Here is a 68,640-nt window from a genome sequence, read left to right as displayed (position 1 = left end):
CCACGTCGTAGGATCCGCATACAAACCCCTGCGCTTCTGGATCGTCCTCGATGTCCAACTTCCGAAAATCCATCACATCCTGCCATCCCGCGAACCGCTTGCGGGCTGCTTCAAAAAAGCCGGCAGAGACGTCAGTAAAGTCATAGCGGCCTACCGGCGGATTTGGGCCCAAGGAGTCCACGACCAGCTGGGTGCAACCCCCAGTGCCTCCGCCGATTTCCAGTATGCGAGCCCGCGGGTTTTTGTGGCAGCAGAGGCGCACGAGCTCGCTGGCTTGCGCGTTGGACCGACTCCACTTGAGGGCATCGACATAGTAGCGGGACAACAGGTGGCCATCCATCATCACCTCCAACGGATCAACTTCCCGACGTAGGATGGCGGGGAGCACGGAGCCCAGGCGACAGATCATTTCGCCGTTGGTGCTACCAGCAACCACTCTAGAGCGGAGGCTGCATCTTGCGTGCTCGTTATCTCGAGTCCAGCTGGAGCTCTCTGGCCCTAGCTCGCCATTTTGGGCACACGCCAGTTGAGCCTGCATCCACGCATAGAATTTGGCGAGGTGACCACTCAGCCTCGCGACATCGCCTACGCTCAAACTTTCCATGGCCTCTTGAATGAAGTGCACCGAACACCGTCGAAGCTCCAGTATGACGCCGATCTCGTGCTTCTGAATACCTGTGTCCAGGGTTCTCTCAAGCCAGACGGGGTTAACTAGGCTGATGTCGGGAGCCCAATGCCAGGAGCTGCAGGTATTCCCGGTGTCGGTGGAGTCCCGGCCAGAAGTGCCCAGACTTGCCCCCAGAGACTGAAAGACCAGCCCTTCGAGCTCCATAACAGGCCCTCCAAACGGATCTGCCTCATCAAAAACTGCTACATCGGTTACCAGCGCGCAATGACTTTGGCTGTGCATCTTCGCTTGTGCGCGCAGCATGTCCCTGGCCTCCAAATCTGCAAGTCGGGAGGAAATCTTCATGCAGCCGACGCGAGCGGGGACCATGGCAGATTTGATCCGGCTCCCAGCGAATGGAAGAGTAGTATAGGCTGCCTGAATTGCAGAGTCTAGCGTGGTTGGGTGAACAATGTGCTGGGATTCGTAGGCGTGTGGCATTGCGGAGGCCGTATCCGCGATGGCAAATGTACACCATGACTCTCGCCCGTCACTTTCAATGCGCGTAATGTTTTGAAAAAGGGGCCCATGACGAATCCCCACTCGATGAAGTGAGTCCCACAGGTCCTGGGGCGCTGTTTTACGGCTCCATGGCCGTGGGTCTGCCCGTTGTGGGTTCGACAAACTGGAGGCAGGCTGGTCCATATCTACTCGAACAAGTCCCGTACAGTGTTCCGTCCAGTCATTCTTGTCAGCAGTGATCGAATGGACTAAGAATCTTTGCCAGTCTTGTGAACCCAGACTCTGATCGGGTGCACAAATCGTGAGGCGCAGATCTATTCCTTCTTCCCCGTCCGCGGGTAGAATCAGGGCCTGCGCAAAGTTCACGTCGCGTAGGATGTAACTGAAGTCGGCAGATTCATGGTCAGATGAGCAAAGAGTGCTGATTCCTATCACTGCCATACAAACGAACCCAGCCCCAGGGAAAACAATATGCGAGCCGACGACGTGGTCGCGTAGCCATGGCAAATCTGACACTCGAAGCACATTGTGCCATGACCGCGCCAACGGCAGGTTCAACGGCTCTTGCAATCCGATCAGATCGTGGACTGGGCCCTTCCGCTGCCGGGCAGATTGACTGATGCGCGGCTCTTTCCAGTATCTGGTCTCGTGGTTCCAAGGATAGGGCGGTAGATCAGACAACACTTGGACCCGAGCTGCTTCACATCCGCGGGGAAAGTTGATCGCATTCAAGTCAACAGGAAATCCGGCCCGGATAAGTTCTGATGCGAGAAGGCGAAGGGTGCTCAGAGAGCTCTTCCCACGAGAAAGACAGGACAGATAAGGAATGTCACACGGGGCAAGCTCTGGAAGCTGCATGATCTGCTTGATCGGGCCTCCAAGCGCCCCGTGAGGTCCAATCTCAATGATCCTATCGACCTTTGGCATGTGGTCGTTTTCGTCCAGGCACATTTGACGGAATGCTGATTCGAACTCAACCGGGTAAAGCATGCATTCGACCCAGTGCATAGGATCCCGAAGACTATTGAAGTCGTGCATGCGGTCCCCGGTTCTGGGAGAAGCGTAGATCACGTCTTTATTGGCATTTGCTGCATCACTGGGGTCTGCTCCGAAGAGTTCTGTAAGACCGGCTCGGAAAGCATCTGTCATCGAGTTCATGTGGCTGGAGTGAAAGGCTTGGGTGACTTTGAGCCGTCTCGCGAATATACGATCAGCATGGAGCAATTCCTCCAACTTGGCAATGGCGGACAAATCTCCCGAGACCGTCACACTCGACGGGCTGTTGATACACCCCACCACCAAGCATTCTTCACTCTGTAATGGAACCTGTCTGATGTATATACCCACTTCACTGCGGCTCAATCCGACAGCCAACATGGCCCCCTTATGTACCGACGCCAGGCGGTCTCTTGCTGTCAATGCACCGCGTATATAGCTTATTCCAATGGCCGAGCGGGCTGTTAGTGCCCCGATAGCGTACGCTGCAGCTGCCTCTCCGCTGGAGTGACTAGTGACGGCTACTGGTTGGATGTTCCACGACCAGAGCAGACGAACAAGCGCAATTTGAAGAGCCGTAGACAATGGCAGACTGAATTCTGCCTGATCAACGCGACTTTCCGTTTCAGGGCGACTGAGTTCCTCTGCAATGATGACATGAGTGAGCGCTTTCCATGGCCTTGGCCGGGGACTTGTTGCGGGTCTTTACCTATAATGGACCAGGTTGACCCCATTTCCTTGATATATCCATCGCATTCCAGCAGGGCCTCTTTAAAGACAGGATACATCTCAATCAACTCACGACCCATTGCAAACCATTGCGCTCCCTGGCCCGTGAACACCCATCCCAGTCTTACTTGCTCGGCTGACTTGCTTGGCCGCATTCCATCTCCCGCCAAATTCTGGGCAAGACTCGTGAGGTTGTGTGCCGTACATACTGCCTTCCATCGGAAGTTTGAGCGACGAGAACCAAGCGTGTATGCCATATTCGCGAGCAATTGCCAATCGTCGGCTTCTCTGGCGTGGGTAGCGTAATCGCACAGCCTTGAAACCATTCGCATGCAACTGTTCTCGTCCTTGGCACTCAACACATATATATGCGCTTGATCCGTTTCTACATGGCCATCGTAGTTGCCAGGATAGCCATTAGGTGAGCACATCGATGTTTCTGCAAACGGGGCATACCGCTCCACGATTGCATGAGCATTTGCGCCTCCAAAACCGAAGTTGTTTATTGATGCGCGACAGACACCATCGGTTGGTATCCATGATTGGCTAGACAGTGGAATCTGTTTGTAAATCAGCGAGGAGCTGGAATAGAAAGAATAGAATGAGAGGAAAAGAATCGTGAAGATAATGCTACCTGGATATGAGTGTCCTTGAGCAACTTCTTGCTCGGCTGGAGGAACCTTGCATTAGGCGGGATAACCCCCTTTTCAACAGCCAGAGCCACCTTTATCACACTCGCCAGACCACTGACAGCCTCTGTATGCCCGATATTGGCTTTCACGGAGCCCACCTGTATCTGCTGTCTCGGAAACGCGGCCGAGATGACTCCAAGCTCCAGCGGATCTCCTGCTCCAGTTCCCGTCCCGTGAGCCTCCACGTACGAGGTCTGTTTTGGGTCCAACCGGGCCTTCTGATAGCAATCTCGGATTAGGCGCTCTTGTGCCTCGCCGCTCGGCGTGCTGATGGCCAGGGTCCGGCCGTCTTGGTTTATCGCCGTTTCGCGCACTATGAGGCGGATCGGGTCTCCGTCTCGCACCGCATGGGGCAGAGTCTTCAAGACGATCGCAGCCACTCCTTCTCCGCGACCATAGCCATCCGCTCTCGAATCAAATGAGTAGGAAATCCCATCGGGCGAAAGGAAGCTGGTCGCAGCACATCACAGTCAACATCACATATTGTCTGTGCAACAAGAATGCTCATGACTAAATGGATTGGAATGAAACACCAGACTCACCCAAGGTTGGACATGGTAGTAAAGACGTCAGGATTAAGTAGCAGGTTCGCGCCAGCGACAATTGCCATATCAGACTCACCAGCTCGCAAGCTCTGAATAGCAAGATGCAAGGCTGTTAAAGTTGTGGAACAGGCAGTGTCGATGGACACACTGGGCCCACGAAGGTCATAGAAGTGGGAGACGCGATTCGCGAGCATGGTGCCAGCATTTCCTGTTATGAAATACCGTGGAAGAGCTTCTGGTTGGCGCTGGAAGGAGCCTTGGTAGTCGTGATACATGGTTCCTGCAAAGACCCCAGTCTTGGAGCCAGAGACCTGTTCGAGAGGAATTCCCGCTGCGGAGCCATGGAGAGTTAATACCCATGTGTGAAACCAAGGAATATAATACATACCAGCTTCGAGAGCCTCATAAACGACCTCAAGTATGAGTCGGTACTGGGGGTCCATACACTGTTCGGCGGTCTTAGCATGGGTTTCTCCCGCTTCCGATCCATACACAACTGGAAAATGATCGCGGGACGTACACTGGCGACTTCACTGCTCATATTGAAAAATGAGGCATCAAAAAGAGCCGGGTCTTCGTCGAGAAAGTGGCCACCGCGAACGTGCATCTACTCGCAGTCAACGCCTATCGTTCTGAACAGGAAGATATGGGCCTCAAAAATGCTCAACCCAGCATCCCTCATACTCACCGATCCTACTCTCTGGCCATTGGGGTGGTAGACCCCGCCGACATTGAATCGTGAAGGAGGAATCTTAGACCAGGCGCTCCCTCCTTCCTCCAGCAATTTCCACAGTTTCTGGGGATCTGTTGCGCCTCCGCCAAACCTGCAGCCCATGCCAACCACAGCTATGGGAGCAGGCGCACCGGGCGCATCTAATGGTGTCATCGTGGCCAATGTCTTCTAGTTTGATGTTTGATGGATGAGCCTTCCTTACTGCGCACACCTGGAGTATGACGGACGCGGGCTGATTCGACCTCGCCAGGATGGTAGAGAAACGGGTGCTCAGGAACGTCATCAGCAATAGAATGACATCGTCAGACCGAAGCCTAGCATTACCATTCTCCACAGTGAGCTAGGTAGCTGCACGGGTTGGCGGTGCTCAATAACCCCGGTTGATAACGCCGACCAAAACGCCGAGTCCGGTACTCCAGTTGGTCTGCCGACCTGAGGGTTGCGATAGTTGCTCTGAAGCGTAGATGCTACACGCCACGATTTCTCTGCCACACTACCTAGACGGACTGCTTCATACCCGCCAGTTCTGTGTGGTATCAGTGCTAAGACCGAATATCAATGTTGATCGCCTCGACTGTCTTGCTCAATCACCCGTGATGGCCAATGTGTACATGTAGGCTACGAGGAGCACAACTTCCCTACTGGAAGCCGTGAGTTAACCATGGAACCATGGAACTTTCTTTAAGAGAAGCAAATACTGGGAGGCCATGTCCATTGAATATGCTGATGCGGTGGATTCGTAACACAACCTGTCGGGTACTCGAATGCACATTTCCATGACTAATGCAGGTTTAGGTCTGCTCAGGTCAAGCTAGGAATCTTATCGACACTAAAGTGTTTACCCATAAAGCGCCAAAAAAGGCCGCAGTTGGACCGGTCTGTCGTCACAACCGGTTCGTGATGAATTATTGCTCTCCCTGTAATAATAAAGGTTCGTTTGGTTTGAGAAGAGTAGGTAGAGTGTATGAGTTGCCAAACGCTACATGGTTATCTCCATAGAAATATTAATATTTCTTTGGCGAGGGATTAAATTCATTCGCTCCGTCCTTTCTCCTGCATCCGCCAGCCTCTCCAGGTAAGCCGGCCCATACCCCAGGCGAATATGAAGGTAGCTCCAGACGCACCGACCGCAACGTAGAATGCATGGTCCACTCCTTTACTGTATGCTAAGAGGACCCGAGAGATGAGAGGAGCCGGGACCACTTGGCGGAAGCCGGTGGCCCCTGCGGCTGTTACCTCCTGTGCATTGAGGGTTGGCGCATATTGGTGCAGACCAGAGTACAAACCATTGCTAAAAACCAATTTGGTCAAGGTGAGAAAAAGCGAGCCGCCGAAGGTCTGTCCGAACATGGCTAGCGAAATGCCGATGGGGCTTGTTTGAGGAGGCAGCGCATTTTGAATGGCGACGACAGGCTAAAAGAGGGACAACCGAGTCAGTGAGCATTCGCATAAGAGTGCGGCGCAAACAGATGGAAACGATCCAGGTCACCTACGGTTTGCATTCCGCATCCTCGACCGATGCCTCCCAGGAACTGATACATGACCCATGCTGCAGTCGAGGTTTGTGGCTGGAAGGTCGATACCAGTCCGGCGGATATGGACACAAGGATCCCGCTTGCGAGCGCCCACGGAACGTAATAGCCTGTTTTACCGACTGCCACCCTCAGGTCGTCAGTAATGCCATAGGCTATAAGCGAAGAAAGGTGGTGGAATGGTGGCAACTCAACTGATTGCACCCGTCACAATCGCCATGACGATCTGTCCACCAATGCCCGGCAGCATATACACTCCACTCATGGTGGGAGAAACATTCTTGACTGCCTGGAAGTAGATAGGTAGGTAGTAGGAGAAAATAAGTAGGGCCCCGGAAAACAAGCCGAGGAAGAAGCAGGAGCACCAGACTTGGCGATGACTGGCCACGGAAATAGGAATCATGGCCACTGCACCGCCGACATGCCGTTCCCAGCATCCGAACAGCACCAGCGACACGCCCGCCGCACAGAACAAGCCGATAATCACGGAACTATTCCACGCATAAGCAGACCCACCCCACTCCAAAGCAAGAGATATCATGATCGCAAAACCGGCGAAGAGCACGAATCCAAGGAAATCCAGTTGGTTCAAGACACCCCGAGCCCCTTTTCTCTGGGGGTTTGTGCCGTCTGTGGTTGAATCCGACGTGGATGGCAGTCTGTTGGGGATCTGGATGACGAGAAGGAGAAATGTGGCAAACGCCCCAATGGGAAGGTTGATGTAAAAGCCTGGAACAGAATCATCATGAGCGAAAGATCTTGACGTGGCGGAGTCGCAGCGAAGGTTCTTTGAGAAAGCAAGCAATGAACCGATAAATCCAATGGGGATACATACACCACCGCCAACTTGCGTGCTGCGTGAAAGCACCCCCAAGCAACGGTCCACATACAATGGCAATTTGGCTTACTGGGAAGGGAGTCAGAAACTATGCTCGATGATTTCCGGGGATCCCAATGAGTTGGCGAACTGACGGCCCATCATGATCCCAATCAAGACTATGTGTATATATCCGGGTCAGCATAGCATAACAACAGTTAAGATAGGGCTGGCTATCAGTACTTACGCGGTTGCTGTTGCTTTGGAGCTGCCGCCGACAGAATGGTGATTGCACCATTGGTGAGACCCGACCCTCCCATTCCGGCCACTGCTCGCCCTAAAATCAACATGGTTGATGAACGAGCAGTGCCGCAAAGAACCGAACCGATCTCAAACAACCCAAGAAAAGCGAGGAAGGTGGATTTCAGGGTCAACAGAGTGTATAGTTTGCCTGCCAAGGGTTGGAGGGCACAGCTAGAGCGTGTCGTGGAGTCAATAGAAACCCGGCTGGAGAAAAGGAAGAGGGCATGGGTTGAAAAATCAATCACCTTGATAGAAGATACGCACTTCCGTACCATCCGACATCGCCCAGTGAATGAAACTGGGCGGTAATATGAGGAATCGCCTGCGAATGCGAAGAGTCAGTTGTCTCCAAGGTTCGGAGCAATCTCCAGGCTGATGCCATGCTGACCGTGACAATGATGGACATATCCAAGAGCATCAGAAACGCCACCAGAGTGACCGAAACCACAACCAGGCCTAGCCTGAGGCCAGTGACATAATTGATCTGCATTTGAGCTGTGTTGCTCTGTGGCTTCTCTGATTCACTGTGGTGGGATGTCATTCTACCTTATGGTAAGGTTGCCGGCGAACACGATGCCTTAGTCAGGTCCAAGGGAAAGGGGCCGCCTGGAGGTGAGCTTGCTGGTGATGGGAAGCCTAAAATCACGTGTGTCGCTGCAGCAATGCGGAATCTAACGTAATTTAGAACTCCTTTATCTTTGTTTTTGAGATGAAGATGTACTTAGGTACCTTAGTGCCTAGGTGGTACCTAGTAGGTACTTCAGCTGGTATTGTTTACATGGGTTTCCGTATCCTGAAAGACCCCAATATGGGATCGCAAAACCGAGGCGAACCAAAACCTTATAAAGCGGCTCTGATATACATGATATACAAGTACCTAGTAACACGGATGAGGCCGACTCGTGGCATCAGGTCCCGCCAACCATACAAGCTTTTCTCTATGGAGTACGATACGAAGGGGATGAAGGGGCGCCTAAGCTGTCACTGGTACCGTATTATCATGAGAGGTCAAGTTTTCGTAAATCATGCCTTGGGAATAATACTAAATTCACTTATCTTACCGGTAAAATTTCTGCTTTTCTAGTTTTTCCATTTTCTTTTTACTGGTAACTTTCACCAATATTTTGTATACAGTACCATAAGATCAGGTACTAGGTAGGTATGCAATGTACCTAAGACGTAATGTGGTGAGCGGGAGGAACCGCATACAGTAGACCACCCGACCCCTACCCGCCTTAAAGCCGATTGGCCGCCAGGGTCCGCTGCTTGTCTCAAAAGTCAATTGATCCCTGGGCTGGACTATCCGAGTACAATACCTGCAACAAACAAATCTAGTAAATGCCCGTTTTCCTTTGGAGGCGGCAAGCAGGACCGCGCCCTACTCGACTAGTACGTAGCCATTTGTGTTCTTGGCAGATGCATTGGTTTTCTTGGCCATCTGCCGGAGCCATTGATCCAGACACGTCCGTACTTTTGATCACAATGTGAGTAGGCCGCATGGGAATGAAGAAGAAGCCCTGCGTGATGTATTTCCTTCCCCAGTCCCAAATAACCATACATAGCTGTTAAAAGTATTCCGCGGAAAAGAATTGACGCTTCAATGTTCTCAACCGTTGGCTAGTTGAGTGCTTAGCTATGACTGGAGCGCACCAGAACCCTATTGGGTCTTTGTCAAACGAATCACAGAGTACAACTTAGTCAACAGATATCTCTCCATGTAGCTGCAATAGTGGGAAGTGACTAGAGTCTCAGACGACGCCCTCTCTCCAAGAAATTCCAATTTCTAAGAAAAGGCCACTTCTATATATAATATAGAGAAGAGCCTGCCAACTATAGGAGGGAGATACTGCCACACATATAGCCTCACAGAAATAGGGAAAAGTCAACGGATTTCAATATTCTAAAGTCTGCGAAATCGGAAAATTTCAAGTTTCGTGGTAGGTGGGTGTAAGAGTCGATCACGACGATCCTATTCCGGTATGAATCAAAGAGTCGAGTTGGCGATGTCTGATTTCCTATATCTTCCCACCCCGCTGAGGGACTCTGTCCGGCACCGAATGACAGGGCGTTACGCAGTGGTTGCACACACTTCAGAAGGCCGGATGATTCATGGAGGAATATTGTTGAGGTCTCTGAGCATGCCATATTTGTGCTTGCGGGCGAGGGAAAAAATATCCTCATAGCATCGTCGCAGTGCTGCGATGGTTCGACCTCGTGAACCAGCAGACTTTACCTCCTGGGAAGCCCCTTCATCACTCAAGAACATGAACAAAACCCGAGCAGCTGGAGTGGTCGGCTGCTCCTCGCATCTTGCAGAATTGGTTGCCCCTGTCCTGGCTATATCCTCACCTGGTCCCCCGCTCATGCTGATGGAAGCTGCAATGCCCTGGGCGGAGTGTACCCCCAGAGTAATTTCATTCTCACGCAGCAATTGTACCCCAACATGTAACGTAGTGCAAGCCGAGAATAGGGCGTGTGTCAGGGGGTCAACATAGGAGAACAGCTCACCAATAGGGAGGTCCTCGCTAAAGTCGGGTATGGTGTCAACACTGCTATGGCCACTGGTGCTGCTGGTGTCGTCTCTGCTCGGCGACTCAGATCGGCTCCCCTCCCATGGGTTCATATGGCTGTTCTGGGTCCGCCTAATTTGCGACAGGAGCAACTCCGATATCGAGGTCAAAATCCGCACATTCAATATGTAACAGTGTACTGCCGTAAAGAGGTTCTTGGTCCGTAAACATTCGTCTAGCGTGCCTTGATGGCAGTCGGCGTGCGCTTGTTGGCGCAGGACTGTAAGAAGCCGTCGGGACGCGTTGAAAAACATTCCAATGGGATCTAGTGAGAATACATGCAAGTCTGTTAGCCAGTTTGCCCACATGTTGTGTCGGCGCTGTGTTATCCTCTCAGGGAAAGCAGTTGGGGAATGCGGCGACGCACGGGTCCAGATTTCCTGCTTCGGCCATTCTACCGTCACGGCCAGAAGGATTGCTTCCAGTTCCTGCGACACCGCTGACAGGTCATCGAAAAGCTCTCGTTGCGCACTGGCAGCACGAGCAATGTCGCTCGATACCGGTGGCAACGGAGCTTTTTCAACCGTAGACTCGAAGGGCGAAGGTAGATCCGGCAGCGTTGGCTCTAACTGACAGCTGAAGCCTCCATCACATTGGGATAGCCCCCAGCAGTCAGTGTCAATAGCCTCGTCCGTGCCAATCGAGGTCCACGACCAGTCGTAGCTGTCCGGTGGATCAAGGAATTGCCGGGAGGTATTTGAGGAATGCGACTCGGATACGTCTAGCGGCAAGCTCTGTGAGGGCACTGGGGGCGAGGACATGTGCAAGCAGGGATCTGGGTCAGCAGAGACGAGATCCGCTGCCCTGGATGGGCGTAGCTTGCGCTTGGGACATCGCTCACTGTAGACGCACCGAAGTCCAGCCTGCTGGCAACGTTGACAGGGAGCACGGGCAGTAACCTCCTTATTTCCTGTACATTTGATCTTTTGTGCATGACACCGATCACAAGAGCGTCGGAATGCACGGCGGGGTAATATTCCACCGGTGCGTGAACCCTCCACTGGCGAGAGAGTGACCGAGGTCGTGAATGTACCTTGATCTGCAGCCATTGCCCCCCTGTACTGTGCTGTGTCCTGGTTTATGAGCATAAGACATTTGATACATTGCAGGTCTGGCGACCGAAGAACCCGGGCATGGGTACCTCTGTGGCCTTTTAAGGTCCCGACAGTCTGCCTTTTTTTTTAGTTTACATCCAGATGCTACTGCTACCTGGATGATCAACCGATTTTGATAAGCAAAACCCAATGAGACTCGACCCGCTTTGACAGCCCTGCCAGGGGGTGGGGCCGGGAGGGGGTGGGCTCCTTGGCTGAGTGCTTACTCGTCCGGCCGCGGCGCTAAGGCGCGTAAGACGGTTAGTGCAGTCTGTTTCATGAGTCGTGCATGATGCGCCAAGGGTGACAGAATCAAAATTCCTCCTGCCAACCTAGAAATAATGACGGTATGTATTACTCCTTGGATTTGAACACCTAATTTGGTAGGGGCTGAAGAAAGGAACTATTGTTATGTTGCTACGGGGTGACTGAATGTTAGCGCACTACGCTGATTGATTGATTACACAAACAATGTCACCAGGACTCCAGGAGGTAGGTACCTTACCTACCAGAGTACGTACACCCTCCTCCCACTGGATATTTCCAAATTTTCTGAAAAATCCCCTTTGGTAATATCGAAAAGAGCCTACTAGGTACCACTCTATGAGATAGAGATACGGCCACGTGTAATATCTAGCCAATCGAAGGGGGCAGGTCAATAAATTTCAATATTTCATAACCTACAAAATTGGGAGATCTGAAAATTCGTGGCAAAAGGGTGTAATTCCGTGTTCAGATAAAAGTACCTGACCCCGGTAAGGTACCTAGTACCTAACGTACGAAGGACCTCTGACAGTGGAGAAGATTTCCCCAACCCTGGCCTTGTTTAGTGCTTACTCTTCTAGCCAGCGAGCCAAACGGCGTAAGATTGTTTGTGCAGTCGCCTTCATGTACCATTATTGTATCATAGGCATACGCATTAAAATCCCTACCGCCTACCTAGAATAAGTATATTTGTCTCAACATTACCAGGAAGTACCGGAGTCTCATGGACCTCCTAGCATTGGTCGCACCAAGCGAGTTGCCTTGGCTTATTTCCTTCCTTTCCTGAGGCTTGGTTCTCTCTCTCTCTCTTTCTATCTCTCTTCTTTTCCTGTTCTTTAGGGGGTTTTTATTTTATTTTAATTTTTTACTTTATATATTTTTTTTTTAGTCTCTTTGGCCTTTCTGCGAATATCGTACTTGTCCTTTCATCATCCACAAGCACTCACACCCCTCTCCCGCGCACCAAGAGAGTCATCGCAATGGATCCGGTGGTTAAAAAGCCGAGTCCTGGCGGGGTGCAGCATCGAGTGACCAAAGGACTGCGTGCCATTGTGGGACACGCGTGTCGACATCCCATTCACACTCTGCTGGTCACGGCGCTGACCGCGGCAACGACCCATCTTCATGTGCTGGAAGGGACATATCAGGCTGCTCACAGAGGTCTGGCCCCCTGGGCCAAGGAAACCCCCTTGAACGTCCAGTCATTCCTCTGTGGAAGCCGCACTGTTACCCTGGGAGAGGCTAGCGCATGGAGATGGCAGATAGACGACCGACCTAAGGTGTCGGAGGATGGCCAGGTATGATAGATCTCCTGTGCTCCATTGGTCCGAGAAATTCTGCGTGCTGACCGGACCGTCCCTGTGCTACTCTCAATTAGTCTGACTTTCACTGGGCTCTTGTCACCCTCGATCTACCGGGTGCGTCTGTCGACGCCAGTATCCCCTTCCTATCAAACACACTCTCAGAGTTCCTCGGTGCGGAACAGATCACGCCCACCCCCGATTCATCCCCCTCGCCCGATCATTCCGCGTTGACGTTTCGAGTTCCCTACTCCCAACTAGATGGCTTTCTACAGGCTGTCGAAATTATACCCTCGGAAAAAGAGGATGATAGTTGGAGACTGAGGTCTCCTCGCGAAGAAGGAAGTCCCACCTCACTGGGACACTGGGTCGGAAGCTCATGGCTCTCATTCCTTCATCGTGTCAAGCATGCGGAGACAGTCGACTTGGTGATCATAGGGCTCAGTTACCTAGCCATGAACATGACCGTGGTCTCTCTCTTTCGGGTGATGCGCCAACTCGGCTCGCGCTTCTGGTTGGCAACCTCGGTCCTGCTGTCTGGTGCCTTTGCTTTTGTGCTCGGGCTTGGAATCACGACTACATGCGACGTGCCTGTCGACATGCTTCTTCTTTTCGAAGGAATCCCGTACCTCGTTTTGACAGTGGGCTTTGAGAAGCCGATCCAACTAACCCGTGCTGTTCTCTGCGTGTCGGAAGAACTGCGGGGCGGGTGGCAGCGGCCAGTTCCCAATGGTGCCAGCAGTGATGATAGCCGGCAAAGCCAATTGATTCCTAACATCATCCAACTCGCTGTTGATCGAGAGGGCTGGTATATTGTGCGATCTTACCTCCTGGAAATCGGCGCGTTGGCATTAGGGGCGGTCCTTCGGCCAAATGATAGTCTTGGCCATTTTTGCTTCCTGGCGGCATGGACACTCCTGATTGATGCCATTCTACTTTTTACCTTCTATGCCACCATTCTTTGCGTGAAATTAGAGATCACGCGAATCCGGAGCCCGGGAGGGCTTGGTCAAGTTAATGCCAAGCATCCTTCGGGGATTTTTGGGCACAAGGTCAAGTCGACAAACATCACCTGGTGGAAGCTATTGACGGTGGGCGGCTTTGTTCTATGTCACTTCCTCCAATTGTCGCCCTTCTTCTATCGGGTCATGGGAGAATATATGGCTAATGGTACTCTGCCCCCTACTGCTGTCAGTCCTTTTAAAGAAGCGGCCAACGGACTCAACGAGATCTACCTAACGGCGCGCGTCGAGGGATTTGAGACGCGCGTAACCGTTCTGCCGCCACTGCAGTACGCCTTGGAATCAGCTGGGTTCAATATATCAGCCACTAAACGTTCTACATTTGACGGTGTGCTCGATGGATTGGAAAGCCCGCTGGGTCGACTATGTCTCATGGGCGCATTGGTCGTTAGCCTGGTCCTCAATAACCACCTGATCCACGCTGCTCGCTGGCATGCTTGGCCCCAAGCGAGAGAGTCCGCCGTCCCTGATGGCTCCTCCTTGTCGGTGCCATGCTCTGCCACTGCCCCTGAAGTCTGTACCCGCCCCCCAGAAGAAACAGAGGCCCTCCTCAAATCGAACCAAGCAGAATCTCTGACGGACGACGAGCTGGTGGAACTGTGTCTCCGGGGTAAGATCGCGGGGTACAGTTTAGAGAAGACTCTGGAGCGCATTGCAGCGGGATCATCCTGCTCGGTGACCCGGCTGGACGCATTTACGCGTGCCGTGCGGATTCGCCGTGCCGCTGTGTCGAAAACGCCCTCCACTCAGAACCTCTGCAGCGGCCTGGCGGAGTCATTGCTCCCTTATCGCGACTATAACTACGAGCTTGTGCATGGCGCCTGCTGTGAGAACGTGGTCGGGTACCTGCCTCTGCCCCTGGGAGTGGCCGGACCCATGGTGATCGATGGACAGGCGTTGTTCATTCCCATGGCCACGACGGAGGGCGTGCTCGTTGCGAGCGCCAGTCGAGGATGCAAAGCGATCAATGCTGGCGGCGGTGCCACTACCATGCTCAAAGGTGATGGTATGACGCGTGGTCCCTGTCTGCGGTTCCCCTCGGCCCAACGTGCAGCTGAAGCCCAGCGCTGGGTTGAGTCTCCTCTCGGGCACGAGGTTCTGGCGGCCGCCTTCAACGCGACCAGCCGGTTTGCGCGGCTCCAAACCCTGACGGTGGCCCAGGCGGGCATTTATCTCTACATCCGGTTCCGCACCACCACAGGCGACGCGATGGGCATGAATATGATTTCGAAGGGTGTTGAAAAAGCCCTGGAGGCAATGGCCGCCGAGGGTGGATTTCCCGACATGCATACCGTTACCTTATCGGGCAATTTCTGCTCCGACAAGAAATCTGCCGCCATTAACTGGATCGGCGGTCGCGGCAAGTCCGTCATCGCCGAAGCCACGATCCCCGCGGAGACTGTCCGACAGGTCCTAAAGACCGACGTTGATGCGCTGGTCGAGCTCAATACGGCCAAGAACCTGGTCGGGAGTGCCATGGCGGGCAGCCTGGGCGGCTTCAACGCCCATGCCTCCAACCTCGTCCAGGCGGTGTTTTTGGCCACTGGCCAGGACCCTGCGCAGAATGTGGAGAGCAGCAGTTGCATTACGACCATGAAAAAGTAGGTATCTTCTCTACGTTTTGATTTTCTTCTCCCGGGTATATATATTCACGTGGGTGTGTTTGCTAACGGTGGGTTTCTAGCATCGATGGAAACCTGCACATCGCTGTCTCGATGCCCTCGATGGAGGTCGGGACGATTGGCGGAGGCACCATTCTTGAGGCCCAGGGGGCCATGTTGGACTTGCTAGGTGTCCGGGGCGCACATGCCACCGAGCCTGGCGCCAATGCGCGCCGCTTGGCCCGCATTGTCGCCGCGGCCGTGCTGGCTGGCGAGTTAAGTACCTGCGCGGCTCTTGCGGCGGGTCACTTGGTCAATGCCCATATGCAACACAATCGCAGTGCGGGTGCCACAGTCAAGAAATGAAGGGATCGCTGTGATTGATTCTCGGGGCAGCTTGAACGGACGCTATCTCCGGTACAGAGTACGGAGCAATTAGAACAACGGTATATCTGGTAATCTTAGAACATGCGGGAGACATCCATTTCGTGCAAATCGAATATAAAAATACCTACGTAGAAAAGTACCTGCCATGTCATGTAACTTTGCTAGGTAAGGTAGTACCATGGACCTGTACGTAAGATACCTTACAGCTGGAGGGTACTGGTACCTAGGTACCTACCTTACCTACCTTAGTGATGTAGCTTTCACAATACCGAGTATAAGACAATACCGTTCTTAGCGGCGCATAACACCGAAAGTCGCCGAGTCGGTCTTATTCGGGGACCGGCCTGATGCAACGATCCGCCGGCCCGATCCGATGCGATGATCGCCCTTAGATAGGTAATATCCGATTCTATAGCCCCAGCCGCAGACAAAATAAGCGCCCGATTTTCTTTCTTTGTTTTGGTTTTATTTTTATTCCCTTATTTCAGCTATTATTTATTAGTAAAAAGGGAAAAAAAATAAAACAATTCAGAATGGGATCCATCATTGATGCTGCTGCGGCAGCGGATCCGGTTGTTCTGATGGAAACCGCCTTCCGCAAGGCCGTGAAATCCAGGCAGATCCCCGGGGCGGTCATCATGGCTCGAGATTGCAGTGGTGAGAGACCCCAATCAGACCCCTTTGCGACAATTACAAGCACACCGAGACGAATGACAGCGGGACATACCTAGGCAATCTAAATTATACGCGCTGCTTCGGGGCTCGGACAGTGCGACGGGACGAGTGCAATCAGCTGCCGCCGCTACAGGTCGACACCCCCTGCCGGCTCGCCAGTGCGACTAAGCTGCTGACCACGATCATGGCCCTACAATGCATGGAGCGCGGTCTCGTGGACTTGGATGAGACGGTGGATCGGCTGCTTCCGGATTTGAGTGCGATGCCCGTGCTGGAGGGTTTTGACGACGCGGGAAATGCAAGATTGCGAGAGCGTCGGGGGAAGATCACGCTGCGGCACCTGCTGACGCATACATCGGGACTGTCGTATGTCTTCCTCCATCCGTTGCTCCGGGAATACATGGCCCAGGGCCACCTCCAGTCGGCAGAAAAGTTTGGCATCCAGAGTCGCCTGGCGCCGCCGGCCGTCAACGACCCTGGGGCGGAGTGGATCTACGGCGCCAACCTGGACTGGGCGGGTAAGCTCGTCGAGCGGGCCACCGGCCTCGACCTGGAGCAGTACCTGCAGGAGAATATCTGTGCGCCGCTGGGCATCACCGACATGACCTTTAAGCTGCAGCAACGGCCGGATATGCTTGCGCGCCGGGCCGACCAAACCCACCGCAACTCGGCGGATGGGCGCCTGCGCTACGACGACTCGGTCTACTTCCGGGCCGATGGCGAGGAGTGCTTCGGCGGCCAGGGGGTGTTCTCGGGGCCTGGGTCCTATATGAAGGTGCTCCACTCGCTGTTGAAGCGAGACGGGCTCCTGCTGCAGCCACAGACCGTGGACATGATGTTTCAGCCTGCCCTCGAGCCGCGACTCGAAGAGCAGATGAACCAGCACATGGACGCCAGCCCGCACATCAACTACGGTGGGCCGATGCCCATGGTCCTTCGTCGCAGCTTTGGGCTGGGGGGGATCATCGCCTTGGAGGATCTGGACGGCGAGGACTGGCGCCGAAAAGGTTCCTTGACCTTTGGGGGTGGTCCAAACATTGTGTGGGTAAGCTCGGTTCCTAGATTCCTTTGGTTTATGTCACCTTCAATGTTGATCCAGCCTACTAAGTGATATTGTAAATAGCAAATCGACCCCAAGGCCGGCCTGTGCACCCTTGCGTTCTTCCAACTGGAACCCTGGAATGACCCGGTCTGTCGTGATCTGACACGCACATTCGAACATGCCATCTATGCGCAGTACCAGCAGGGATAATCCGCATAGCAGCCATGCCGGGGATGATATGGGCTATTCGTATTTCGATTATTTAGTTCTGTAGAAGACAATGAGCTTGCTAATATATATATATATCTATATATATAGTGATAGTTATAGGTATATGACATGAATGTTTTTTTTTCTTGAGCTATGATATACGGGAAACATGGATCTTCCCAGAGAGCAACTAGTTTATATCAGTTCATAAAGAGTTGTCTGAGTATGTATTCAGTGCATTCTTGAACCCCCATCCTGTGTATCACTCGTGATTTATCCCAATCTACGCAGCAATATCCCATGTACGTTTTAGCGTCTAGGGATTGGTTGATAGAAAATTGGAGCTTTCTTGCTCCCTCGACGTAACGCGCAATCCAGTTTACGGCCCCTCCAGCCGAACCACGAGTTTTTCCCCCGACAGCTCTCCCTTCCGGACGAGCTCCATGCCTTGCTTAATCTGATCGAAGCCGCCCTGCACCACGCGCAGCGGATGATGGGCGAGGCGTCCATCTTCGACGAGCTGTCCCGCGATGCGCCACAGATCCTCGCCGAACTGCCGCTCTTCCTCACTGCCGGGACGCCCATAGGGGGCGGGCCAGGTGGATCCCTCGCCAAAGATGGTCGGCCCCAGGGTCCAGTCGGTCGTGACCATCTTACGCGTGGCCGCGTGTTCAGGGAACGGGTTCAGGGAGACGTAGTGGCCCCCCGCGCGGCCGATGGCTGCGAAGCAGAACGTGGTGGACTCGACGTTGGTGATACAGTCGAGGGAATAGCGGAGATTGTTCTTGGTGTAGGTACGCTAAAAGAGTGTCAATAGTCTGTTCTGTAAGGAAAAAGTGGACTGGGAGGGGTGGAGGGGTGGCGGGGGTTCACAGACAATCGTCTGCGCGAGATTCGGGGCCCGATAGTCAAAGACCTCCTCTGCGCCGCGCGACTTGGCCAGGTCGAAATTGTGGGGGGAGCATGTTGCAATTGGAATGTATCCGGACCTGCCAGCGGATCTTAGTATACCCATCGCTTGTATCGCCCACGACCAACGGACAGAAAAGACTCGTGACAAGGGAAGCATTACAGGCGTAGCATTTGCATAGTGACAGTGGCAGTGGCCGTACTGCCCCCATAGACCAACACATACACCGGCTTGGAGTGGGCCGGTGGCTGGTCTGCCGAAGGCGATGGCAAGGGCAGCCCAAGCAACTTCATGGCCAACCCAGCGGTACTGATGCCCGCAGGTAGCGCGGCAGCCTGCTCGAACGACAAGCCTTTGGGGATCTTGGCCCAAACACGGCCTCGCGTGACCGTGTACTGCGAGAATGCCCCCTGATCCGGAGTGCGTGGGCACATCTCGTTCTGTGCCCCGTAGACCCGGTCACCCACTTGGATATGAGTCACGTCCGAACCCACTGCGACGACCGTGCCGGCATAGTCCGTTCCGAGAAACGCCCAGGGCGTGGCAAACTGTCCGCGCATCTTCGTGTCACTGGGATTGATCGCCACGGCCTCGACGCGGACGTATACCTGGTCGCGGGGCAGAATGGGGCAGGGAGCGGCATTCCAGACGGTGACTTCATCATGGTCATTCACCGTCAGCGCCGTTTGCTGCGGTGGTGGAATGAATGGCTGATCGCCCATGGCAGTCTGTCACGGTCGTCTTCTCTGGTTACCTGTTGACTGACGTATCTGGTACCCTGCGGCCTACATATGCGGAAAGACATAGACAGAAAGACGGACGATCCTTGGATTAGGGCTTCGGGATCACCTGCAGACCCGTTCGGGTTTGTGCGGCGTTATTCGGCGCTGGCATCCAAAGCCCGATATCGAGGGGATGAAGCGGAAGTTCCGAACAAACTGCTGTTCCTATGGATGTAATCGGCATCGCTGGCTTGTCCCGTCCACCTGAAGTGGACGCAGAATGTTGGACAGGATATCCCGTTGCAATAATAGCGGTTCATCGCTGGTGAACGTGTAAGCTCGACACTCCCTCATCCCCGTCTTGCACCCAGGATATAGTCCCATTGTACCATCCTCCATGCGCTACCAAGCATCTCCAGCACTGGCGAAGGCGCCCCGAGCGCTTCTTTGCATCCATGGGGCTGGCTGCTCTCCCGCCATCTTCCGCGTGCAATTGTCTAAGCTCCGGGCTGCGCTGCGCGAAGACTTTGAATTCGTCTACGTGACAGCCCCGTTCCCTTCCTCTGCAGGGCCTGGGATTCTCCCCGTCTTCGCCGACCTGGGGCCATATTACTCATGGTTTGAAAGCAGCAGCGGCAACAATAATAATGGGCCCTCCGTGGGCGAACGCCTCGCCGCCGTCCACGACCCCATCCGCCGCACCATTGTCGACTGGCAGACTCAACACCCCCACATCCCTATCGTGGGTGCTATCGGTTTCTCCGAAGGTGCCCTGGTGACGACCTTGCTCCTCTGGCAGCAGCAGATGGGTCGCCTGCCCTGGTTGCCCCGGATGAGTGTCGCGATGTTGATCTGCCCCTGGTATCAAGACGAGGCAAGCCAGTATATGAGGAACGAAGTGATGGAGAACCATGACGACGACCACGACAGCAAAGATACCGAGTGGCAGGAGGAACTGGTCATTCGGATACCGACATTACATCTGCAGGGTCGCGATGATTTTGCGCTCGCAGGATCGAAGATGCTGGTGGCGCGCCATTTCTCCCCCCGAGAGGCGCAGGTATTGGAGTTTGCTGGGCAGCATCAGTTTCCCAATCGACCGCGCGACGTGTTGGAGGTTATTAATCGTTTTCGTAAGCTGTGTGTGACGGTCCAGACATTGGAGTAGATGTATATTTTTAGTCTCTCCGAATATATGGTGTCTCATTAGAGTGATATATTTATGTTGTTCTGGACGTCTTCTCCTCGTGTACGGCGCAAAACAGTAAATAATTGTGGCATTCTCCCCTCTTCGTTCGACTCACCATATTTATATATACTATATAATTATAGATCCACCCGCAGAAGCAAAGCTCTATCTACATCGTCCCTGCTGCGCTATCATGTTCTATGTTTGCGCCATCATGCCAGCTTCAGGGCGGGATTCATCGAGAACATAGAGAGAAGAGACATGTAGCTCTCCAAGAAGGCTTGGGGGTGATGAGCTTCGTAGCGGGAGCTCTGTAACTTGGCCGTGAGCAGCGGATCCTTGGTGGGATCATCCGACATCTCCAGCACTACATCGTAAGGGGTGCGCTCGCGCGTGGCAATCACCTCGGTAATCTTGGCACCCCCGATCGTTCCACTTTCCGCCTGGCCCTGCTTGTAATCGAAGACGGCCTGGAGCAAAGGCGCAGGTTGATTGCTGGTCGGGACCGGGACCTCCAGCCCCAGTTGATCGAGGAGGACTCCGTAGGGTACGCGGGCGTGCTGCAGGGCCTCGCGCACCAGGTCACGGGTGGCGATAAGGTGCTCGCCAAACGTGATATGGGGGCGGAAATCCCGGAAGCGCAGGGGAAGGAGGTTGGCGAAGAACCCCATGGCCGCCATCTCGTCGACAGTCGCACGGTTGGTGTCGGCGAGGCCGACGGTGAGATCGGTGCTGTCGGTGAGGCGCGCCAACAGCACCTGATACGCCGCCAGATAGAACTGCATCGGCGTCGCCTTGTGCTTGCGACTGCGCTCCTTGATGCGGAAGGCCACCATCGGATCAAGTCGCGCCACGGCTTCGTGCTGCTGCCAGGAACCACAGTGCTGGAAATTGGGAGTATTGGACGTACTACTGTTACCTACCAGGGGCCGCATCAGTGGGAGCACTGGAATTGAGGACGGTCGCTGATGCATTTCCTTCCAGTACGCGAGATCCTCCTCCATTCTCCCATCCTCGAGCATTGCGCGTTGCCGTGCCGCCAGGTCCGCAAACTGAGGGACACGTGGACTTAACGACCTGCCGTCGTAGAGCTGGCCCGCTTCGACGAAGATGTTCTCTGTAGTAGATCCATCCCCGACGAGTCGGTGGTAAGCCACAACCAGCAGATGGTCGTCCTGGCCCCAGAAAAAGTCCACCAGCCGCAAGGTGTCTCCTGCGGCAGGGTTATACCGTGTCTGCACCAGTTGTCGGTAGCCCTCTTCGGCGCCGGCTCGGTCAGACACTTGGATGGTCTGGACTTTGTTTTTGGTTTGACCAAACACCAGCTGGGCCATCCCGTTCTCATCCACGTTGGCAAACCCCGTGCGGAAGATCTCGTGGCGGCGCAAGACCGCCCTCAACGCCTTGTATAGCCGTTTAAGGTCAATAGGGCCCTTCATGAACATACCAATGGTGTTGTTAAAGACGGTAGGGTCTTCGGCTCCCTGCTGGATTCTCCAGGAGTATTCTTGGCCGAGAGACAGTGGATGGTGGGAACGCGGGACGTCCTCGTCTCCCGGCTCTGTATCGTCTTCGTCGGCAGAAGAGGGCTCAGTGATGGTGGCGGCGGCACTAAGGTCAGTATCCTCGCGTCCCGAAACTTCATTCTCGGAAGTATTGTCAGTGCTCTCTGCACCCCCATCGGTGGCTGCGACGAGGGGAATGGAGCTAGGTGGCAGTCGCGCAGCAGCCTCATCAGCGAGATCGGCGATCGAAGCACCTCCAAGCACTTTCAGGAGTGGCAAATCAAGGTACAGCTGCTTGGAGAACCAGGTTCCCACGGTGACCGCACCCAGAGAGTCCACCCCCTGATCGATCAGTGAGATGGTGGGATGCACGCTTTCCCCATCGGGGATCTGCAGGGTCACCTGCAGCTTCGCGGAGAGTCCATCTGCGCCAAAGGAAAAGAAGCGGTTAGCCTCCAGTCCGCTGAGTGAGGAAGGGGAGAATATTCCCCGGATTCGCTCAACTTACCGATGACGATCTGACGGACCTGGTCCAGGTTCGTCGCCTGCAAGAGCTGTTCTTTGACCGAGCCCTTGGAGCCGGCTGCCCCTTCGCCTGCTTTGGCCCCTCGGTACTCCGGAATTTTTAAGTTGCCTATGCGGGGGTCGTCGAAGAAGGTGATCCGATCTTTGAGGGCTGGATCCAGGGGCGGAATTCCGGTTGTCAGTTCCAGATCAGCCATGTCGAGCACTGTCGCGAATTTCCGCTGCTGCTCTTGCTGGTGCACGGCTCGTCGACCGGCCACCACTGCCTCAGCAAACAGTGTGTGCAGCTCATGTTCCTCAACCGAATCGAACATGAACCGAATTGCATTAAAGTCCTCCTCCAGCTCCGCCCGAGTGACGAACCCAACGCCGTACACGGCACCGATGTCGATGGTGGACGCCTGCCCGGTTTAGTAAAGACACATAGGAATCGTTAGCAAAGGATGGAGAGAAAACGCACTGCTAATCCGGATGCAACTCGCTGCTGCGCCAGCGCTTGAAGGTAGCAGTTAGCGGCACTGTAGTTAGCCTGACCCGGGTTGCCCATGACGGCCACAATCGAGGAGAACATCACGAAGAAGTCGAGAGGGTTGCTACTGGTCGGATCGGAGAACTTCTCGTGCAAGATGCGGACGCCTTCGACCTTGGGGTTGAGCACCATCTCCATCATTGGCAGTTCCATATTCTTTAGCATCACATCCTGCAGAACCAGAGGGCCAAAGGCAATACCCCCCACTGGTGGCAGATGCAGATCCTTGATTTTAGCCAGGCCAGCATCCACTGAGTTTTCGCTTGTCACGTCCCTGAAGCCAGCTGCGTTAGTCGGGATCATAAGGAGGAATTGCAGAAGGAAGGACTCCTCTTACATGGAAAGAACAGTGACTCGACCACCCAGTTCTTCAACATGCGCCAGCCACTTGGGGTTCACCTGCGGATTTCTGCTCGTAAGTACAATGTGGCAGGCCCCATGCTGGACCATCCAACGACCTAGTGATCGTCCAAGATCTCCAGTCAGTCCGACCAGGAGATATGTTTTGTCGGCCGCAAAGAGTGTCTCAGCGTCAATGGAGCGAACCCTGGTAGGAAGCGTCGCCTTGTCCGACTCCCGGGGCCAGGAAATAACTGTCGAGAGATCCGGGCGCGTCTTGTCGGCATGCGCTGCAAATTGAGTGCACGGCATCACCTCCCACCCCTCGCTGACACTAGAAAGTCCCTGGCGGGCTAAAGATACCACATGCTCCCAATATGCGGCGGGCAGTGAAGCTTGATGCCGCAATCCGCGATGCAATTCAGTGGAAACGGTGTCTGTGAACAGGTCTGCCGCACGGTAATGGGCACAGCCAGGCATCAGAACTTTCATCATCCTCTGAGTCAAACATTCACAGCTCTGGTCGGCTGATAAGTCGACAAAAGCCTGGACACCCCGGGGCAGAACCCGTCGCAGGTGCCAGTCCGTGTCGCGAGCATGCAATGTTAGCCAGGACTTGGCGTCTCCAGCAGAAACCGAACTCCTGTTGCCAGAAGTGGTGGCCAGATGGACTTGAAGACCGATCTCTTCGCCAGCATGAAGCAACATCTGCCCACATATGCTGGGGGGATTCAGAACGAGGATTGAGTCAGTTACCCCCAGGCTCTTGGCGGTACTGATCACCGTCTCCGCCAACACCGCCGCGGCGAGGACGGTTACAATAAGGCTGCCACCACCCTCGGACAGATTGTTATCTGCCTCAGTATATATATAATCGGGACGAACGTGCACAATGGATGCGTTACGCTCTGCTAAGGCCACGACGGGCACTTCGCGATTGCCCTCCTGGACGTGACCCTGCACAAGATAGAAAAACCCGAGCTGTCCGACCCTAAGCGCATGGGGACAGCTAAAGTGGACATAGACCGTCTTTGTCTCCATCTGCCGAACACTCTCAGGCACAAACCAGGTTTCAGCGGACTCCAAGAAGTAGGATGATGAATCCGGAGCCGTCTGTAATGCCACAGGAGCCCGCGACGAATCGATCATCTCGTATATGGGACGGCGCGAGGAGTTCATTCGGTTATTGCGAGCCAGATCGCGCTTCAGACGAGGAATCCACGGGCGGCCTTTACACCAGGAGACCTCGGGTTCTTGAGTCCATGTAGTTGAACTGGCCAGCTCATCCGTATGCTCCTCAAGCCGAAGCACCTGTTCAACCAGGAAGGTTGCATCGAAGGTTTCAACCGCGTCGACGTCCAGAACATGAACTCCCAAGTCAGGATGCTCCCGGCGGATGGAGCGTAGCATGCCGATCGTGCTCGCCTGGTGAGGATGTTGGACCCAGGCATTTTCTGTTAGCCAGACCGTATTGCTGGAGTACGTGAGTAGCAGCTTGGTTGCCTCGAAGGTCTCTTCAGTGAGCCCGGCGAATAATTCCTCGTCTAGCTCCGTGAGCATGACAAACGTGGACTTCATCGGCAGCTCCTCTGCGTCTAGCAAATCCACGAGGCGCTTGTATGTCTGGAGCGGACGAGGAGGCATGATCGCTTTTATATCGTTCAGGAGACGCTGAGATTTTGGGGTCTGCCCTCCTACCACCACCAAAGGAGGGTAAGAGTCCTTGACGGTGCCGCTGCTGGCAAGCGGCGCGTCTAAGTACTCCACGGTGGCGTCAATTGCATGGGTACTAAACACAGAGGTCGGGAATAGATTTGCGTCCCGATCCGTGGTGCGACTGTCCACACCGGAAAACCCGACACGCTTTAGGATCGCATCCCAGCGGTCGAACGAGACAAACGGCTCAGTGCAGCGACCATCATCAACCCCAGCCCACCAGTCGGCGAACAGACCAAAGATAAACCCGAGCCGTGTGTGTTCTTTGTGGGTAATCTCTAGAATAACCATCTGGCCTCCAGGCTTGAGCAGAGAGCGGGCGTGAGCCATGGTTTTCTCTAGGTCGGGTGTCGCATGTAGCACATTGGAGGCAATGATCAGATCATAGGCATGCGTCTCGAAGCCCTGCTCGGCGGGACTGCGGCGGATATCGAGGGGTTCAAACACCATCCGGTCCTCGAAGGGGGCAAATTGCTCCCGCGCTTGCTCGAAGAATCCGGTAGAGATATCGGTGTATGTGTAGCTGTTGAACCCCAGCTGGGGCGTGGCCAACACGTACTTGGTAGCGCCGCCGGTCCCTGCTCCAATCTCCAGAATATCCATTGACTGATAGCGATGGGCGATCTGCGCCACCAATTCCCGGGCGTAGTGTAGTGCGGGTCCGAAGCTGAGTGTGTTGGTATAGAACTCCGTCAGGAGCCCATCGTGGTCCAGAAGGTCGAATGGGTTGCCGTTCGATCTTACGGTGGGGAGCAGGTGTTGGCCGACTCGCTGAACCAGGCGAACATGAGGATGGTAGGAGTTAGCAGTACAAAGGTGCTCAATCTGGGCCTCAGTATCATTCTCCCACCCGGGGTCGTACCATAGGTGACGACCCTCCTTGGCGCTGGCCAGGACTTGTTCAAGCCACTCAATCTGCTTTTGCAAATGGAAGGCCGCCTTCTGACGCTCTTCCAGTGTAAGCTGATTGAGGAACGATCGGATATAGAAATAGACGATGCGTTCGATAATAGGAATCGCCTCCTTGTCCTGCGCGGTGGCCCAATACTCCGGGTTATCCAGCAGCGAGTCCGGAGTCAACGGACCCCAGCTCCATCGGGCAAACATCGCATGGTCAGTTGAAGCATCCGGGGGTGAAAAGGGCTTAAAAGTAATATTTTCAACCTGGAACAAAGTGGTCTGCTCCGCGTCAAACACCGCAATGTCACCGCTCAAGTAGTCTCCCTTATCGTAAGTATTGATAGTATTGAAGGCAACCTTCTCGCATCCGGACTCAGCCGTTGCCAGGCAAAGGGATGGGACAAGTGTGATGCGATCAACGTGAGTGGGTACATACAGACAGCGTAGACGCCGATCACCTGGGGAGGAGTATGCGCCGATGACTGTCTGGAAGGCGACGTCCAAGGAAGCAGGATGCAGCAAGAGAGGACAGCCATTACCCTCGTCCATCAGAGGAATGAAGTCTATGGTCCCGCTGGCTCGAAGATCTGCTCGTTGCATGTTATGGAGACGCCGGAAATCCTTACTGTAGTTGTACCCCATCAGTCCCAGCTCGTGGTAGAAAGCCTTGATGTTGACACGGTTCATATGAGGATGTTCCTCTTCTGGCGGGGGAAGATGGTGCTGGTCGCTAGCGGAAGTCGTCCTGGAATTGACATCTCCTATCATTAGGGCGAGTTGGCCCTTGGCTGATAAGGATAGGTTACCCTCCTTCGATAGACAGGAATCGATCTTGAAGCTTATGGTCATCGAACCTGCTTCGCCGGCGTTGCGAGACACGTCAGCTGTCAGGTTGAGCTCAACCAAGCTGTCTTCGTCGTCAAATATCACTGCCTTGTCAATGCTCATATCCAGGATCTCCAGTAACTGGACCTGCTTTGCGTGGGTGCCAGCAATCATTAAGGCGGCTTCCATTGCCATGACGATATAGCCGGCCGCAGGGAAGACAGTCTGCCCTTGCAATGCATGTCCATCAAGCCATTCAATGTCTCGTGGGCGCACAAAATTCAACCACTGGAAGCTTAGCGGAGTGCTGTATTCGGAGAGCTTTCCTAATAAAAGATGGGGCTTGGGCCCTCGAAGATGGTGGCGAGTTGCTCGGGATTCCACCCAGTAGCGACGAGAGTGGTCCCATGGATAGGCCGGTAGGAGTTTCGACACACTCATACAGGGCCGATCAGGCGCGACTGCACGCATGAACTCGTCCGCATCGAAACTGGAGGCACCAAACCTTTCCCAGAGATATGCCAGTGCTCGAGAGAATGTATCGAGATCATTCTTTCCTCGCTCCAAACAACCTGTATACGCCAGGTCAACCCCAGATAGGACATCCTTGATGGTGGCGACGCATGGGCTCTTGAGAGCTGGGTGACAGCCCACTTCAATCCCGATATCCAGCGCCTTGTGCGTGACGACTGCCCGCTGCACTGCGTGGGAGAATAGCACCGGAGACACTAGGTTATCTTTCCAGTACTCGGCGGTCACGTCTCTTGCTGCCATTTGCCTGTTCTCGGCGTTCACGGACGAATACCAGGGTACACTTCCGGCTGGGGAACCTGCGTCGGCAACAGCACAACCACACTCTTCTAGGGCTTGCATATATGGGTCTGCACATGGAAGCATATGATGCGAGTGGTACGCTGTATCGACCCTGAGCAGTCTCGCAAATGTGGATTCATCCTCCAACATGCTCTTCAGGTGATCAATTGCGTTCGCGTCGCCAGAGAAAGTTACACTGTCTGGGGAATTGCTGGCAGCCACGCAGATGCGGCCCTCAAAGGCATCCAACTCGCAGATCTCTTGTGCTTCCTCAAAGGACATTCCGGCGGCCAACATGGCTCCCGGTGTGCCTCTGGCGCCCCCTGCCGAGACGACTCCACGTAAGTAAGCAATCCGAATCGCCACCGAGGCACTGATGAGCCCGGCAGCAAAGGCGCAAGCAATTTCGCCCGAGCTATGTCCAACAACAGCTGTGAATCGGATTCTCGCGGCTTCAAGGAGACGGACCAGAACGATTTGCACCGCGCAGCATAATGGCTGGGAGAAACTAGCATATTGGACGTTGGAGGCCTCTCCTTCTAGCATGAATTGGTCCAGTAGCGTCCACGAGGGGCGGTATTTTTCCGGCAAGCTCTGCAGGGAGTCGTCCAGCTCCCTCACTATGCTCCGCACATATGGCGATGCCTCTATCAGATTCTTTAACATCCCCGGCCACTGCGCCCCCTGCCCGGTGAAGATTCCCAACACCGATGGCTGGCCTCTGACCTCCGTAGTGAAGTCGCTCGAAACAATACCATCCTCGATGGCATCCTCCAGAGCCCGGCGGATGGTTTCATGACTATGGCCGACAATAGCCCGGCGGAAGGGTAGAACTGACCGCTTGCGCAGTAAGGACCAGGTGAGGTCGTGCAAGTGTATCTCGGGGTGGGTCTCAAGGAATTGCAGCATCTCCTCCATCATTATCTTTAAGGAGCGCTGGGACTTCGCCGAGAGGACTAAGGGTAAACTCAGGACACCAGTCATGGGTGGGCAGTCCTCATTATTCGAGACTCGCAGCTGGTTTTGCTCTGGCTCCATGTATTCCTCAATAATGGCATGCGCATTCGTGCCGCCGAATCCTGACCATCGACGCGGTTCAGTTAGCATTAATTTGAGTACTTGTGAGGGTCCCTCCGGGCAATCCTCGCTTACCAAAGGAGTTGACACTGGCGCGGCGCGGTTGTCCGGGCGGGAGAGCTGGCCATTGGGTAGCTTCTGTCGGAATCCTGAGGTTTTTATAGAATGGGGCGACTCGCGGGCTAATTTTGTCGAACAGCAGGTTGGGGGGGATGACCCCATGGCGGACAGCGAACGACGCCTTCATGAGACCAGCCAGACCGGCCGTGCCCTCGGTGTGACCGACAACAGTTTTCGCACTGCCCACGAACAGAGGGGCCCTCTCGTTTCCGTCGCTGCGTGCTACCTGCTCGTGGCCGAAGAAGGCTGTTGCAATGGCCTCCGCCTCCTGGGGATCTCCGGCCGGGGTACCAGTCCCTATCATACGAATGTCAGCTGCAGGGCGCCAACAGAACAGGTTCTCTTTGCTAACCATGAGCCTCGAAGAATTGGCACCTGTCCTCGGCCTTGGTGATGTCGAGGCCAGCCTGGGCGTAGGTAGCCTTGATGAGTGCCTCCTGAGCACTATGGTTCGGCATCGTGATTCCCGTCGTTCGGCCATCTTGATTCACCCCAGTTTCTCGGATGACACATTCAATCGTGTCCCCATCGCGCAAGGCTTGACTCAATGTCTTCAACACTACAGAGCAAACAGCTTCCTGATCACGGTCAGCGATGGGAACTGTCATCTACGGGCTCAAGAAACACTCACGCCTCTGGCATAGCCGTCAGCTCCGGCGTCCCACATGCGGGATCGACCCGAGGGGGATAGCATGCTCAATTTGCTTTCAAGGACGAATGTCATGGGCCCCAGAATCAGATTCGCACCCGCAGCAATTGCCATGGAGCTTTGACCCGTCCGTAGCTGTTGCACCGCCAGATGAACGGCAACCAACGACGAGCTGCATGCCGTATCGATCGTCATCTTTCAACCATCCCGGTCCGTTAGAGCATGATTGGACTGCTACACGATATTGGGTGACTTACACTTGGTCCATGCCAGTCAAAAAAATACGAGATGCGGTTAGACGCAACACTGACCGCGACACCCGTCGCCGAGTAGGTGGGGATGTTCTCCAGGTCGCGGGTTGAGACGGTCTCATAGTCGTGCGTCATCACCCCGACGTAAACAGCAGTCGAAGTTCCTTGCAGATCCTGGATACGCATTCCAGCATTCGTTACGGCCTCGTACACCGTCTCCAGCAACAGCCGGTGCTGGGGGTCCATACTCTCGGCCTCTCCAGCCTGGATATTGAAGAAGGCGGCATCGAAGGCGCCCAGATCGTCTTGGAGGACATAGGCGTAGGGTGCATTTGTTCGCCCGTGGTGCTTCCCGTCCGGGTGATAAAATGTGTCGACGTCAAATCGTTCTTTGGGGATTCGACTCTGCACATCGCGAGGATGCTGGAGTAGCTCCCAGAGCTTCGAGGGTGTGTTGGCGTCACCAGGGAAGCGACAACCACTGCCGACCACGACAATAGGCTCATTAGGATACATAGATTGAGCCATGCTGTTTACAATAGGACAATTGCACGACTGATAGAGGCGACAGAACTCGTGAGCGTGGATTGAAGCTGAGGCAGGAAAGGCGCCGTCGCGTGAAACTTCCTGTGCTCATGTATGCCGGGCCAAAGATTTCGGGTCTATGCCTATCTATCTACGTTTGGGGATTCCCGGCCCGGCCGGCCGCTATTAACGCCCGTCCATTTACATCCGATTTGGTGATAGGAGGGGAAGCGCCGATTGAGTGAGTGAAGGTAGGGTTCTTTTGGCCTGCCGGCGTCATTCGGCTTCAACAGCTGTCCGGCGTTATTCGGTGGGGACCCACCACCATCCCAGCATCATCACCACCGTACAGCAAGCGGTGATTGCATGATAGGGAACGGTCTTTCTTGGTAAGAGAGACGCCCTTTCCTTCGCGATCTTTCCCGGATCTTTTGCTCGCATTACTCTCGATATCTTATCCATCAACCATACCTGGTCTCCTAGCCATGACTGTCGACGCGCTCACACAGCCGCACCACCTTCTGTCGCTGGCTTGGAATGACACGCAGCAACATGGCTCGTGGTTTGCGCCCTTGGTCACTACCAGTGCGGGGCTACTGTGCCTTCTTCTTTACCTGTGCTCGAGTGGCCGGAGATCTGAGCTGCCGGTGTTCAATCCGAAAACATGGTGGGAACTGACGACCATGAGGGCCAAACGGGACTTTGATGCGAATGCACCGTCATGGATTGAGAGCTGGTTCTCGCAAAATGATAAGCCCATTCGGTTCATAGTCGACTCTGGGTACTGCACCATCCTTCCCTCCTCGATGGCCGACGAGTTCCGCAAGATGAAAGAGCTCTGTATGTACAAGTTCTTGGGCACGGTAAGGAGTCCACCGTTCTTTGCAACTGCTTCCGCTGTGAGGACCCGACTTACTGATCTTTGTGCTCTCATCAGGACTTTCACTCTCATCTTCCTGGATTCGATGGATTCAAGGAAGTCACGAGGGATGCACATCTCATCACCAAAGTGGTCATGAACCAGTTCCAGACCCAAGCTCCCAAGTACGTCAAGCCTCTTGCCAATGAAGCCAGCGGGATTATCACGGATATTTTTGGCGACAGCAATGGTAAGTGATCATGATGAGTTTTTTTGTTTTTAGGCCGTTAGCTGATGAAGAGGGATGTGCTTTTGCTTTCAGAATGGCACACAGTGCCAGTCTATAACCAGTGTCTGGACTTAGTGACCCGAACAGTGACTTTTATTATGGTCGGGAGCAAGTTAGCCCATAATGAGGAGTGGCTTGACATCGCCAAGCACCACGCGGTGACGATGGCAATTCAAGCGCGCCAGCTGCGCCTCTGGCCCGTCATTCTGCGCCCCCTTGTACATTGGCTCGAGCCCCAGGGAGCAAAGCTCCGAGCGCAGGTTCGACGAGCCCGGCAACTTCTCGATCCCATTATCCAGGAGCGACGTGCGGAAAGAGATTCCTGCCTGGCAAAGGGCATTGAGCCTCCTCGCTACGTAGACTCGATCCAGTGGTTCGAGGATACTGCCAAGGGGAAATGGTACGATGCAGCCGGGGCCCAACTGGCCATGGACTTTGCTGGTATCTACGGAACCTCCGACCTGCTGATCGGTGGGTTGGTGGACATCGTCCGACATCCCCATCTCCTTGAGCCCCTCCGTGATGAGATCCGGACGGTCATCGGCCAAGGGGGTTGGACACCTGCCTCGCTTTACAAGCTCAAACTGCTGGATAGTTGTCTCAAGGAGTCACAGCGAGTCAAGCCCGTCGAATGTGCCACCATGCGCAGCTATGCATTGCAGGATGTGACTTTCTCCAATGGAACCTTTATCCCAAAAGGAGAGCTGGTGGCGGTAGCTGCCGACCGCATGAGCAACCCTGAGGTCTGGCCAGAGCCAGCAAAATACGATCCTTACCGGTATATGCGCCTGCGAGAGGACCCGGCTAAAGCGTTCAGTGCCCAACTGGAGAACACCAACGGGGACCACATCGGCTTCGGTTGGCATCCACGGGCTTGCCCCGGCCGGTTCTTTGCCTCTAAGGAGATCAAGATGATGTTAGCCTACTTGCTCATACGATACGACTGGAAGGTGGTCCCCAACGAACCGTTGCAGTACTACCGCCATTCTTTCAGCGTGCGCATTCATCCCACCACGAAGCTCATGATGCGCCGGCGCGACGAGGATATCCGCCTTCCTGGTTCACTATAGCAGTAGTCTACCCCAGAAGAGCCCGTCATTTTTAAGGAATAATCAAGCCGCCGCAGTCGTACCTACCCTAATCTACCTTATCTATAGTTATATTCTGCCTATCGTAGCTATTATGCTTTTTAGCAAAAAGTCTGCGTAATCCACCACAGTTTAGCCCCCTATAGTAAAATATATATCTCTAAACTACACTCAGTTAGGTCACTGTTACTGCACCTCTGTCAATAAACTAGGTAGTTGAGGGCGGCCACGTGTAAGGTGCTTGGGAAAACCATGGGAGGAGGAAAGATGATATATAATCATAATGTAGTTGTGTGGTACTATCCGTGAAGGTACAGTGGGGGTCCAAAAATATTAGTACCCTGTTTTCGCGCTAAAATAACCGCTTTCCTATTTAGTACTAGACTGCGCTAACTCGACCTCGCCGCCTCTAGTATTTTGTATACTAGCTCTCCGCAGATAGTATGGCCTACATACGATAAGGCATAGTATTCAATAGATTCTGTAGAACCCTCTTATCTATGGCGTGCCAGCCTTCTTAGTCTACTAGGGAAAATAGATGTAATAGTGACATCCCAAAACTATGTTCTAAAGCCTAAAGCTTTAGTAACTAACAGACTTAGTATTGGGCCGCAGATTGGGTGTCATATCCGCTCCGCAGATCCACAGTCCGCTCCGCTCCGCGCGGAGCGGATCCTAAAATCTATACTACTATAGTCCGCGCAGATTACGGATTTCTTATATATAGTCTGCGAGGATTAGCAGATATCTATATAAATTTTAATTTTTAAAATATAATTTTTCTGATTATAATTAGACTTGGTATTGGATTGGGTCGGGTTGGTTTTTGAGTCTACGGGATTATACTTCAACGCTGGTGGAGAGAGAGGTTCAACTAGAAGGACCTGATAGTAATCGTGGCAGAGGTTCAACATTGTAATTCGAATACTATGATCCCTGTGGCTGTAAGTAATAGCGACCGGATGAAGCCACAATCAAAGATCAATAGGTCTAGTAATAAATCGGCCCACGAGAAAGTCCTGCATTAGGTTGAATTGCGACCACGGGAAGTCCTATGGTAACAGATAGGGATGACCCACTGCGAGCTACCAATCTAGGCGATAGATGTGGATGATGTAAAAAGAGTAGAGTTGTCTCATATTACTTTTTGTATGAGCCGTAAATACTTAAAAGGCCCTGGATATACCACAATCTATTGACTATAAGCTAGTGGTAGGCTTGCGAGAGCTCGGGAGACTTGCTAAATTATAACGTGGACTAGACAGGTGCTTAGGGCTTGCAGCCAGGCTCTAACTCCTTCATCTAAAGCCTAAGCCATCCCATTCACGGTGCTATTACCAGTTTGATAATAAGAGTTTGGAAGGTTGAAATCATGCGACGGTATAGCTGTTCTCTTTCCCCTGCAGATCGTGCTCTGAATGAGACCGTATGGCAGAATAACAAAAGGCAAAAGAGTTAATCAAGAGCTATTATAGCAAGCTTGTCAAAAAATCCATGGCGATGAGTATACCTTCCACATCTTGGTGTTACACGCGATATCGTGGCACAATGATATACATACAATCTAAGAAGTCCCGTTTCCGCCGTACCCATGCCCTTCATCCTCTCCTAACAGGTCATCAGTCTCCCCAGAATGGACTGCCTCATCCCTAGCATCGCCCCTAGAACGCCAACAAACCGCATACCAAAACAAAACCCATTGTCCCAGCGCATAAACCGCATCGTCGACAACCGGCCACCCAATTACATGGTACCAATACATCCAATCCACAGGTTTTCTCATCGGCATCCGAGGAACAGGCTGCTGAACCCTGAGTACCCAGAGTCCAGATACTAGAGCAAAGACCACGGCCTGACACGCCAGGCCTGTCAGGCTTAAGACCGATGGCTGCTCCCGTCTGCGCCGCAAGATCAGTCGCGACTGATCTATGAATCCTGCGATGCGGAGCACGGCCGATAGTGGCAGGACGGTCATCGCGTGCGCGGAAAGAAAGAGTCCGATCAGCCAGTTCCTCTCGCCCGTTGGCGGCCTTTGTTTTCTCGTTTCCTCGGGAGTGGTGATTGCGTCGATGACCTCGGGTAAGATAGAAATGCATAGGTATTGAATGTATATGGTTAGTAGGATGAGTTTGCGGCGTGGATTGGTGTGGAGGCTATGGATTGCTTGGCAGAAGAGGACTAAGCATCCCATCCACACTGCGAAAAGCTGGTACAGGTTCAACCAGTCCCCGGTCGTAGGGGGCTCATGGATGAAGACATCTCCGCCGCTGTTTACCAGCAATGCGAATAGGATGGCGAAGTGTTCTGTTGCGCTGATTAGGTTGAAGAGGATGTAGGCAGTGGAGATGCCGTGTGTGGAGTTTCGAAGTTGGATGCACCGGATCTGCGGGTAGAAGGAGGCTGTGGTTAGGATGATGAGGATTCTGTGTGAATTAGCCTGGATACTTTTAATAGGTATAGACTCGTATTTCGGGGAACGGTGCTGATGGAGACGTGTAAGGGACGAATGCACGCACATCCTTATCCAGTTAGGAAGTGTTGGTAGAGTCATGTTCAGTGCAAGGATAAATGCCAGAAGGGCCAGCTTGATAGACATCAAAGGCAGAAAGAGGGGTAACACGGGTGGAGATATTAAATGAACGTCGGAGTGTCCATAGTGCTCTATACTAGTATTCTATAATAAGGATTGCCGCCTAATGTGGAGATTGTAAATAACTTATCCAATAGAGCATCGGAATGGATGCTTACGCAGGTCCTAGCCTCTAGTTAACTAACTAGCTAGTGCCATGTCTCAGCTAAGCCTTTGCTTATCATGCCAATCAGCCGCCTCCCTAGCACTCCGCGTAGTAGCAAACACCGATTACAATTAAGCCCGTTGCACCACTCAATCACTGCATATCTCCCTATCACAGATGGTGGCCCCCAACAGTTATGGCTATGAAGGATGCCAGTCTCATCCTTTGGTACTATTCTGGTTCATCCTGGTACCATATTCAGGCCAGTGATTGGTTGCTCCGTAAACTACGCCAAATAAACCCATTGCATGACTCGACCGCCGCATATGAGCCTCTGCCACAGGATTACGGCCCCCAAACTTGCCATGAAAAATGCCAGGGTCTCATTCTTTGATACCTAAGTATCCAGGTTTATCCCGGTACCATACTCGAACTCGCGATTCTTGGAAGTACACTTGTTTCAGAACGGCACATACGCCGAGGCATCTTACACATGAAATGACTGGAGGGCTGTGAAAGTATAAAAACGAGTCGCAGTATGGAAGAGGAGTGAAAGGTGCAGAGAGTCAGCATCGATAATGGCGTCTCTACTTTTCTTTACGGTGTTGAACCTAACACTGGCTCTTCTATCATCTACTGCCACAGGAGCAGCTGTCCCTGTCTCGCGACCCACAGACGATTCGAGATATATAGATTTCGACGCTGCTGAATGGCGTCCAAAAGCAAAACGAGATGATGCCCCGAAAGTCCCTCTACGGATCCTCCCTCTTGGCGCATCCATCACCTGGGGATACCTATCCTCAACCGGCAATGGATATCGCAAGCCTCTCCGTGACAAACTCCGCTTTGAAGGCTGGGAAGTGGACATGGTGGGCAGTAAGTCCAACGGTGACATGGTAGACAATGTACGCATCTCTCTTCCCCCACCCCTCCGACAGATAGACAGACCAATTGACATATAAACGCGGGAAAAGGATGTAGAAGCCCACAGCGGCGACGTGATAACGCAAGTGCAAACCGCGGCCGCAAACTCGCTCGCCTACAAGCCGAATGTCGTGCTGATCAACGCCGGCACCAACGACTGCGACTACAACGTCGACCCTGCGAACGCCGGCGAGCGCATGCGCTCCCTGATCGAAACCCTAATCGGCGCCCCGGATATGGCCAACACGCTCATCGTCCTGTCGACCCTGATCCCCTCGGGCTCCACAACCCTCGAAGCTAACAGGCCCTCCGTCAACGCACAGTTCCGCGAGCTGGTCCTTGACATGCGCGAGGCGCAGAATGTCTCCATCGTCCTGGCCGATATGGATCCGCCGGCTCCCAGCCCCGGAAACAACTGGATCGCGTACCCTGATAACTTCGCCGATAACAAGCACCCCAACGACTACGGGTACTCCCAGATGGCAGACATCTGGTATAACGCGATCTACAACGCTGCGGTGGCGGAGCTCATTGTCAAGCCGGCGGACCTTGACATCTCATCCACGGGGACCTGTGACAAAGAGTATGGGAGCGGAGTCTACGCTGGCGGGTTCACGCAGCAAGGGAGTGGTGAGGATGACGGAATCTATCGACACGACAGCGAGTATAGCGGGGCGTTGTTTACTGTCCGCGCCGGCAAGGGTGCAGCAGATCCATACAAGGATGACGACGAGCTGCACTTTTTCTTCGGGAGGCTTTATACTAGGGCGTATGATGACATGATGATCTTCCACAAGGATAACGACTCCGGCGCGGTGACGTTTCTTTCTTACACGAATAATGTCCACACTGAGGAGCAGGAGTTTACGAAGGGTGGGACGTTCTCGACTCATAATAATTGTAACCCGGGGGGTGTGCATTTTATCGACATCAACGGTAAGCACTGTGTCTGTCTGCCGAGGAACCATCTGGGACTGATTTCTGTGTGATAAATGATAGGCGACGGACTTGATGACTACATCTGCATCGCCTTGGACGGGACTACCTACGCAAGCATCAACAATGGAGACGGCGACGCCAAGAGCAACAAGCCTCCATCCTTCACCGATATCGGACTATGGAAGACTCCCGAAGGATACGATCAGGCACATGTACGCCTTGCTGATATCGACGGCGACGGCCGCGCCGACTACTGCGGTTTGGCTGACAACGGCGACGTCACATGCTGGCGAAATGGATGGATCGAAGACATCCCCGCATACTGGCAGCCGCTGGGCAAGCGCTTCACGGGGAAAGGCATGGGGGACCTGCGCGGCGTGCGATTCGAGGATATCAACGGCGACGGGCGCGATGACTGGATGTGGGTTGATGACGATGGCGCTACGACAACATACACCAACTCCCGGAGCTGCATCAAAGGAGAGTCTGGTGACGGGTTGAACGTCGTGTGGCGCCAGGGGTTCTACCAGGATGCTAACTCTGGCCCGTCGCATCCCGGAATGGGAGGGATATTCGGGACATCCGGATTACGGGATCAGGTCTACTTTGCGCGACTCTATGGCGAGGTGGCGGATTTTGGAGAGCTCGGGAGACAGGACTATGTGTTCATCAAGAAGGATACCTCTGACAAGTATTTTGGGCCGCTGTATTACGTTCATGTGTGGAAGAGCAAGGGCGCAGGAGGGGCTAAGATCAAAGGTATGGAAGGAAGTTCTCATAGAGAGGTTGATTGCTAATTGTTATAGCCGACGGAGACAGGTATTGCAATATGATGGGCCACGACAATGGTATGATGGACTACGTTTGGATCCATTCAACCGGCCATATGCGTCTTTATCCGAATCGGGGCCTGGTTGAAGTCCCCACCGACGGGTCGAGCTTCTGGGGAGCGAATGAGATTATCTTCGACCCCCAAGAGCAGATTGGCATGAAGCTTGACCGGCGCGATCTGCATCTCGCAGACTGGGACGGCGACGGAGCCTGCGATATAATCTGGACGGATCCCGACAATCTGAACAGGGTCCAAGTTTGGCGGAACAAGATCAAAGACACGGGGAGTTTTGACTGGGAGTACAATATCAATGCTGCAGATGAGCTTTACTGCCCCGAGCACCGAGGGCTTGGTTTCTTTGACCGGCCGGTCCATTTTGCTGATGTTTCTGGCAACGGCAAGGCCGATTACCTGTGCGTTGAGAAGGACGGCCGCACCTGGGGCTGGGTCAATGGGGACGATGGATGGGAGTACATTGATCAATTCAAGTACTCCGAGGAGAAGGACAGGGCGAATCTGCACTGGGCCGATGTTAATGGCGACGGAAAGGCCGATATGATCTGGACAGACAAGTTCTCGGGAGACGGGTCGGTGTGGTACAACCTTGGCCGACGTGATATCAAGGGATCGCGATACGAATGGGGACCGCAGGGTCCCAAGTACCGAGGCGCGGTTGAAGGCTCATGCACTTATTTCCCTGATCTGAACGGCGACGGTCGTGCAGACATGCACAGCATCTGGAACTCCATAAACAACACAGCGCAGACATGGTACAACGAATGTGCCACCAAAGATCACACAGGCGATGACGGCCCGATAACTGACCCCAATCTACCTGTATCTCCTGAAACAGCCCCCATCGAGCTCACCCCTCATTATCAAGACAACAGCGAGTGCACTAGGGCCCAGGTCCAGACGATCTTTGAAGAAATGCAATATGCACTTGATGCTGCGTCGGAAGTTGCGTACTTCAGCGAGGGCGCATACTACCCATATAGGGACATCTTCTTTGCCGAATCACTCACCGACAGCTCGGTCTTCATTACGAATATAGGGCATACGTTCGACCGGATGGTCACCATGGTTTCTGGGTCTTCGGAATTCGACGACGCAAAGTTCACGATCACTTGCAAAAACCTTCGGGGATGTGACGAGAACGGCTGGTTTGCCATGATGAACAATAAGAATCGGCTTAATTTCTGCCCAAGGTTCTTCACAGATGTCTACCTGAAGAGTTCCAGGTCAGCGCTCGCGAGGTGCGACTCAATTAATCTCCATGATGCCTATCTCACTCGAGCTGCAGCGATTTTGCACGAAGTAACGCATACCAATTATGTTATGAAGCTTGTTAATGGGGATAAGGGGTGGGTTTCACATCTTTTTTCTCATTACCAGGCCGATACTGATTCTTTCACCTTAGGAGGACCCGCGATTATGTCTACGGATGGAAAGGAGCTCGAGATCTTGCCGCAGGGACCTTGAATCGACACTGTACCGAAAGAGGCAGAACGGCTGAAAGAGCCGCCAATAAGCTCCGTACAGCCGGCGATGCTAACTGGCAACGCAGGTTGCTTTGCCCAGACCCAAATAACCTCGGGCAAGAAGGCATCTGTGACAGCAAGTTGTCCGCCTACAATGCGGATTCATGGGCTCTTGTCGTAGTTGGCGGGTACTATACCAAAATATGTGGTCGACAGATTCCCCTTCCTGAGGAGTCCTCTTCGGCGGCGGATGACTACAGCTGTCCGGCCTACGAAGATTCATCTTATGATGCTGACGCTGTGTACGGTGTCAATGATTATGTTCACTTTGGTGACTCCTACGCGGCCGGGATGGGTACAGGAACCACAACCGGTGACAGTTGCCGCGTGGGAAGTAACAGCTACGGCGAGCTTGTCCAGGAGTGGTTTGATACTGAGGATTTTACTTATACCAACTATGCATGCTCGGGGGATACAACGGTTGGACTGAATAAAAAGATTGACCAATGGCTAGGACAGAACCCCACGGGGACTACCATGGCAACCCTGACAATTGGAGGGAACGATGTGTTCTTCAGCGATCTGGTTTCCAACTGTGTGCTAACAATGTGGTGGTACTCGCTCGAACAATACCGCCAGTGGTGTCTGGAGACTGAAGAGAAAGCCCGCAACCTGATGCAGGATACAGGGTCTGACGGGCTCGGCGCGAAACTTAGGGCTGCATATGAAAAGATCTTGGACGGATCTGGCTCTAGCGTATATCTCCCTGTCATCCTTATTTATTCCTGTCGTGCTGTCCTTCGTCGCGCTGACTTTACTTCAGTCGTTCAACCTCTACGTCCCTGGCTATGTCACCTTCTTCAACGAAGACACCACCGACTGCGACTCAACCACCTTCTGGTACGAAAGCCCACACTACGACCCGCAGCAATCCGGCAACTATGTATGGCTCACGACCGACCTACGCAAGGAACTCAACGACCTCGTCCGCATGCTCAACTCGCTAATCCAATCCACCATTTCCGACATCAACACCGCCCGAAATACGGAGCAGATCCATTACATCGATATGGACGCGCGATTTGACGGCCACCGCTGGTGCGAGCCCGGAACCCAAGAACCAGACCCCGACAACCCAAACACTTACTTCTTCCTATCCGCATGGCCCGATATCGCGATTGTTGGAGACACGACAGCCGAGAGCACGAACGCGACCGAGACAGACGAAATTACCGCGCTTATGAACTCCGGATCGATCCAGCTGCCCGATGCGGATACGTGCCAGGATGCGCTGGGATCGGACCCGGATCCCTATGCGGTTTTCATGTGTGACGTTGCGGTCCACGTCAAGGCGAACTCGTCGAGTTTGATTGCGCAGAGCTTGGACCGAGCGAATCAGGCCATTGCCAATAGGGACTATAGTAGCCAGGATGTCTCTTGGTGGTTGCCTACCAGGCAGATTAAAACGTTTCATCCTAGGAGTCCGGGGATGATGTTCTATGCGGGCGCTGCAGTGGGTGAGATGTTGAGTAATTGGGGTTTTGATTAGGATGAGTATGTAGACGTTGTACGGAGTAAATTAACAGGAACTTGGGGGATATATTAGTGAAGTATATTATGATAAGAATTACAAGCCGGCGCTTCCGCGCCGGCAGGGATGCAAGTCAACTAATAGATAACTAGTTAGCTAAATTAGATAGTAGGGATGCACGCGGTGCGGGTTGGGTGAAGGGCCTGGCAGTATCCTAGTGTGGGTCCTGGCTGATACAGCACTTGCACATCAACAGACTTGGTTACCTACTACCCGACATCCACCAATCAGAGGTCATGGTATACAGGAAATCACCCAAATGGTAGAACCGACCATCGCCACATACCACCCATTTACCACACCTATCCCATCGATATACCACACCACAGGATCGAAAGGATACAAGGACACACATTACCATGTACTTAGGAAGATCTTGTTTTAGTTCTTCGCGTTCAATACAACTGTCATTGATAATTAAATCGTTGTCACTGCTAGTACGCTTCGTCTATACTCTTATCACAAGTGGATATGTGTATTCTGGCCTTACTTCTACCTTCCTTGCTTCAGATCTTAGGATCATCTTGTCAGTCCTCAAGAACCTCGACTCAGTTCTCAGGAGCCGTACCGCTCCGAGGATGACTATCAGTACCACGCCGGACTAGTGGATTCGAGGCACCCTCGTGCTTGAACTACTACACTAGCAGGTCGCGCGGCTTAGGCGAATCCCAGGGTTTGACACACTTGTGCTATTCTCCAGTTGGACATAAACACTTCACCAAGCAGTTGCTCTCTATTTCCCAGGGCACAGCCTGATGAAAGCGGTGTGTTTGTGTAGTTCAGCTGAGGGACCCGTGTTATTGTCTTGGCTGGTCAGCTCATATGCTGCGGGTAAGTGTGATTTATCCACAGATAGACTCATCAATAAACCTTAGGCACATCGATCGGGTTACTACCGTGACATTTTACCGCTTAATTGTCCAGGTACTGCCGAACTTTTCCGGAAATGGCCGCGAATTCCTAAACAGCGTCGAGAAAGCCCCTAATCTCATGCTAAAATAAACAGTTCTGCTCGCTTGTGTGCGTCTTCTTCAACACAGAGATCTCTGTTAACGATGTATCCGATGGAAAGCACCCAGGCCATACACGTGCTAGGGAAGAATCAAACGTCGCTTCTGAGCTCTGGACAGCATCACCGATAAAGCCTGGCCCCGTGGAAACGCGACTTTGGACTCAGTATAGCAGCATCGGCCATAAAGAGCGGCTCATGCCGTCATAAGATGTTTTTCAAGTTTGAAGAAGGGGGGGGGGGGGGGGGTTTGGGGACTTCGGGTACCTAGCTCAACAGACCACGAGTCTCACAGCTGGTGTCATCTCCCCTTCAGCAACACAGTCCTATTCGTGATATTACTATCGCTGTTCGGCCAGCCTCAAAGCGGAGATTCTCCGCTATGTGTTGATTATTACTAAAGTAGGAAATGGGCCACTCTAGGGTGAATAAAGCGCCGCGCTCCTACTACTCTTATTCCTGCTCCTTCATTGATTAATGTTACTAGTCATAGACGAAATAAGATTCGATAGATCGGACAGGGATGGAGGAGGACATGGGGGAGAACTCCCAGCGATTGGCCCGTCGATCAGGCTAATTCAGGGGTGGGCGGACCACGAAAGTCAAAGCCTATCCAACCCTGGTACTGATCCCATGCTGATTTTCGCGGGGAGCTAGATACCGCTCCATTGGATCTGTCTGCTCTACGGCTGTTCCTCACGACAATTAGAGGGACCCCGGCGACGTGGACCAACATGTCGGGTGCAAGGACGAGCCCGGGTGCGTGGGCTAGTTGCAAAAAACCTCCAGGGTTCGTGATAGTGGAGACCTGATCAGCGCAACATCTCCAAAGGGGAGGAGAAAAATTTACTCCCGGATCCAGGAACACACCTGGTATGTTTATATAAGAATGGTCTTATTCCCACCCCATACCACACCACACTCCGCGCAGTCTCCTCAAAACGACTAGGACGTATCTGCAGAAGCCCCTAACTATCCTTGGCGGCGTCCTCCTTGGGTGGGCCAGTTTAACTGTCGCTTCGCCCTCGGAGAAGCGCCGCAGTCTTTCGGCAACGCTGTCCATATTAACGAACAATCTCAAGGCGTTAGACTTCTTGGGTTAGGGCGCAGTGCAAGAAGTGAACCTGCTTGTCTCTCATCTACTCGACCTCTCCGAAGGCAGGAAGACGTCCGTCACATCGGTAGAGGGGGCTATAGGGGCATTATCCGGTCTTAATATCCTTAACGACACCGTCGACCATATTAGATATAATCTGGAATTGGTGACCCGGGGCTTACTCCCATCGAATATCATCGATCTACTGCAGGGGATTATAGACGACGAGATAAACTCCTCGGCGAACAATAATCCCAAATCTCCCAAAACCTCTATCTACCCTCAGAAGACCACTGAAGATGCTCTTTATTTGGTTGAGGAAAGTACGCTCCGATCGGCCCTATATATCCCCTAAGGCTTCGAATATGGGGCTAACGGAAAAATCCCTGTTCTGCTTGTACCGGGAACTGGCGTCCAGGCCGGCCTAACCTACTATTTCAACTTTGCAAAACTTCTATTAGCTACCGACTTCGCCGATCCGGTTTGGTTAAATATACCTGGGAACTCTCTTGACGATGTGCAGATGAATTTTGAGTACGTTGCGTACGCTATAAATTATCTCTCCGGAATATGTAACGGTAGTAAAATTGGAGTGATTTCGTGGTTATAGGGTGGGCTCGATACACAATAGGCCTTTAAATATTGGCCATCTACTCGCGACGCTGTTTAGGATTTCATGCCAGTGAGCTCTGACTTTCATAGTTTGCTAATAGACAGGGCCTGTCCGGGATTTGCCTCCTTATCTTACACCCCGGCGATCCTGCAGCAAGCCTATAATACTAACTTAATCCATGCGCTTCGGAGCCACGACGGTAATTCCGTATACATTTCTACTACGACCCTGTACTCAAGTCTAGATAAAATTATTCAACCTTAGATCGGCACGGAAGTATCCGCCTATCTTTAAGGTATCCGCGCTGTTGGCGTAACCAACAATTAGATGTAATTAGTTTGTCCGGGCTAGATTGCCGGAAGTATTTATACCCACGAAAGCATGCTGGTGAACCCCGTCATATAGGCATTGGTGGTTGACGCACTAACGCATGACGGGCCTGGTCAAGTATTGCGGATCGATCTCGACACTGTCTGCGGCTAATTTTTGCCTCCGGGGCTGACAGTTGACGACTTCCTCAGTGTCGAAGCTACCAATGTTGCGGCCGTCCTAAACGTCTTGAACTTTGCATCCTGGACATCCGAAGAGCCACCGGTCAAGGGGTATGCTCTTTAAAGCAATGGCCATGAAGATGAAACCCCAATCTAATTCGAAATGTATCCGCCTCTGTCACGCGTGACACCATTCCTGTACTAATAGTGGTCTTTGTCCTTTGTATCAATTCAATTCTCCATGGGGCTTTCCGCGCACCTAGACCGGCTGCTGAACGAGGTTCACCTGCATACCGGGCCTAGAGCGGCCCTAGTCACCTTTTCTGGAATTCATCAATTTACACTGATACGACTTCTGCTTACCACTGTCTAGTATAATAAACGTAGTACCGTCAACTTTTCGGAACCAGAGAGTTCGTTTGACATTTATTCCACCGTCTCTGGCGGGCCGCGGAGATATAGGCACAGAAGCACAGAAGGACAGAAGAAAAGGGGTGGTGGCTCTACCAAGCAAGGGGATATATTGAGAGAGTCTAGTGAACTCGCATCTCAGACAGCCAATAAGAGGTTGGAAGTCATCTGGATCGGCCGGTCCATCTGTTCAGCAGATAAAGGTGACTCGAGCGATCATCACCGCTCTCTTCCAACCGAACAAAGATAGTGGTCCATCAAGTTAGCATCCGCGGAAGGGCGCACGGCCAGCTAGATACTAAATAAATATTGACTCTCTCATGGCCTCCTGTACTCGCCCAACAAGCGAATTGATCCATTCAGGCGATGGAAAAGTTGCAGCAGCGGCATAATCCTGTATCTCCTAAGTAGGGTCGCGACGGTACCAAGCAAAGGTGGCATAGTAATAATTTCTTGGCAGAGCCTATAGTTATACCCCCTAAAAAATATATATATAAATATTTATATAAAAAAGCGCATATAGATTAGATCTAACAGGCAGTATTCTATTAAAATCTATTCTAATTACTCTCTAATTTTATACTACTATTATGTAATATATGATCAAACTAATATATTAGAATAATACAGAGTTAGAGTTGAATAGCCAATCTACCAACTAGTAAAATTAGAAATTTGTAGCTGCGCTATAGCGAACAAAAGACGGAATTAAAATTAAACTAACTAAGCCTCTTCTAGTAAACCAACCATAAGTACAATAAACTATAGAAAATTTCAGCTAATCAGTGGCCTTCCTGCGCGGGGCCCCAAACCGACCAAGGGCTTGGTTGTTCAATACTAGTTGGTTAGGGTACGATGTCTTTGCTCCTAGGGAGTAGGGTCGGTCGGGCCTAGGCCCTAAGGATATCTGGACACATCTAGGCTTTCCAGCTGCCCCGCTATTCTTAGTACCATTCCGTGGTAACGCTAAGCCAACATTCTCGAACAGTCTCTATCGTTGTATATGATGGCAGAACCAGAAGTTTAAAATGATAATAGGATCACATACGTCATTTACTCAGTTATTTGCCTCAATAGCCAATTGATATCTCGCCCAAACCCTTAACAAGAGCATATAGTGACTACTATTTAGTACACAATAAGCCCACTACTGTAACCCTTGGTTCTTGGAAGAAGCATATGAAAAAATACCCTAAGAAAGTTTCTTTCCCACCATAATTCTCCTGTTTGCGGGCTATTCCTCTAATACCCTCTGGAATGCCACTTGAAAATAAATACCAAAGGGCAAGCGGGGTCGCTGGAAAACCCCCTGTAAATCAGCACAGCATGGCTTCACCACCTGAGCCGGAAACCCCACAATGTAAGGGATTTTCCTTTTTACACTAAAAACTGAAGCTCGGGTACTTATAGATCTTAGCTGTCCGTTCAGAAAAACATCCAGCCCGAACGAAATTCAAGAATTTTTTCCGTTGCAGCCGTGAGAAAGGCCCGGGAAGGTCATCTAAAAAAGGACACGGTGGGCGAAGCAATACCGATGGAGTTCTGTCACAAAAGAATCCACATAGGCCAAGTGACGTCGCCGCGGCGGATTTAAACTGCGGTCCGATGCTACGCCCGGAGGCATCTGGTGGTGAACAGATAGATTTGGGGACAGCTGAGGCCCAAATTGGAGGGCGCCTACTCCGGGACAAAGCGTTTGCTCCGCAGAATCAAATTCCACGTCCGCCCTCGGAAGAGGTGCTCTCACAGGAACTCTGGGATGATGCTTTTGAGAGCCTTGCAAACAATGAAGATACCTCAGAATTTGTTGAGGCTTACTTACACACCCTTCTGGATATCCTGGAGCATGATTCTGAGCGACACACTTATGCTGCTAAAGCAAGCGGCACCTCCGCCGAAACTAATGCTATCGATGTCCTGGACCATAGCGCCTCCGGTGGAGCAGGAGAAGCAAGGATTTTAACTAATCATAATTATCGGGCTAAGAGGCAATTATACATGAAAGAGCTGGTACTAACAGGCCAGGCCAAAGTTGCGAAAGCATCGGAGGTCTCGAAGGCCGTTGGTGCCATTTCTGAAGCAATCCTCTTCTTCAAGCCAATAGTTGATAGCGTCATCAACAACGTGCCACATGCAGCGCCCGCTGCGCTGCCTTGGGCCGGTGTTTGTTTTATTCTACAAGTATGGTCTTATCCGCCATCCTATTTTGAGCTCCTTCAGCTGATACCATTCAGATTCTTTCAAATCCAGCAAAAACGACGAAGGCTAATTTAATGGGTATTACCCACGTCACTACTAGAATGGACTGGTATTATGCCCTTACAGGGCATCTTCTCGACCAGGATAAGAATGAGGGCTATTTCGGCTCAACGTTGCAGCAGCTGCAACAGAAAGTCCTCGCACTCTATAAAAGCATTCTTCTTTACCAAATAAAGAGTGTCTGCTCTTATTATAGGCACCAAGGGCTGGTTTTTCTTCGGTCCCTTGTGAGACTTGATGACTGGGATGGAGATGTACAGGAAGTAATTACTGCCGAGAAAGCTCTTATGGGAGACTGGGCCACGTACGACAGACTAAAAGCCCAAAAAATGACTAGTGACCTCCTCAGGGTCGACACAGATATAAGGGACTTGCTTGGGGACATTCGTGAAACTCTCTGGAATTTCACTGAGAAACAAGTGAAACATCGAACGGAAGATGAGAACTTCACGTGCGTCAGGGATCTTCGAATAGTCAACCCGCAAGATGACATGAGAAGGATTGAAAACGAAAAGGAGAAGGTCCTGAAGGAGGTATATGAGTGGATCTTGGAGGACGAGGAATACGTTAAGCTCACGAACTGGGATGAGTCCAATTTTCAAGCACGACGCCTGCTGTGGGTACATGGACCTGCAGGCACAGGTAAGACAATGCTCTTAATTGGTATCATCCGTGAACTCTCCGACCAGCCAGCCATTGTCGCACGAACGCTCTCGTATTTTTTTTGCCAGGGTACGAACTCTGACCTGAACAATGCAAGCTCCATCATGAGATCCCTCATTTGGATGCTGGTTATTCAACAACCTCATCTCATTTCGCATTTGCAGCCGGATTACAAGGCTTCGGGCGGGACACTTTACACAGATATGAATGCATCGATTGCCCTATCACGAGCATTTAAGGCCATCATTAAGGATACTCGCCCGGTTTATTTCGTTGTTGACGCTCTTGATGAGTGCGAGCAAGGATTGGATGACCTTCTCGATGTCATTTCGTATTCCCTTACTGCTTCTAGTACTGTGAGGTGGTTAGTATCTAGTCGCCCTGGTGTTGACGTCGGAAAGCGTTTGAAACAAATGAGCCCGAACAATGCGCCGCATCTTGCCGAGCTCGATGTTCAAGGTCAACGAGACTGTGTTGAGAAGTATATCGATCACAAGCTGTCGGACTTGAGAATGGTCCCTGAGATCGGTTTCTCGTACACTGATAATATATTGGCCAAAGTGGGCGAGGCCGTCCGCGAGCGAGGGAAAGACCAGTTCCTTTGGTTGTCCCTTGTTTTCAATGAGCTCCGACGTATGCGCGGAAACTGGGCGGTTCGAAGCATTAAGAACTTTCCTTCTGGTTTGGAACTGTTATACGATCAGAAGATGTCAAAGATTATGGCAGCGAATCCAACACTTCGCCAGCGTTGTTGGGATGTTCTAATGGTCATTTCGCTTGCATATAACCTTCCGCTCTTTCTTTCTGAGCTTGCCCAGCTTGTTCCCTGGTCCAACTCGGTCGACCCGTTTACTATCGTTCGTGAATGTGGATCTTTTTTGACCACCAAGGACGAGGCCATCAACGTGGTCCATCAGTCAGCCAAGGAGTATTTAGACGAACATCGACAAGGTTTTCACGGGAATATCCGCGGTCATGGGGACATCCTTGGAAACTCAATCAAGGCAATGATGGACCTGAAAAGAGACATGTACAATCTGGGACGCTGGGATATTCCGTCAAACGAGATAAATCTATCTGAGGAGGACCCATTACTTTCTAAGAGGTACTCCTGTGTCTTCTGGCTCGACCATTTACGCAACGCAATTGAGGAAGGCAATGAAACAAGTGGTCCGCTCTGTCATCTTGCGCTCAGTTTCTTGAAGCTTCACTTTCTCCACTGGATCGAAGCATTGAGCTTGTTACGTCGAATTGCGGATGGAATTTCGTCAATAAAAAAGCTCCTAGATATCCTCCGGGTATGTTCCCACATTCCAGGCCGTTTTCAATACTCATGAAGCATAGTCACATTTTGATGCTTATCCTGAACTGGTAGCCTTTCTGAAGGAAGCGGAAGTTTTCACAGTTTATCATAGGTCAACGATTGAACGTTTTCCCCTGCAGGTATATGGCACTGCCATCGCATTCTGTCCGACGCAGAGTGAGATACGTAAGGGATTTTGGGGAGAGAAACTGCCATATGTCAAGAACATATCGGGCATTAAGGAGTCCTGGGATCTATACAGACAGGTTCTTTCGGGCCATAATGGTGTTGTCAGCGCTGTTGCGTTCTCTCCAAATGGCAAAATACTTGCATCTGGCTCCTCGGATACGAAAGTCTGTCTCTGGGCTATAGATGCTGCGACAGCTAGCGGCACCCCTACACAAACGCTTTCAGGCCACACAGATATGGTGAAAGCCGTTGCTTTTTCACCTAACGGCCAAATACTGGCGTCCGCTTCAGATGATCAGACGTTGCGACTCTGGACCGTTGATTCAGCGACCGCTACTATTGAACCAAAGCAGACCATTGGAGGTCATACAGATCTAGTCAATGCCGTTGCCTTTTCGCCCGATGGCCTCTTGCTTGCATCTGCTTCATCAGACAAGACAATTAGGCTGTGGTACCTAGGATCTCCAGAACTTACCAGCCACATGTTTACGGGCCACGGAGGCCGCGTGAATGCTGTTACCATCTCACCTGATGGCAAACAACTTGCATCCGCTTCTTCGGATAAAACCATTGCCCTATGGTCCCTCGATCATCCAGGGACTGCCAATTCTGAATTTAAGAGTCTCCCAAATGAGGTCAATGCCATTGCCTTCTCACCCAATGGCGAGATGCTAGTTTCTGGTTCGTCAAATGGAGAGCTTATCCTCTGGAGCATTGGCCCAGAGCTTGCAACCACTAGAGCAGTAAAACTATTATACCACAGCGTTGATTCAATCCATGCTGTTGCATTTTCACCGGATGGCACCAAGTTCGCATCTGCATCATCAGATGCCACAGTTTGTCTCTGGGATGTCAATACTTCCATATCTGACACCTGCATCGCGAGACTTACTGGTCATGAAAATTGTGTTAGAAGTGTTGCATTCTCATCAGACGGTAACATTTTTGCATCAGCTTCAAATGATGCGACAGTCCGTCTCTGGGACATCGATTCCGCAACCAATACTGGAGTAAGCCATTGTCCAGAAACATGCCATAAAGGCATGGTCACCGCTGTTGCTCTATCGCCTGATGACAGGATGTTGGCGTCAGCTTCATCGGATGCGACTGTTCGCCTGTGCTCCATCGATCCTACAACCGGAACCTCTATCTTCAAACAGAGCCTGTACCTTAAAAGTTGGGCTACCACTGTCGCTTTCTCCCCCGATAGCAAATTGCTTGCCACCGGTACGACTTGGGGAGTTGTGCTTTATGAAATTGTACCTGAATGCGCAGAGATAGTGTCAGAGGACTGGCTTGACCCCAGTGATTCAGTCAATGCTGTCGTCTGGTCCTTCAACGGCAAAATGCTTGCTTCTGCTTCGTCGGATCAAATTATATATCTATGGAACATCAGTTCGTCGGCCCATGGACTTAGGATACTTGGCAACGAATCCCAGAAACTTATAGGCCACAAAGGTTCGGTCTCAACTGCTGCATTCTCAACGGACGGTACCATACTTGCATCAGGTTCAACTGATACGACGGTCCGGCTTTGGTCCATCGACGCTTCGACAGGTGCCGCGAGATCCAGACAGACACTTGCCGGACATAGAAAGAGTGTCAACGCCCTTACCTTCTCACTTGATAACAGGATGCTTGCGTCTTGTTCTGATGATGGAAGTGTTCGGATTTGGAATATTGACCCTATAACTGCAACTGGCGAATGCACTCGCTTGCTTAGGGTGGAACTACCGGTAAGGAGCTTAACGTTTTCAGGAGATGTCCGATATATCAGAACCGATGGGGGTCTGTTAAGCCTTTTGGAATCCGACATGCCTTTTGGTCATGATCGAAGTCCATATGTTAGAGGCGAATGGATAATTTGGGACGGACAGTATCTCCTTAGGCTACCACCAGGTTATTCGGCGACATGCATGTGTTTCGGTGATGATTTTCTTGTCCTAGGGCATGCCTCGGGCCGTGTTACTCTATTTCAATTCATGCCTGCCTAGGCAGGGTGTCTGGACTGGATTGGGTGGATGATTTTCGCGGCAGTGGACTGATCTCAGCTCTGCTCTCTATGTTTCCACATTTATCTGTGCGCAGCTGTTGCTTCACATGCTACAGAATGTAATATAACTATTATATCTTTCTAAAAAAAATTCTTAAAAAAAAAGTTTGCTTAATTAGCTCGGTATACCTATAGTACAGGATTACTATAGTAATAATTAGTAAAATTCAGATAACTAATGGTAACTAGCAACTCAGCTGATTAGAAATGTCCGGCCATAGGGTGTTTGCCGACTAGACTTAGAGCCCTAACAACATCAGCACTCTAAGATAATTCGCTAAGATATAGAGTAGCTAATACATAATCCTATATTTTAATTAGAATTTTAATATTTTCTTCTGTTTATATTAGATCGTTAGCTAAAGTTGGTAAGTTTTAAAATTTGCCGGGTAGAAAATAATCTAATTATCCTATTCCCTAGGCCCGAGTTCACCCAACCTTCGATCTATTTTCTCGAACGCTGATTGGTTAAGATTTGATGTTTCGCCGTGCTCCCGTCGCTTCGCGTGCGTGCCCCGAACGGACAGGTCTACTCTCTTAAAAGAGGAATCTAGCAAGATTATATCTATATTTTATCTTTAGAGATCAACAGTAGCAGACATAAATTTATTTTTTTCTATTTTTAATTACGCGTATTAGACGCGCTATCAACATATCTCTTAAAAAAAAATAAATATTAGATAGGAAATAGCTTCCTATAGAGATCTATCTTTTTTTTATTCTTAATTTTTTAGGTGCTTTTATTTAAAAATCTAGAATTAACGATAGATCTCTTTTTTTATAATTTAATCTATAAAATCTAAATCTATACTATATCTTCCTGCCAGTATATAGTTTTCTCTATTATTTTTATTATCTATCTCCGGTAGAGTGGGCAATGGCCAGGTGAGGGGAGGTTAAGGACCTCCAGCATAGAGTGGGTTAACCTCACCGTTGTACCTTACTATAACCTAACTATAACCGGCTAGATTAAATTAAAGTATAAAAAATCTAATAACTAGAGAGATATAGTTAGATTAAGATTAAAGATTCTATTTTACTAGATTAACTAGCTAGTAAGATAAAGAAGATTAATTTAATAAAAATACTAACTGTAAATTAAATAATAATTAATATATTTTAATTACCTTTATAATTTACTGTATTTTTTTATTTTAGTATTAATATTCTTGTAATTTTATAATATAATTTACTACTTAGAATAAACTAATTAAAATATTCTACTTTAAGAATATATTAAAAAAAATATTTATTATCTATTTTCTATTCTTTATACTATTCTAAATATTATTAATAATATTAAAGAAATTATATCTTTTTAATAGTCCGGATAGTATATATAAATTCTAATAATAATCTATTCTCTAGATTTTTATCTATATTATCTATATTTTTATTATTACTAATATACAAAGACGCTTTAATTATATTATTATTTTCTTCTTTATATATAAAGATAATAGAGTTAAGATTAATTTTATTAAAAATTTACTAATATTTCTTATTAATAGTAAAGCGATCGGTATATATCTACAGTATAATTATTTTAATAATATTAGAATATAACCGATTCTAACAATAGTAATAGATATTTTAGAAGCTGTTAAAAAGATATTTAATACTAATATTATTAGTTATAATTATAAGAAAGTTTTTTGCTATAAAATAGAGAATTAGAAATTAGTTATAATAAAATTTCTAGTAAGTAAGAATATTAGATTAACTAATAGTATCTTATTAATAGTAAGTAAAATATAGGCCTATTTAAAGTATAACTTATTTTCTATATTAAAATAGGTCTTAAGCTTCTTAAAAATTTCTAATAAAATAGTAAGTCTTTATTATTTTAAAAAATAATAAAATATTTTATTTAGTCTAGATAATAGATTTAAAATAGTTAATAGTATATTAATACTTAGATTCTAACTACAGTAAAAATAGAATATCTTCTTAAAAATAGTATAATATTTTTAATACTAATTAATATTATTGTTAAGTTATATAGTTATTTTAAACTTTTTAAGTTTAAAGATAGAACTAAGAATTATTATAATAGTATAGATATAACTCTTTATCTAGTATATTTACTAATAGTATTTCTAAAATTTCTTATAGGCTTCTTCTAAGTCTTTAAAAATCTGTTATTTCTATAAGACTTATTTATTCCGAAGATAATTAATAATAAAATTTAGATAGTTAAACAGATTATTATAAATATTATATACTTTATAGACAGTAAAGCCAGTATTTTCTAAAAAACAGAATATAAAGATATAAAATAGATATAGAAGCTTTAGAAAATATTCTAACTATTTTTATTTTACTAGTATGGGCCGTAGATAGTTAAGCTTCTAATTATTCTAATACTAAATAAAGCTTTTAATTAGTTAGCAGAGCTTTAGTGCGCGTTAAATTATTAAATAAAAAAAATTCTAACAGATTTTATAGTTAAAAAATATATAGTATATAGATCTAGATTTTAAATACTAAATAAGTTAAAATTTTTTACAATATTAAAGGCTAGTATTTATAAATTTAGTAATTTTTCGAATCTAAAAATATAATAAATATTAGTAAATATTAGATATTTATTTAAGCTATTTAGAAGAAAATTAAGAAAAATTTTCTTAGTATCTTCTTAGATAGCTAGATCTAAGTAATCTTTTTAGTTATAACTAAAAAAAAGCTAAAAAAATCTTTCTTAGTATTTTTCTAGGTAACTAGATCTAAGTAACCTTTTTAGTTATAACTAAAAAAAAGCTAAGAAAGTCTTTCTTAGTATTTTTCTAGATTAGAGTAGGTAATAGCCAGGTAAGGGGAGGTTAAAGCCCTCCAGCATAACCTAACCGCAGGTTAACAGTAAGATTAAATATCTTATTTTTACTTAACCGCGGTATAAAAAAAAAAATTAGATTAACCTGATTAACCGTTCTTAGCGCTAAAAATAATATATCTTATCTATTTAAATCTAGTCCAGTTAAGATTCCGGTTAGATTAACTGTATTAACCTTACTGTTTCTAACTAATCTTCTAAAAATCTATAATAAAAGCGTTATTTAATTTTTAAAAAAATATTAAAAATAAATAACTATATCTCTTATTTAAATTATCTTTATAAAAATATCTAAACTCTAGTATAGCTAGCAGAATTCTTATTTTTCTATAAAAATTAGTATTATCTAGAGATACGGCATGGAAATATATATTAATATATATCTTATTTCCTATTACTAGCATTAATAGTAGATTTTAAAAATTATCTCTATTATAGCTATTATACTAATTATTTAGAATAATAGTATTCTTATCTATATCTTTATTATTAATAGAAATACTATATTTCTTATAAAATATTCCTTATTTCTAATATTCTTATAGTAATAAATACTAATAGTAGCTAGATTATCACGGGTTCTATTCTAACTACCACTAATCTCTATTAAATCTATTATATTTTAAAAGTAACGCGACGCATTCTGTTTATTAACTTATTTAATATTATATCCCCTAAAAATTTCTCTTTTCTATCTTTCCATATTAATACTATTAATAAAGTCTTACTATCTATTATAGTATATTAATCTTACCCTACCCCAGCAGCCCCCCGGGGCGGTTGGTCGGGTGCGTTTCGGGTTGGGCGGCTTGGTAGGGGGCTAGGGTTTGGGGTCCCGAGAAGGGTGCGTTTTTCGGATCGGGGTCCGGTGCATAGGGGCTGCCCGGGCTCGCCGCGCGCTGAAACTTCGCCTGTTCGTTCGGCCGCCATTTCATTCCCATCCCGTCGCTTCGGAAGCTCTCTCTTGCGTGAATTGCCGCTGTTCTGTCCGGTCAAAGTCGGCGGGTTGAGACGGGCGGATTTTTGATGGGGTACGGCTGGCTGGCGCGCGGCGGTGGAGGTGATCTATCGACTATAACATATGGTAATATATATATATATCTCGGCGGGCTAAGACAAGGCCCCTTTTCCAACGTGCCTCCCCCAGGCTGCACAATCGCTCTTCCTATGATCTCAAGCATACCTCTCCACATAGCTGCTTCTTCCCTCCCAATCCCGCTTTGTCAGGAATTCTACAACCCTAAATACCGATTACACCCACTACCCATGGCCCGACCAGTTATTTCAGAAAAGTCCCCCCGTTTAAAGGTCATGATTCTGCCGCCAGTGCCCATCATGGGGGTCTGGCCGGGCCGAAAGTCGAAAACCCATCTCAAAGCAGCCAGCATCGGGCTGGACCATTCGTAACCGCACAAGCCCGATTATTCAGGCTGTCCCAGATATGGACTGACCTCCGCTCCGCCATAGGGTGTTTGCCCGACTAGACTTAGAGTCCCAACAACGTCGATGCCATGTAAAAATTCGCTGAGGTATAGAGTAGCTAATGCACAATCCTGCCCTTCAATCAGAATTTTAATATCTTCTTCCGTTCGCGTGGAATCGTTAGCCAAAGTTGGCAACTTTTGAGGTTTTCCGGGTGGAAGATTACTTAATCATCCCGCTCGACTTAACGTCTCAAAACTAAGCCTTTTTCGATTAAATTCCTCAACACTAAACTACTTTCAGATTTGTCCTCAACACTAGACCTATTTTGGTTTTATATTCTAATCACCTCTACTTCCTGGCATACTGTACACTGCTTCTTTCAACCGCTATGCTTTGCACATTCTGACACTGGTTTACTTATAAGGGAAGTGTAAGACTTTCGGTCATGTCCGAAAACCTTGCTATCGGTTGCCTGGCTAGGGAAGGTTGTAATAATGCGTTGTTTTAAGATCATCTTCGAGACAGAATAGAAACCGACCTATTCATCCTGTTACCCCTTTTTCTTATTTCAACTTTCGACGACCAAGGCACTTGAAATCTCTCTATCTTATAGCGCCGCCTACTTTCTCTCCCCTCTCTTAGGCTTCGGTTCTAGTGATTCTTCCGTTATTATGTCTCCCCTTAACTCTACTTCCACCCGAAAGCGCGGTCGGCCCCCCAAGTATCAGTCTGCAGAAGAGCGACAGGCCGCGAAGATAACACGACAACGAAATCAGCGACAAGCCGCCCAAGCGGCTAAACGCAACACCTTCTTTGATGAATACTACTCGGCCGGTCCATCTGCAACTGGTGAACGCCCGATCGCTTCTCTTCCTGGCATAGCGGCGTCGTCGGTGACCCATGAACTGGAAGAGTTGCTCCCGCCGTTAAGCCCCAATCCAGCTCCTCTGGAGCTCGAAGATAGCTCTATCCTAATTGACGAGCCGCCTCTAGAGCTCAACAGTCTCGAACCTGCCGCTAGTCCTACCCCTAACCTTCCCGAACAGTCCCGACCAACGCACAGTGAGCCCCTCGAGGGTGATCTATCAAATTTAGAAACCGGAAGCCCTGCCCCAGCGGCTGCCGAGGATCGCGAGGATATTTGCACGCTGGCACGCGCGCTGGCCGACCAGCTGTATCAGCATCACGGCTGTTGTCGGGAGTGCCATGAGCAGGCCCGTGTGGCGCACCACGAGACGCATTCGGTTCATACCGGGCTGGGGGAGTATGTGGACCAGATTAACATTGATGGCGACTTCCCAGATGTGTTGGGCTCGGCTACGATCGCGGCCCGCGAGTCCAATCTCGCCCAGCAAGTCACCAAGGCACGAAAACAACAGATCTACTGCGGCATCGATCCTCACAAGCCCGATGAATCCCCAACGCATCTCTGCGTGGCAGCCCGACCATCGTCCCGATCCTTCCTTGGGCGTGACTGTTGATATCGATAGCGTGGGTGGGTTTGTCAGTAGTCTGGCGGTAGCTCGTCGGGGGATCCGATGGCATCCTACGCAGATGGCGGTGTCCGACCTCCAGTCCAGCCTGCATATAGATCCGGTTTCAGTCCAGTATTTCGACTCAACCGGGCAGGCCCACCATGTTCGCCGGCCGGTCCATCAAGTGCCGCACTATACCTTTGGTCGTCTAATTGGATTCGAAGATATCTCTCTGTATCTGCTCTTTCCCCGACTGTACCGGGAAGATCAGCAATCCAGCCCGTCTGCTAGACCAGGATTTCCAGCAATGGACGGACGAAATCCTCCTCCCAATCATCAATCGGTGTTATTCCGGCGACCTGATCCAGCACTACCCCTCTAGCTTCGACCATAGCCGGCTGAACGCGACCGCCCGGGGAGTGGAAATGCGGTCCCAGCGAGTGGATCCCATCCCCCGCGAGCAGTTGCTTTCCTACTTTCTTCCTCCCGAGGCGCTTCCCACGATCTGGGAACAGATTCTAGAGGCGACCCACCGCCCCGGATTCCACCAGTTTCAGGATCTTAAGATTCTAATCGAGGGGAAAAACCTAAAGACCTTGACTAAGGCAGACACATTGGCCGATCTCATGACGGGCTTTCAACAACACTGGCAGAATGCTGTTAACGAGGACGTTCTTGCCGAGCCGTTCTTCTACGATCTCGGTAAGGAAACCTGCCCAACCACGGCGAGCGAGCAAGAGAGGCCGCCGCAATCTTTACTCTGGGCGGCGTTGTTGCCTGAACGCGTATAGCCAGTGGATCCATAGCAAGCAGCCAGCGGACGCGCCCCATGCTCTGCAGCACTTCTACCCGATCAGTATGCTAGAAGACACCGGCAGCCTGACGTTAGAGACCCGGCGAACATCACCGCAGCGGCGGGCCGGTCTCTATTATAGTCAATTCTACGCCAGTGTGAAAGAGGTCTTCGCCGCCGGCAATACATATCCATTTACCAATACTGCAACGGAGACCTTGGCGCTGGATCCCCAGCTTCGCAAGACGTGGCAGACCGTTGGCGGTGGTCTTAGCCATAATCCGATCGCGCTCAACCGGGCCTATCTCACCACAAAGCAACGGTGCCATGCTGCGTTACAAGGATCGGTCCCTAAGGTCTTTGGCCTGCGCGAAGAGCACCGGGTCTCTCACGCTTTATTTTGTCAGATTCTGCACGAATTTCAGACCCGGCAACAGTCTACCACCCGATTTCTGGGTTCTGGAGATCGGGTCGAGAGTTACTACGCTTTGCCGACCTTGACGCTTCTTCGCTGGTTCCGATGGAATATCAACAAGTTTTGTGTTGGGTTTGAAATGGTGTACAGCTTAAATGACCGGCATTTTGTGACCTGGGAGCATACCCGGGTCATGTTAATGTTCCTCCGCTGCCTTCCATTCTCCTACTCCGGCGGCCTTTTGGAGCGGGTCTCCGGCTGTTGGCGCGATGTCTGGTTTCGCCCGGATCCCACCCAGCCGGACGGTCTTCGGCGGTGCGAGGGGCTGGGCTTCCAGCGGAATATGCAGCAATTTGGGTACGGCTGGTTCCTGGAGAAGATAGATTGGGAGATGATGGTGTTCCGACAGCCGGCCACGCAATACATCCAATTCAACAACCCGTCGCTCCAAGCCGCGTACCACGCGCGTTATCCCCAGGTGCGGGATGTTCGCACGGACTTCATTCGCATCAGCCAGATCCACCAGTGGATGACCGAGTTTAGCAGTATTCCTACCTGCCAAGACTATCTGCAGAAATATCTGCGGCAGCTGTGTTTGCGGGCCTTTCGCAAGGATGTTTTTACGCAGATCAAACGGCTTCTAAAGCCCGAATCCGTCACCGTAGCGTTAGCGGGAGAGACCCCGCTCTGCTGGCCGAGTCTTGAAGGCGCGCTGCAGGCCCAACACTGTCCGCCCTATATTGCGTCGGGGAACCGCATGGCGGTCAAACATATCAATGTCCTTTTTACCTGGCTATGGGAGTGGCGCGATGGCCGATTCGAACGAAAAGGATGGGATCACAAGCCCTACCGACTTCTTTATCAAAAGAGCTTCGAGGTGATTACCCTTATCCAAGGCAAGGACGCCGCTCGTCAGTGGAAACAGGGTCTGAAAGATTCCTTTATTCAGAGCCATTGGATGCTCCCCTATCCTCAGAACAATAGCTTCATGCGAAAGTCGAAGGAGAGTGGCCAGGTGATGTGGTGGTCCAGCGTGCATCGCGGGATGGATCTGTACTACCACGAGCTGAATGTGTTTGACCGCCCCTTTCCGGCGTCCTATATCAAGCATCATCCGACGACCGGTTGGAGCCCATCGCAGCCCTCTCTCGCCCATCTTGACTATACAATTGAACCTGAACAGCGCCTTCTGCATCTATCAGATCCCGAGCTCTATCAGACCCTACGCGATCTACAGAGCCAATGGACGTCGCTAAATAGGCCGCCCCAACGACCGGTACACCAATCTTCGCGAGTAATTTTTGAGAATCAGGAGCGGATCCAGAATCCATTTGATCCGATCACTGGTCCGGTTGAGACATGGTCGATCTCCGCGTGTAGCCGGAAGCTCCATCCCGCTCTATATAAATATGAGATTCTTCACCACCGTCGGCAGTGCGTCCAGCGTCGTCGCCATCCCTCCTCCTACCCGGACTATTACTCTGACACTGAGCCCGAGCCTCCGGCCGAAAATGATGAGCAAACCTCCGATGAAGAGGGAATCGAACCGCAGAAAGCCCGGCTGATCCAGTATATTCAGCAGATCGAGAAGCGGATGTACGAACTCATCTGTCGCGATCGTAAGCAAATATAATCGACCTCGCCTGGACGAAGGCACGATTAAGGCTTTTGCTCCTCAATTACGCCGACTGCCTGCACATGATTTTTCACTCTTACTATTACTGCAGATTCCTGCAGAGGTAATCAAAGAGGAAAAAGAGAACCGGAAACGACAAAAGCCATACGCATGGATCCGCCCCTTGTAATATTCGATTCCGAAGTAAGGCAGGCATTAGCAATTTATTCTCTTTTCCGTGCTAGTTCTGGTTTTTTACTTTATTGTAGGCGCGCAGTACCCCCAGCATAGCGATTATATGACTATCTCAGAAGTGAACCGGCCGGTGGAATCCTAGGGCACTTTTCAGTCATGACTGGAAATTAGACATGACCGAATAATCGCCAGTAGGACGGTTATTCTATTTAGATATGCTAACCGAACTCCTACATTACTTTGATAGGGACAGAACTGCAGACGTTTTCCATAGGCGGATGCGGGTCCCTATTCACTAACGCAGAGCCCCACCTCTATAGATCTCCCGCAAACCTTAATTCTGTCTTACTTTATATCAGTCTCTAGGATCTTAAACGGTCATCCTGGGGCCTTAGCCTGTCAAAAATACCACAACAATGCCCTACCCCAGCAGCCCCCCGGGGCGGTTGGTCGGGTGCGTTTCGGGTTGGGCGGCTTGGTAGGGGGCTAGGGTTTGGGGTCCCGAGAAGGGTGCGTTTTTTCGGGTCCGAGTGTGGTGCATATCGGCTGTCCGGGCCCGCCGCGCGCCGAAACCTCGCCTGTTTGTTCGGCCGCCATTTTCGTCCTCTCCCGTTGCGTCGGACGCTCTTGATTGCGTGAAATGCCGCTGTTCGGTCTGGTCAAAGTGGGCGGGTTGGCACGGGCGGATTTTTTTGATGGGGTACGGCTGGCTGGCGCGCGGCGGTCGCGGTGATCTCTCAATTATAATAGATGGTGATATACGTCTCTATATCTCTCTACGGGCTAAGACAAGGCCCCTTTTCCAACGTGCCTCCCCCCGGCTGCACAATCGCTCTTCCTATATCTCAAGCATACCTCTCACATAGCTGCTTCTTCTCCCAATCCGCGTTGTCAGGATTCTACAACCTAATACCGATTACACCACTACCATGGCCGACCAGTTATTTCAGAAAGTCCCCCCGTTAAAGGTCATGATCTGCCGCCAGTGCCATCATGGGGTCTGGCCGGCCGAAGTCGAAACCCATCTCAAGCAGCAGCATCGGCTGGACCATCGTACCGCACAGCCGATTATTCAGGCTGTCCAGACATGGACTGACCTCGCTCCGTCGCGCGAGAGTTGCATTATCCCCCCGGTTCTGGACGAGCCGTTGCCGATTCTCCCCTGTTATTCGAAAGGGCTGCGATGCCGGCGGGGGTCGGAGCCGTGCCTGTTCGTCGCGTCGACATGGAAGTCCATGCGAAAACACTGGCGGATCGTCCATCAGTGGTCCCAGTACCCCGAGCGTGGCCGCGCCCCGCAGTCCCAGCGGGCGGCGCGCGAGGCCGAGCTGCAGCGGTCGTACGAGATCGTGTCGTACCAGCAGCTGTTTCCCTCGCGCGCGGGCTCGCACTACATCCACATCCGGTTCCCGCACGGCCGGGCGCCGCCACCCCCCCGACCCAGTCAGGCCCAGCAGGCGATCGATGCGGTGGTGCAGGCGTGGGAGCAGGCCGAGGCCGCCCGTCGACAGGCCCCCGTCGAGCCCACGCAGCTCCACGACGCGAACCCGTGGCTGCGGATGACGCAGTGGACCGAGTATCTGAAGGAGATCCCGCCGGCCGACTTGCTGCGCAGCGTGGAGGCCCCCGACCCCGACACGGCCGACCCCGTGGAGCAGGGGGTGCTCATCCTGTACCACACGGTCGACCAGCTGGCGCGGAAGAGCCAGCGGACGGTCATGCACTGCGGGCAGGCGATCCGCATGGAGGCGGTGCGCACGCAGGCCGGGGAGCTGCCGCACCAGCCGCTGCTGGCGTACATGGATGCGAACAGCGTGCGGAAGCACGTGCAGCCGTGGCAGCAGATGTTGGGGTTCTTTGCGCGCACCCAGCATCCGCAGGCATGGAAATGTCCCGTATATCAGTTCACCGCGCGGCAGCAGCAGAAGTGGGCGCGGCTGTGGCAGCTGGTGCAGCACCCCGAGCCGCCGCCGGAGCTGCAGGACGTCGATGAGGCGCTGCAGCCGTGGCTGCTGGAGCGGCGGGAGCGGGCGTGCTTGGAGTTTTGTGTCGAGCTGCTGAACCAGCGCCACCGCACGCACGAGTACGAGAGCGCGCTGGTGTGCGCGATGGCGGTGCTGGGCCGCGGCGTGGACGGCTGGCGCGACGCCGACAGCTACCCGCCCATCTTATCGCGGGTCATCAAGATTGCGCGGTTTTTCGTCGTCGAGAAGGCGCTGTGGCTGGATCCCGCGGCCATGCAGATTGTGGGGATGTGGCAGCAGAAGCAGACGGCGGTCCCGTGGGCGCTGCAGAGCGCGGACGACGAGCTCGAGGATCTCGACGAGGGGTACGCGAGCGGGTCCACCGCCAGCAGCCCCGTCCCGTCGTCCATGGAGCTCGATGGCTCGGAAGAGGGATTTCGGTCATGTCCAGAGTTTAGTCATGACCGAAATAGGGCCGTGGATTATAGGCAGGCGCGGCTATCGCGCGAGGCGTCGAGCGAACGATCGAGCGAGGGTTTTGGCACCCCCGTCCACCCGGTGCGTAGCAGCCCCATTATTCCGCGGAGCGAGACAAGCCCGGTCCGCCCAGGCCGTTCCCACCGCCCGGATTATGGCCCGTGGGCCGGCCGCACGTTCCAGGACCAGTTAGAGCGCATGGTGCGGCGGTTCCTGGTGCGCGGCAGCCACGGCCCCATGCAGACGTTGCTGGACTGGCGCACGTACGGGCTGCGGGTGCATTACAACAGCACCACGCCCGGCCATATCACGTGGCAGGGGACCGACGAGCTACTGTACAAGGAACTGCGCTTTACGATGGGCGACTTTCGCGGCTTTATCCACGGGCTGGTCGAGACGACGCGGGGGCTGCTGGACCAGCTGCTGTTGGGCGCCGCCGACCAGCCGCCCCCCGCGATCCCATGGGGTCGGCTGTACGACAATCCCGTTGAGGGGAAGGCCGGCTGGAGCTTTGTATGCGATAGTCGGACGACGTGGCCCGTGGACGGGCAGCGGTGGCTGATCGACCGCGTGCGGGCCGAGCCGACGCTGCAGGCGCAGTTTATTCGGACCCACCGCTGCCACCCCCCCCAAGATCCGGGCGTACTTCCAGCAGGTCGTTGCATTTAAAGAGAAGCTGGCGGTCCTGACGCATATTTGCGGCGGCCAACCCAGTCGCGCGCCCGAGCTACTCAGCATTCAGCATGTCAATACCGATACGAACGTCCGCCGGAATATATATATCGACAATGGCATGGTCACATTGGTCACGGCGTACCACAAAGGATTTTACGCCAGTAACGATGCTAAGATTATCCATCGATACGTCCCGCGGGAGATCGGGGAGCTGATTATATATTACCTGTGGCTGGTACGGCCATTCGTCGACCAGCTGGATACCTGGCTGGAGCGGCAGTCGCCCGCGCCGCGCGAGCCCCCATCCACGCAGGAACGCGCATTGCTGTGGGGACCTGACCCCGGCACGCGCCGCGTGTGGTCGTCCGACCGGTTCCGCGAGGTGTTCAAGCGGGAGACCCAGAGCCGGTTGACCAAGAAGAAGCCCGTCCACCCCGCTGCGTATCGCGACATCGCCATCGGCATCAGCCGGCGGTTTTACGGGCCAGCAGCCAGTTCCCGCAGAGCGCAGACGAGCGACATCCGCGCGAGCCAGCCATCACCGACCCCGACAATGAAGCGGCCATGGACGACGAGCAGTGGCCCGGGCATATCGCCGACTTGCAGGCGGCGCATTCGTCGCACGTCGCCGGCATGATTTACGGCCGCGGGCTGATGGAGCAGGCGGGCACGACGGCGCACCGGCAGGCCATGTTCCGCGCATCCAGCACCGACTGGCACCGCTTTTTAGGGTTCGCGTCGGCCCAGGGCGAGCCACCGTCGGTGCTCGGCAAGCGCAAGCGGGCGCCGTGGGCGGACGCGGTGGCCGAGCAGCAGATCTGGCGGCGCCACCGGCTGCAGCAGGCGAACCTGACGCAGGCGGCGCGGCGGATGACCCAGCAGGCCGAGCTCGAGCTGCGTGGCGTCCAGGGGCCGGCGCTGCACGCGATCCAGCACGGCGAGAGCCCCATCGTCGCGGTGATGCCCACCGGCGGCGGGAAGAGCATGCTGTTTATGTTGCCGGCGTACGTCGAGCCCAGCGGGACGACAGTGGTGGTGATCCCACTGATCGCGCTGCGCCAGGACTTCCAGCGGCGGTGCCAGCAGCTCAACATCTCGTGCGCGGTGTGGGAGCGGCGGCGGCCCCCCGACGAGGCGTCCATCGTGCTCGTGACACCCGAATCGGCCATCACCCCCGAGTTCCATTCATTTTTAAACCGACTGCGGATGGTGCGGCGGCTAGACCGCATTGTCATCGACGAGTGCCATGTCATGTTGCCCGGATCGGCCGATTTCCGGCCCGCCATGCGGCGGCTCGGCGAGCTGATTCAGGCGCGGACGCAGCTGGTGTTGCTGACGGCCACGTTGCCGCCGACGCTGGAGCCGGCGCTGTTCGAGCGGATCGGCCACGCGCGGGCGGCGGTGCGTGTATTCCGCGCGCCCACCACGCGGTCGAATATTCGATATCTCGTATGGCGGCCGGCGGTGCCGGTTCGTCGTGGCCCCGCGGACGCATGGATGGACAGTGAGATCGTCCAGGCCGGGATCCGCTGGCTCATCCAAGCCATCCACCAGGGGAAGACTGTGATATACGCCAACGTGGTAAGCCAGGTCGTGGCGCTGGCGGAGCAGATCGGCTGCGAGGCGTACACCAGCCAGGCGGTGGATCGAACCGGGATACTGGCGCGATTCGTCGATGGCCGGCGTCCGATCATCGCGGCCACGAGCGCGCTGGGCATGGGGGTCGACATCCCCGATATTCGACTGATTATCCACGTGGGCACGCCCGCGGACGTTGCTCGATTATGCGCAGGAGAGTGGCCGCGCCGGCCGCGACGGACAGACCAGTGTGGCCGTGATCATCCAGCCCGCCGGGTGGGACGAGCCCGCGCCGTGGATGGCCGACACCCCCGTCCCCGAGATCGAGCGGATGCAGCAATATATCGCCGCGCCGTGTCGGCGGCAGGGGCTCGATCCGTATTTAGATGGGCATCCGCGGGCTGGGTGTATGGCCGGCGAGGCCCCGTGCGATCAATGTCGGCCGATTCGGATTGAGGAGGCGGTTGAACGGATGCATCAGAGGGAGATAGCGGTCGAAGGCCATGGTGCGGACCAGGCGAGCGGCCGGCCGATCAGCCAGCCGGCAGGTCCGCAGGCAGATCCGCAGGCAGGCCCCCAGGCAGGCGAGGACGCAGGCCGTCCAGCAGACCCCATTCAGACCCCCCCATCCCGTCCATCCCGCTCCCGCAGTACATCGTTCGCATCCCAAGCCAGCTCGCTCCATCGGCCATGGCCATCCCGGCCGGCGACCCCCCCGTCCCCCCGCGAGCCCCCCCAGTGGGCGCAGGCCGACATCCAGGCGCGGCAGCGAGGGATGCAGGCCGCGCTGACGGAGGAGGCCATCATTGCCGAATGCCCGCGGTGGCTGGACCACTGTTATATCTGTACGCAGCAGGACCGGGACGGGACGCGCCACGATCTGTACGGGTGCCGGGCCCCCGACAGCCAGGCAGCGCGGCAGTGGATGCTCCAGGTGCGGCGGCAGATCCAGTACGCCCGATACAGCGCGTGTTTCCAGTGTGGGATGCCCCAGGCGGTATGTCCCGGGTGGGAGGACCGCACGCAGTGTGCGTACCGCGGGCTTTTGATCCCCATGGTGGCGGCGATGGTGTACGGCCCGCAGGCCCGGCCCATCCAGCCGCTGTGGCAAGATCGATTGGCGGAGGCTGGGGTGGATGATCAGGATTTAGATGCGGTCACGACGTTTTTAGGGCAGATCGGACCATCCCGACATAGTCAGTTATTTGATATATATTGCTGGTTACGGGAGATATATCGGGAGATCGAACGTCGGTAGGGGGGTTGTTATTAATATAGATATATAGATCCATGACCCATAGATGCTGACATCAATCGAAAGGGTAACAGTGTATACCGCGGTGAATATCGCCCCATACGTTGAGATATATATATGTCCATACCAAGTCCGAGCTAGATACCATTCCACCCCGGATTACTGTTGAGAGATTCGATAGCGCGGCCGTTGAGAATTATTATTGCCATCAAGCTGTTGTGTAGAATGAACTTGATATTAGCAATCCAACAGCTCAGATGCTTAGAGCCGGCCGGCCGGGAGATCGAGCCGTTGACCAGCCCGGACATCGGTTCGGAGATCGGTCAGGGAATCCAGGAGAGCAGAATATATTTCGGTCATGACCGCCGCGAGAATAGATCAGTCACGACCGAAAGATTAACATCGCCAGGTCGAACAGGCCGGTAGGTCGGATCATCCCAGCATCGTCCGATATTCGATAGATATTGCTGGTTCCAGGAGATATCTCAGGCGATAGAGAGATAATCCCACGATCGATTAAGATGTATATATATAATAGTTGCAGTATCTTACTGTATATCAAGAGAATATATTAAAGGAATATATTAGAGAGATAGTAATATATATATTTAGTATCACTCGCCCCCCGTACCCCCCCCAACCCGAACTTATTTAGGGTTTATATAACGCGGTAGTTTAGGGTCAGTGGAACCGATATAGGGCCGTTCCATGATTCCCATTCCGCTTACCGTATTGAGTAATTCAGATATTTAGCCAACTAGCGGTTAGGTCGATCAATTACTCGGCAGATTAGTTGATAGGTTTTAAGGTCGGCAGGTCCAGTAGATCCGGTAGGTCAGAAAGGTTAGGAACATCGAGCAGGCAAGCCAGCTATTAAGCCAGGCAGACAGAATATAAACAGGCAGATGCAAAGCCCGATTAAAGACCAACCCAATTCCCAGCGGAATAGTAAGTCCAGCAGCCAGTAGAATAGACCGTAACGCAGAACCAGTCCCATTCGCATTATTCATTCCATTCCCACCGGGTAATCCGACATACATGTTTAGATCCATCGTTCATTCCAGCCCGTTTGAATGCGATTGTTTCGGTCCGTCAAAGGGAGATTCGGCTGAGCAAGCGGCCGAGCAGCGCATATTTCGGTCATGACCGCCGCGAGAGCTTATCAGTCACGACCGAAATCTAAAGTAGACGAATTAACCAGCCGGTAGGTAGATAGGCCGGTAGGCAGGTCGGGTAAGTTATGTTCGGTCAGGTCAGGTCGAATTAGAAAGAATAACCAGCCATTAAGCAGACAGGCCCCCAGCCATGCAGCAGGCCGTCCAAACCAATCGGACGGCCGGCCCCGAAGTAGGCGTGAAGCCGGCGATAGAACAGGCAATAACATTAATTATCCAATACGTCACCGAGCAGATATTACAGCAGGTAAACATAGCCAATAAGTAAGATATTAGGTAGATAGGTAGATAGATAAGCTAGTGATAGTGTTGTTAGGAAGACCAAGAGAGTACAATACAGGCCGACCAGAAAGCCGACCAGAAAGCCGACCAGAAAGCCGACCAGAAAGCAGACCAGAAAGCAGACCAGAAAGCAGACCAGAAAGCAGACCAGAAAGCAGACCAGAAAGCAGACCAGAAAGCAGACCAGAAAGCAGATACCAGAATCAATAGACCGGTAGATTTATAGATAAAGAGACCCAGCAGTCAGCAAGTAATTGCATAGTATAGACCGTACAGCTAAGGCCACCCAGAAGGCCCATATATAGATTATAAAGAGAGCTATAGCACAGGCCCCCCGGCAGGCCATTAAGCAAGCAGGCAAGCAGGCAAGCAGGCAAGCAGGCAAGCAGGCAAGCAGGCAAGCAGGCAGATATATAGACCGTTAGATAGATTAGTTAATAAATAGATTAATAAATATATAGACTGATTAGTAAAGATATATTAAAATAAGCCGATTAGCCACGCAGCAGGTCCCAGAACAGAGTATTTAACAGGCCGTCCAATAGATCCCCAGATAAACCCCCAAGTAGATCATTCAGCAGGCAGATAGATAGGCCGGCAGGCAGGTTTAGCCGATTAATATATAGGAAAAGAAGTAGATTCAACTCCCAATCCAGTTCGAATGTTTTTCGAGTTCATTAGGCCGTCCCAGTATCGTTAGTGAATATATATAACTGATAGTAGGAGATATTTCCGAAGATAGAAGGTTAGTAGTCAGGTTTATATCCATGTAGATATATATATATCCATATTCAATATACGCTGGATTCCAGAACACCACCCGGAGGATTATAAGATACCGTAGTATATATATATATATATTTACTGAGTACAGGCTGTATTCCATTCCACCCCAAATTACTGTTTTAACGGTCGATAACAGGGTCGTTTAGAATAATCATACACCCATCAATTATAGTCAGATCATTTAACTTCATATTCGAAGGATCACAGAGCTTCCCATCCATTAGTCATGACTGAAAAGTCCGTTGTACGCCAGCGGATTGTCCCCAGCCGTTCAACCAGCAATTCCAGCGTTTTATAGATCCGATCATTCATTGCGGGTATTATGTATTCCCGTGATCGAATTATATATATTCATCCATAGGATAGATATTCCAATCCATTCACAGCCCGAATTCCATTCCGCATATTCCGTATAATCATATATCCCGCATCGAATGGCGGCATTATATTCACCAGGTTATATTTATATTGTATTTTCCATCATCGATTTTAGTTTTTGTTTCGATCCATCCCGGTTTAGGGGTTGATATTTCGTAGGGATTCAGGGTTTGATATTTCCGTCCCGGTTCAAGGTTTGATATTTTGTAGGGATTCAGGGTTTGATATTTCCGTCCCGGTCCAGGGTTCATATTTAC

The 68,640-nt window shown here is 51.7% G+C and overlaps 16 protein-coding genes across 16 annotated transcripts in view; 9 read left to right on the top strand and 7 right to left on the bottom strand.

Annotated features, from left to right (window-relative positions):
* The window catches only part of ATEG_09968 (uncharacterized protein), a gene marked incomplete at both ends in the record, with an annotated part of 8,042 nt that extends 3,065 nt beyond the window's left edge, over positions 1-4,977 (bottom strand). The window contains 5 exons of the mRNA XM_001209270.1: positions 1-2,769; positions 2,928-3,414; positions 3,606-3,996; positions 4,089-4,537; positions 4,780-4,977. The exon at positions 1-2,769 is cut by the window's left edge and continues 3,065 nt beyond it. Of these exons, the coding sequence (XP_001209270.1) occupies positions 1-2,769; positions 2,928-3,414; positions 3,606-3,996; positions 4,089-4,537; positions 4,780-4,977 (4,294 nt within the window). The remainder of the gene's footprint in view (positions 2,770-2,927; positions 3,415-3,605; positions 3,997-4,088; positions 4,538-4,779) is intronic.
* Positions 4,978-5,856: 879 nt separating this feature from the next.
* Positions 5,857-8,017, bottom strand: ATEG_09967 (MDR family MFS transporter; the record flags this gene model as incomplete). The annotated part of the gene is made up of 8 exons (XM_001209269.1): positions 5,857-6,237; positions 6,318-6,478; positions 6,552-7,085; positions 7,192-7,263; positions 7,329-7,352; positions 7,421-7,647; positions 7,722-7,798; positions 7,865-8,017. 8 exons carry the CDS (start codon positions 8,015-8,017, stop codon positions 5,857-5,859), a joined length of 1,629 nt encoding a protein of 542 aa, XP_001209269.1.
* Positions 8,018-9,583: 1,566 nt separating this feature from the next.
* Positions 9,584-11,095, bottom strand: ATEG_09966 (Zn(II)2Cys6 transcription factor domain-containing protein; the record flags this gene model as incomplete). The annotated part of the gene is made up of 1 exon (XM_001209268.1): positions 9,584-11,095. One exon carries the CDS (start codon positions 11,093-11,095, stop codon positions 9,584-9,586), a length of 1,512 nt encoding a protein of 503 aa, XP_001209268.1.
* Positions 11,096-12,384: 1,289 nt separating this feature from the next.
* On the top strand, positions 12,385-15,694 carry ATEG_09965 (3-hydroxy-3-methylglutaryl-coenzyme A reductase; the record flags this gene model as incomplete). Its single annotated transcript, XM_001209267.1, has 3 exons — positions 12,385-12,702; positions 12,783-15,328; positions 15,412-15,694. 3 exons carry the CDS (start codon positions 12,385-12,387, stop codon positions 15,692-15,694), a joined length of 3,147 nt encoding a protein of 1,048 aa, XP_001209267.1.
* Positions 15,695-16,248: 554 nt separating this feature from the next.
* On the top strand, positions 16,249-17,642 carry ATEG_09964 (serine hydrolase domain-containing protein; the record flags this gene model as incomplete). The annotated part of the gene is made up of 3 exons (XM_001209266.1): positions 16,249-16,372; positions 16,447-17,435; positions 17,514-17,642. The coding sequence occupies 3 exons, from the start codon at positions 16,249-16,251 to the stop codon at positions 17,640-17,642; spliced, it is 1,242 nt and encodes a 413-aa protein (XP_001209266.1).
* A 379-nt stretch (positions 17,643-18,021) lies between these two features.
* ATEG_09963 (zinc-binding alcohol dehydrogenase family protein) lies at positions 18,022-19,274 on the bottom strand (the record flags this gene model as incomplete). The annotated part of the gene is made up of 3 exons (XM_001209265.1): positions 18,022-18,441; positions 18,520-18,631; positions 18,715-19,274. 3 exons carry the CDS (start codon positions 19,272-19,274, stop codon positions 18,022-18,024), a joined length of 1,092 nt encoding a protein of 363 aa, XP_001209265.1.
* A 397-nt stretch (positions 19,275-19,671) lies between these two features.
* Positions 19,672-20,442, top strand: ATEG_09962 (uncharacterized protein; the record flags this gene model as incomplete). The annotated part of the gene is made up of 1 exon (XM_001209264.1): positions 19,672-20,442. The coding sequence occupies one exon, from the start codon at positions 19,672-19,674 to the stop codon at positions 20,440-20,442; it is 771 nt and encodes a 256-aa protein (XP_001209264.1).
* Positions 20,443-20,675: 233 nt separating this feature from the next.
* Positions 20,676-30,240, bottom strand: ATEG_09961 (uncharacterized protein; the record flags this gene model as incomplete). Its single annotated transcript, XM_001209263.1, has 8 exons — positions 20,676-22,310; positions 22,496-22,894; positions 22,954-23,296; positions 23,360-28,694; positions 28,768-29,109; positions 29,165-29,390; positions 29,444-29,656; positions 29,719-30,240. The coding sequence occupies 8 exons, from the start codon at positions 30,238-30,240 to the stop codon at positions 20,676-20,678; spliced, it is 9,015 nt and encodes a 3,004-aa protein (XP_001209263.1).
* A 482-nt stretch (positions 30,241-30,722) lies between these two features.
* ATEG_09960 (cytochrome P450) lies at positions 30,723-32,455 on the top strand (the record flags this gene model as incomplete). The annotated part of the gene is made up of 3 exons (XM_001209262.1): positions 30,723-31,100; positions 31,175-31,346; positions 31,419-32,455. 3 exons carry the CDS (start codon positions 30,723-30,725, stop codon positions 32,453-32,455), a joined length of 1,587 nt encoding a protein of 528 aa, XP_001209262.1.
* A 1,582-nt stretch (positions 32,456-34,037) lies between these two features.
* Positions 34,038-35,024, bottom strand: ATEG_09959 (PQ-loop repeat-containing protein; the record flags this gene model as incomplete). Its single annotated transcript, XM_001209261.1, has 1 exon — positions 34,038-35,024. The coding sequence occupies one exon, from the start codon at positions 35,022-35,024 to the stop codon at positions 34,038-34,040; it is 987 nt and encodes a 328-aa protein (XP_001209261.1).
* Positions 35,025-35,786: 762 nt separating this feature from the next.
* ATEG_09958 (putative esterase) lies at positions 35,787-40,933 on the top strand (the record flags this gene model as incomplete). Its single annotated transcript, XM_001209260.1, has 6 exons — positions 35,787-36,113; positions 36,183-37,068; positions 37,132-37,830; positions 37,878-39,144; positions 39,471-40,140; positions 40,208-40,933. 6 exons carry the CDS (start codon positions 35,787-35,789, stop codon positions 40,931-40,933), a joined length of 4,575 nt encoding a protein of 1,524 aa, XP_001209260.1.
* A 4,988-nt stretch (positions 40,934-45,921) lies between these two features.
* Positions 45,922-51,003, top strand: ATEG_09957 (uncharacterized protein; the record flags this gene model as incomplete). Its single annotated transcript, XM_001209259.1, has 4 exons — positions 45,922-45,955; positions 46,013-46,776; positions 46,830-48,815; positions 48,862-51,003. The coding sequence occupies 4 exons, from the start codon at positions 45,922-45,924 to the stop codon at positions 51,001-51,003; spliced, it is 4,926 nt and encodes a 1,641-aa protein (XP_001209259.1).
* A 3,583-nt stretch (positions 51,004-54,586) lies between these two features.
* Positions 54,587-55,360, bottom strand: ATEG_09956 (uncharacterized protein; the record flags this gene model as incomplete). The annotated part of the gene is made up of 4 exons (XM_001209258.1): positions 54,587-54,605; positions 54,650-54,960; positions 55,079-55,127; positions 55,347-55,360. The coding sequence occupies 4 exons, from the start codon at positions 55,358-55,360 to the stop codon at positions 54,587-54,589; spliced, it is 393 nt and encodes a 130-aa protein (XP_001209258.1).
* Positions 55,361-55,991: 631 nt separating this feature from the next.
* On the top strand, positions 55,992-59,636 carry ATEG_09955 (uncharacterized protein; the record flags this gene model as incomplete). The annotated part of the gene is made up of 4 exons (XM_001209257.1): positions 55,992-56,584; positions 56,811-56,958; positions 57,020-57,497; positions 57,685-59,636. 4 exons carry the CDS (start codon positions 55,992-55,994, stop codon positions 59,634-59,636), a joined length of 3,171 nt encoding a protein of 1,056 aa, XP_001209257.1.
* A 1,106-nt stretch (positions 59,637-60,742) lies between these two features.
* Positions 60,743-65,765, top strand: ATEG_09954 (uncharacterized protein; the record flags this gene model as incomplete). Its single annotated transcript, XM_001209256.1, has 4 exons — positions 60,743-62,767; positions 62,889-63,403; positions 63,436-64,684; positions 64,722-65,765. The coding sequence occupies 4 exons, from the start codon at positions 60,743-60,745 to the stop codon at positions 65,763-65,765; spliced, it is 4,833 nt and encodes a 1,610-aa protein (XP_001209256.1).
* Positions 65,766-67,067: 1,302 nt separating this feature from the next.
* Positions 67,068-67,445, top strand: ATEG_09953 (uncharacterized protein; the record flags this gene model as incomplete). Its single annotated transcript, XM_001209255.1, has 2 exons — positions 67,068-67,184; positions 67,254-67,445. 2 exons carry the CDS (start codon positions 67,068-67,070, stop codon positions 67,443-67,445), a joined length of 309 nt encoding a protein of 102 aa, XP_001209255.1.
* Positions 67,446-68,640: the final 1,195 nt, after the last annotated feature.

The sequence above is a fragment of the Aspergillus terreus genome, genomic scaffold (genome assembly GCF_000149615.1).
Source record: "Aspergillus terreus NIH2624 scaffold_16 genomic scaffold, whole genome shotgun sequence".
Classification (NCBI taxonomy): domain Eukaryota; kingdom Fungi; phylum Ascomycota; class Eurotiomycetes; order Eurotiales; family Aspergillaceae; genus Aspergillus; species Aspergillus terreus.
Note: the sequence above shows the minus strand (reverse complement) of the source record. Positions and strands in the feature narration are given on the sequence as shown.